Source organism: Cibotium barometz, chromosome 40, assembly GCF_041138505.1.
Source record: "Cibotium barometz isolate CiBa-2024 chromosome 40, ASM4113850v1, whole genome shotgun sequence".
NCBI lineage: Eukaryota > Viridiplantae > Streptophyta > Polypodiopsida > Cyatheales > Cibotiaceae > Cibotium > Cibotium barometz.
In genome coordinates this window covers 11732528-11804616 of record NC_141085.1, presented here as the reverse complement: position 1 = coordinate 11804616, position 72089 = coordinate 11732528, and the positions used below count along the sequence as shown (strand labels likewise).

Here is a 72089-nt window from a genome sequence, read left to right as displayed (position 1 = left end):
GCAAGAAGAAAAATACAAAAGTTCTTGGTTTATTAAAAATTAACACCTATTGTGATAATAAGCACCTTGTCGGTAACTTCCTAGTCGTGCCTAAAGGTAACTTCAAAGGGCTAATCACCCTTGGTTACAATTGGTTGACAAGTGCAAAAGGTAAAAGTGACCCTATAAAAGAGATTGAACATATGGTAGAACATCCTAACTATAGAACTCTGGTTTTTATGTGCAACCTTGAGTGAAGTTGCTACCTCTCAAGGATGATCACAAGGAGGGAGCTTTGCCATCAAATGAATTTGAAGCTAGTTGCTCAAACCCCTCTACACCATTGTCAATGGAAGATTCTTCAACCTCAACTTCTCCATCGACTCCTCAAAAAAAAGAAGAATCAAAGAGCTCATAAACAGAAACCAAAACGTGCTCTAGAGTTCCCATGTGAATCTACTAGGGAGCAGACTTCCCAGGAAGTTCCAATAGTTTGTCCAACCATTGACTCCTCTCCACCAAAATCAAAGCTTACAAAAAGCAGAAGAAATAATAGCAGCAAATGGAGGAGGTCAAGGCTACAAACTACTCCTCAATGGATCCAAAAAGAGCTTTTACAAGCACAAGGCTATTATAAAGGAAATTCTTGGATTTGGGTCCCTAGGCAAAAGCAAACTACCATCTTACCCCAGCCCAAGTACATCAAGGTTTCTTCATCAATAACCATGACCAATGTGCCCCAATGTCCAAATCACACTTGGAAGAGGAAACCTGTCCGAATAGAGACTATGACAACTCCACCACCAATAGCAATTGCATCGGCTAAAGCAAGAGCTTCAAGAAAAGTGAATGATGTGGCTACAACTAAATTTCTTTATGAGAATATCATTACCCGCTTTGGTTGCTCTTTTGAGGTGGTGAGTGACCAAGGGAAACACTATAAATGATGTAATCCAACATCTTACCCACGACATTCATGATCTCACACCACAAGTCCACACAATACTACCCGCAAGCTAAGAGTACCAACAAAGTCCTCAGTTCCATGTTAACAAAAATTTTTGAAGCTCAACCAATGATTGGGAATTCAAGCTTACAACACCTTTATGGACTTACCAAACCTCTTACAAAGTTGCAATTGGTTGCACACCATTTAAGATGGTATATGAGGTTGAGGCGGTAATGCCCTAGGAATTCACGATACCCAGCTTCAGGGTAGTACTGGGGTTAAGAGACTTGAGGGTGACATGTTAGCCGACTAGCTATTCATTCTTGAACAACTGGAGGAAGAAAGACAATTTGCTGTACAGAACATGTTAGCATAAAAGAATCGATGAAAAAAGTAGTTTGATAATAATCTCAAGGATAAGGAAATCGATGAGGGAGACCTTGTTCTTATATACGACATCCAACAACAAAAAAAGAAACTAAAATATACTGAAAAAATGACCTTTTTGAGTCTACAAAATAACACCTCAAGGTACCATACATGTTGAGACCCTTGACGAGGTCAAAACTATTGGCTTCCTTAATGATAGTAAATTCAAAAAGTATTATGGCCCTCTTACCAAGGAAGCATTGCAGGTTGCACATGATAAGAAGGTAGCCAAGAAGAAAGCATAACTAAAGAAAGCTCAAGCTTGATAAGAGGCTAAAGAAAGGCAAATCCGATATTAGCAAACAACAAGAAGCTATTATGGGATCATCTGCACAAGCCTTTGTGGGAGAAGTTAAAGGAGACACAGAGGAGCACATAGCACCTCTACAAACATCCATTCAATTGCCTAGCCCTTATCGTAACGTGTTTTACAATGCATTGCTTGATATGGGGGCTAGTCACAATCTAATTTCCTTCAATGCATGAAACTAGTTGGGAAAACCTCAACTTGTAGATACCTCTTTAAAGGTGAAACGTATCCATGGTAGAAATACTAAGGTGCTTAGGATATTACAAATAGAGACATACTATGATGGCAACAAGCACCTAGTGGAAGACTTCTTGGTTATGCTTGCCAGAACATTACCTAAACTGGTAATACTTGGTTGCACATGGATGAAGGCTGCATGGTATATGATTGATTGGTTGACTAGGTGTGTCTTTGTGGTGAAGCCATGGCGGAACATTCAACTCATAAACCGCTACCACCTCTCACTCTTATCGAGAGTTATAACACGAGGAGGAAGTTTCAACATCCACAAAACCTAAGGAAAATTCTTTTACCTCCACCACACAAAAAGCACCTCCATATCAGAAGGACAAGCAGATACGACGGGCTAAAAAGTGGCAACCCAAATCTACCTTGGAATGGGTTCCCAAGATTTCTCCATCTATACCACCTCAAACGACCAAGCAAAGAAGGCCTCAACATAATAATCAGTGCAGGAAAATCAAATTACAAGTTACCCCAAAATGGACACCCAAATGCTTATTAAAAGCTCAAGGCTATGAGGGTAACCATTGTACTTGGATACTAAAACACAAATGTATACCACTAGCCTTACTGCCACCGCTTACAAATTCCCAAGTCTCTTAAGTGATGCACAAAAGCTTCAGTATCTCAAATTCCAAAAAAGAGAAGGCTATTGTTGTAAGGGAACCTTCACTGCCAACACCCAAACAAGTCTGAATCCCAAAGAGAAACCCTATCACACGAGACATGGTGATTGATGGTGAAGCTTCTACATCACAAAATGTTACAAAACCATTGTTGGCTACCCAAGCCCCAACCCCATTGGTTTCCTTAGAGCAACCCACTATGCCAATACAAATTGCCTTGCCGCAAGTGTCAACTCCATTACACATTTGTAAGGGAGAACTCATAAGCTCCATCCGTCTTATGAAAGGTACTTAACGCCCTTAAAGCTGTATATTGATATGCCGCAATAGGATAGTGTTTCTAGCCAACAAGCACTGATGGAGCAAAATTGGAACAATACCTTCCACAAGATCAAGGTATGATAGGAAGTAGGAAGGGGGGACTTATGCTAATATCATTACTTTTACACCCCATGTTTTTCTCCCCGTCAAATGTCATGTCCTATCAAGAGGGAGCTTGTTGAAAAAGCTATGATAGGAAGCAGGAAGGGGGGACTTATGTCCTATCAAGAGGGAGCTTGTTGAAAAAAGCTAATCCATGACAATATAGCTTGCACCTATAGCACATATACATGATTTTTAGTATATGTATAGGTGCTATATGGTTAATCGATGACAATATAGCTTGCACCTATAGCACCAATACATGTATAGAAATATAGCACCTATACATATACTAAAAATCCGACTAACCATAAAAATAAAAAATAAAAAAAGATGATGAGAAAGAACACATAACAAAATAAGAGAATGAAGTATGGTTGTACTGTCACTATAGGCCGTGAGCATGGACTTTTCATGGATTGATATACGAGGGACCCTATCTTGGACCTAGATTGTCGGTACTATCAAGGGCAACTAAGTAATCCTCCTTTCCAAACCCTATCAAGGGCAACTAAGTAATCCTCCTTTCCAAACCCACTCACACTATTTTTATGCACTACTAGCAGAGCGATGTTGTGGAGCCACCTTTGTGGACATGTTCTAACTACAGTTTCATCCCCTTGTATCATGTCTTAGCTATGAGCGTCACATGTTTTCTGCATCGTCCTACTTATGCTGGTATTGTAGAACTTATTTAAGGCACTATGGGACAAGACTCTTGGCATTGCAGTCCATGGTAGGAGAGACACCACAACGACACGATGACGTGAGTGTCCTTTACCTAGTGGGAGGACCCTATCAAGTAAGAAATGCACAAGAAGAGCTTGTAGAGCAGAGGATGAGGGCAAGAGCTTATGCACATACACCGTCATTCTATGAAATAATGTTACCCACTCCTTGTCCCTTCTAGGGCATGGTGAGTCATTTCCTAGACAACCTAGCCAACAAGTAGCTACTTGGCTCACTTGCCTATAGTACCATGCCATGTCACAGTGAGGATACACTTAGCTCGTTGCCTCGTACACCAGAGAAGGCATATATATTAGAATCAAACCGTGAGGATGAGCTTAGTGACAATGAGTCTGACCTAGCATATGAGTTATGGCTATTTGATCTTGGCATGTTGCTGAAGATTTTTTAAGGTTCACAAAAATCACAAGGGAAGTTCTCAACATTACAAGTACAATTTACAAGACCGACTTCCCAACCATACAACTAACCAAGTGTATTCTAAACCCATCCTCAACTAATGCTATTGTTTTCAATCTCAATCTTTTTTATAATTCTCCATTTAATATTTGTTTTGAGTGCTTGCTAGCATCATTTTGTGATCGACTTGGATAACCATTTAGGATTTAGTCCTAGTTATCGCTTTCTAAGATCGACTTTAAAGTATGCTAAAGGAGTATGCCAAGTACTCCACCTTCCTTAGTGTGCCCTCTTTAGTTAGAATAGAGCCTTCTAGGTGAATTGTGATTGTAGTTTAAACAAAAAACCAAAAATTAAAAAAAACAAACAAACCTAGGCGACACCCCACAACATTTGGTTATTCCCTACGCCTTTCTTGTGGCATAAGGGCCCTCCATCCTATCAGGCCATGATTGCTAAAGCCTTGCCTCCTATAAGGCCATGATTTCCATGGCTTATATACAATAGTCCTTTACCCACTTCCTCTAAAACTTCTTTGAAAACCAATACAAATATCTTTTAAAGCTTTGACACATGCATGGACTTGTTTTCTTCTATATCATGGGGGAATGGGTATGGTGGCCTTAGTTAAATATTCCAAGGGGCATGATTAACTCAAAACTTATGGTGCACCTCTTGGAGCTGCATCTCTTCTGCTTTCTTCTTCCTCTTGCCTTTGCTCCCTATGCTATCATATTCTTCTTCCTCCTTTCACCTTTCCTCCTCTACTTATCACACGCTTCTTTTGCCTTTGCTCCTTGTCTTGTTGTGGTGCTTCTTCATTCTGTGCCTTTGCTCTTTTGTTGCTTTGCTAATCTACTTCTTCCTTTTTTTACTCCTCTATCCTCCTTTATTCTACTTCTTTTTCCTCCCTTAGCTCTACCTCTTGCTTCCTCTTCTCCTTTGCCTCCCTCCTTTCTCTATCTAAGGCATTATCTTCTTCTTTTTGTATTCTTCTTATATTGCATGTAGTCTACTTGATTCTTTTTGGATGATGTTGTTGCACTTCAATATTTTCAAGAAGTTATATGGGCTACAAAGTTAGATTATTCACTATAGTCTTATAATAAGTTCTCCCTTGATATCCAAAATTACTAGTGCTAGCAAGATGTTTACCATTAATATCCAAAATTACCAATGCTAACAAGAGGTTTATTAACACTTCTAATTCAAAAAAAGAGGACACCACTTATGATTGTGAAAAGAAGACACCAATTAAGATGGACCATATGATAAATTATCTAAGAAAGAGGATATCACAAAAATTAATGAATTAAGATGGACCATATGATAAATTATCTAAGAAAGAGGATATATCAAAAAAATTAATATATCTAATGTTAAATGTAAGTAAAATGATCATGCTTCTTTGAAAAAGAAAAATCTTTAATTCATACACAAATTGAAGTTATTATTTTTATATGGTGATTTTATTAGTTCTCATGATTTTATTTTGGAAGGAACATTCAAATATTACCTCATCAGTTTCTTTCAGGAGTTGCAACCCAAGCAAGAGGGCTATTATAAGCTATCTACACGTGGATATTTTTTTTTGAAATCGAGAATGGGTTATCTTGAAAACCTATGTACCTTTCTAGATAATTAGTATCATTGGCGATTCCATGCCAATAATAATAATGATGATAGCATTATTAGTACTTGATTTTATGCCATTCTAGATAACTGGTATTCTAAATATTTATGTCATTACTATTATTGGTATTGTGTTTGTTCATTTATTTATGTCATTACTATTATTGGTATTGTGTTTGTTCATTTGTATCAAGGGTCATCATGTAAGGATCAATTAATATGGTGATTCTCTAGTGGCTTTGTATAACTATTGTGATTATCATCTTTAGTTTTAGATGATAGAGCAATGTTGTAAGGGTACTAATTAAGGTGTCTCATCCATGAGGCAAGGTATACCAATCTAGGTGTGCATCAAGTTTATTAACTAATCATCTTTAGTTTTAGATGATGGAATAGTGTGAGGGACTACATCCATTAGGCAAGGATACCAATCTAGCTGTGGCATGAAGTTTATAATATGGCAAAGAGCCAAATTTTATATTTAAATTTTGTATATGTGCTTTGTATTCATGCTAACATTATTTTATGCCATTGACTATTTTGCCGAGAGGGCTTTAAAGCATGTAACTTTGAGCTTTAAGATCCTACTATATTTGGATAAAGGGGTATTTTGTAAAAAGTTATTATTGGCTCTTTGCTTTTTTAATCAAAAGTTATAAATACTCTAGACGAGAAGTTAGAGCCGCGACCTAATGCGGTGTTTGTGTGTCTTCTTCTTCCCTATCTTGCACTCTTTCTTCTCTAATTTATGGTCTATATTTTTGTCTGATTTATGGTCTATGTTTTTGTCAGATCAATTCTGTTTCATCTCACATTGTAGTTGGTGGTGCTTCTTGGTTACAAGTTGTTAAATTGCTTCTATAGCTAAAATATTTATATGACATGCATGGTTTATTTATTCATTAGGACAACAAGATTTGCTTTGGATTACATTGATGTTGCTACTATTGTAGCTTATGTTGTTATATAAGCTCTTACTTTGTTTTACTTAACGATAGCTGGTTACTCTGTTGCTTCAAATGACCTTTCCTTTGTTCTATGTTTTTACCTTTTACCTGATGTAATTCTCTCAGAACAAAATCATCGAGCAACAGCATAGTGAATGCAATAATGGCATTAATGATGAGGATGTAAATGAATCACTAACAACATCAAATGGTTCCTTTTTATTTTTCCAATTAAATGGTTAATATTCAAGGGTATACCTTAGTCTTTGGCATGGCTTTGTTGAAAAAATGGTGTTAGGGAGTTATGAACTCTTTGGCATGAGGTTGGAATCTATGAGCTACAAAAATTTTGTGTCTAATCATGTAATTTTGCTTAAAGTATTTTTTTAAAAGCTACTAACTTTATTAGCATAGGTTTTATTGGTAGCTTTGCTAGCAAGTATTGTTAGAGGCCCTAAAACTTGCTTTAGAGCCTTACATTAGATAACCATGTTTTTCATCTCTTAGAAAAACCTCTTATTAGGAAAAAAAAAACTTTGACTATAGAACAAGGGAATGAGTGTAGTGAGTACTATATGGCTTGCCATATTCTAGAAGGGTGAAATCACATGATACAATTGGTTTGGTCGGTGGTGGGTGGGTGTGTGCATGTGTGTGTGTGTGTGTGTGTGTGTGTGTGTGTGTGTGGAGTGTGCATGACTCTGTGTGTGTGTGTGTGTGTGTGTGTGTGTGTGTGTGTGTGCATGACTGTGTGTGTGTGTGTGTGTGTGTGTGTGTGTGTGTGTGTGTGGTGCGTGCATGACTCTGTGTGTGTGTGTGTGTGTGTGTGTGTGTGGTGCGTGCATGACTTTGTGTGTGTGTGTGTGTGTGTGTGTGTGTGAGAGAGAGAGAGAGAGAGAGAGAGAGAGAGAGAGAGAGAGAGAGTGCAATAGAGTCAACACACTATCACAGGTGGGCCTATTTTCAACAAAAATGAGCATTTAAAAAACCCTAAAAGCATTGAAATTCACGTCGAGAAAAGCATTGATATCGTTGCACTGAAATTCCCATCGAAATAACCATCAAACGAATCATCAAAATAAGCATTACAATAAGTGGAAAAAATAAAGTATGTTCACGACGAGTTTTTTGATGCTTGTTTTTACCAAATTTTGATGAATGTTTTGATGCTTATTTCGAAGATTACTTCTACAGATGCAAGTTTTTTTTGGCATAATGGTACATCCAAGTGCAGTCCGCAGAGCTAAATGCACCACTATGCCAGCATTGAAGAGTTCTTACAACAACTTCTTACAACAACTGTACTCAAATTCCACAAAACATGGATTTTTATTACTTAGAAGAAGTTACATAGTGTCTTTTATTTATGTTTACAATATATGCTCAAACACATGGAGCCGACAAAAAAGTACTTAAAGGCATTGCTTCTGTACATAGTGCCTTGTGAGAAAGGCCGAACCTAATCATCGGTGGACTCTCGGTTTGGCATTGGTCCCTACAAAAAATATTCATAATGTTAAAAACTCAAAAAATGGCAAGTGATGCAAAAATCTAGCATGGGTGCAAAGTATAGAGTGCTTACCATATTGACCACATCTGTAAAGTTGATATTGATGCCCTCTTGCTCAAGTTGCTCAAGGAGGGTATACGTGCCGTGCTTTAAGGCGTACCTTTCCTTTGTATCATTTGCTGCATGACCGACCACTCTTTGGCAAAAATCTAGCATGGGTGCAAAGTATAGAGTGCTTACCTTCTACGACTCAAATTAGTCGAGCAAGCCGTGGCTAGGGTTTGTGTGACTTGCCTTGGAGTGTTGCTGTCGGCATGACTTGTGTGGTGGTGGGCTATGATGGTTGTGTAGAAGTGCCATCCCTTCCCCCAAAGTAGGCTTGACCCATAACCCTTTGCTCAAGGCTCGTTTAGGAGAGTGCCAGTGCTTAGGGTTTAGGGTTTGCATGGCATAAGCAGGGGACATCATCATGCCCATGCTTACGCCATGACTCTAATAAGGAGAGGAGCATGATCTTGAAGGATCTGCCTACCCAAAGCCCACATGTAGGGGCAACATCAAAAGCAAAAAGATGCATTAAAAAAAATCGAGACGACACATTTAGGGCACTTACCAGAGACAATGTAAGCTAATTGGAGTCTTGAGGGAGGACTTGAGTGGAAGAGACCAAGATAAAGCTTGAGACTTAAGAGAAAATGAGTGAAAACCCTGCAAAACAAACATAAACAAAACATATTAGCAAAACAATGAAATCACACACCACCCCACACCACACACACATAATCAAAAGCAAGTGTAAAGAAATCAAAAGGTAAAGGAGAAGAGATACCTACTAGCTGGAGTCTCAAGGGAGGGCTTGTAGCATGAGAGACCAAGGAGAACTTGTGAGCCTGCAAAACAAACAAAACACAACATATTAGCAATTTTGAAAGACCACCCACACACACATAATCAAAAGCAAGTGTTAAGAAATCAAAAGGTAAAGGAGAAGAGATACCTACTAGCTAGAGTCTCAAGGGAGGGCTTGTAGCATGAGAGACCAAGGAGAACTTGTTAGCCTGCAAAACAAACAAAACACAGCATATTAGCAATTTTGAAAGACCACCCACACACACACACGCACACACACAATTAGAAGCAAGAGTTTTGGGAAGGGTTTAGGTTCATTCCTAAGGGATGGAGGGAGGTGAAAAGAGGAGAAATAAGCCACCTCTCAGACTTACATAAACTCGAAAATGTGATAAGTGAACTGATGTCGTTTTGTTAGAGTCAAAATAAGCGTTGAAACATCAGCTGGCAAAAATCGTTGAAAAAAGCATCGAAAATGTTTTTTAAACATTTTTGGACGCCTATTTTGATGTTTATTTCGACCCCCGCTACTTGTCACTTCAGCATGCAATTCTCATTCAAAATTTGAACTTTTTGGTGGCTCGGCACCTTTCTATTTAAAATTAGAATGTACCAACTAGGCCATGCATGAAATATATAAGAGACTCCACCTCCCCCTTATTTAAACCCACATTCGCCTATGTATTCAACATACATGGAGCCCATGAGTGCTATGAACATTTCAAATTTCATCGATTAGAGGTGAAAACAATGTGCATGTGCAATCATTATTACAAGTACCAAGTTGCCCGACGTCGAAGAATTTGCGAGCATTCCAAAAAAGGGGCGTATTTCTAGTAGAGTGCTTGCAACACTTAATGTGCGCCTAGATAACCGGTCGATCACGTGGATATCCAACTTGAGCGGAGTAAATAAGCAAGGGCAAAGACAAGCTCGGTGGGATTAGAACCCGAGCAAGATTTGACGAACACATGACATAAATGACATGATAGATGCCCTGTACGATATAAGCCACAGAGTAGATGATCATGATGCGAAGCATGAAATGGCTTAAGAAGTAGATGACATCAGACGACATGTGGAACATGCTTCTTGAGAGGAGAAAGAGCTACGTAGGCTTGCCTATCTACCACTTTATCGTGGAGCACGTGTTTCTGTTTAGCGCACTTGCCTCTCCATATTGAACTTGCAATCAATACATGGGTGGTGTGATATGAGTGTGTTTCGAAACATATGGGGTATCCCTCTCTATGTTTCACATGTTTGAATGATTAGTAAAGTGGAAGCCACGTGAATGTCTTCTTCTTCTCCTTTATTGTTCGTTACGTTATATCATATAGGTTATTAAAACATCAAATTCTATCAGAATACAATGAGATGCATTTAGACCATGCACCAGCAAAATCAATGTTGCACTCCATAGGGATGGACTACAACACACACCATGCTTGTTCGAAGAATTGTATTCATTTTTGGCAAGAGTATGCCACTCTTACGAGTGTCCACATGCAAATCCATTGCACCTTTAATGATTGGGCACCAGAACACCAGATCCACAAATGAGATTATGCGTTGTTGGAATTAGGGTTGCAGGAATGCACACACAACTTCAAGAAGATGAGGAAGCTTGAGCACAACACAGTAGTGTATTATGAGTGCCAAAAATGAAAGATAACCAGCCCTAGAAGATAATGGGCGTATATACAATGCACGGGGGAAAAAACCTCCTAGTGAGGGAAAAAGTGCCCCGGCGGTCCTTTGTTGGAATTAGGGTTGCAGGAATGCACACACAACTTCAAGAAGATGAGGAAGCTTGAGCACAACACAGTAGTGTATTATGAGTGCCAAAAATGAAAGATAACCAGCCCTAGAAGATAATGGGCGTATATACAATGCACGGGGGAAAAAACCTCCTAGTGAGGGAAAAAGTGCCCCGGCGGTCCTAAGTGTGTTCACACACATCACTACTATAATATGGTAACAAATCCCCCCTGGAGTGATGCGGTGAACAAGAGCTAGCACTCATGTATAGGGAAGTGTCTAGCTATGTGGACGAATCCACAAAAGGGAGTAAGCCCAAAGCTTTGCGAAAAGCTTCGAACTTCTCACGAGGCAGAGCCTTTGTGAAAAGGTCTGCAAGGTTATCCTGTGTTGGCACATAAGCCAAACTGATCTCTCCTGCAGAGAGTCTCTCCCTGACATAATGGTAGTGCACCTCAATGTGCTTCGTACGAGCATGGAACACTGGGTTCCGCGCAACTGCCAATGCGCTCTGACTGTCAGTGAAGATGGTGGTGGCAGATGGCTGCCCAACACCCAAATCAGCCATAAGGCGTCTGAGCCACACACACTCAACCGTAGCTGTGAAAGCTGCCCTGTACTCAGCTTCACAACTAGAAGTGGCCACAGTAGGCTGCTTCTTGCTCAACCATGATATGCATGAGCTTCCAAGCATGAAGCAAAAACCACTCGTGGACACGCGTGTGTCATAACAACCAGCCCAGTCAGAATCTGAAAAAGCATGTAAATCTGGCGGCAATGATCCCCCCTTGGGATAAAACAACCCAAGATGCCGAGTACCACTCAAATAGCGAAAGATACGCTTCACTGCCTGCCAATGCTTAATGCCTGGGCTATGCATAAATCTGCTCACCTGTGAGACTGCAAACTGAATGTCTGGCCTCGTAATGCATACATAAATGAGGCAACCAACAGCTGTCTGATAGAGTGTGACATCAAAGTGATCTCCAGCATCATGAAGACTCAACTTCAAACCTGTCTCCATTGGAGTAGCAGTAGGCTTGCAGTCTTCAAGGCTAAATCTCCGCAACAATGTTTCAATATACTTTGTCTGACACAAAGCAATACCTCCATCACACTGCTTAAATTGTATCCCCAAATAATGATGCAAATGCCCCAAATCTGACATCTCAAAAGAGGCATTCAAATCAGCCTTAAAATCAGCAATATGACTCTCATTTGGTCCTGTGAGCAGCATGTCATCGACATAGAGAGCAATGATTAGATGTACACCATCCACACGTTTAACATACAAAGTGCTTTCTGTTGGACTATTCTGAAACCCATGTGCAGTCAAATATGCATGTATTTTTTCATACCAAGCTCGTGGAGCTTGCTTTAAACCATATAAAGCCTTTTTTAACCTGCACACTTTGTTTTCCTGCCCTCTTTGAACAAAACCACGAGGCTGCGATACATACACCTCCTCATGCAAATCTCCATTTAAGAACGCAGTCTTTATGTCCAGCTGATGTACATTCCAACCATTATGAGCTGCTAATGCACAGATGCTACGAACAGTGGTCATACGACATGTGGGAGCAAAAGTCTCATCAAAATCAATGCCCTTCTCTTGAGCATAACCTTTTGCAACAAGCCTAGCCTTATGGCGATCCACTGTGCCATCAGGCTTACGCTTCAATTTGTATACCCACTTAGTGCCAATGGCCTTCTTGCCAGGGGGCAAGTCACATAAAGACCATGTACCATTCTTCATAATAGCATCGTATTCTGCTTGCATAGCAGCCATCCAATTTTCTGAACTTTGTGCCTCATCAAATGAAACAGGCTCACTTTCATCGCACATACTAGAAACAGCCAATGCATAACAATCTGACGCATAAGAGGCACCATGAGAGCCAGAACGAGTGCGACTAGACAAAGGGGCATCCAACTTGCTGTCACGCAAAGTCTGCACCAGCCATCTAGGCATATTCCTAGAGCCCTCAATCTCTTGTCTCTCATCCTCAAGTGCATCATGCACATCTGCATCAGATATAGGCTGATCTGTGCCATCATTTAAAACCTGCATAGGCTGAAAAACTGCCTCATGAGGTATTGCACTTGACTGTGCACCACTGAAAAGAGGCAACAATGTATCATAGACATCACGTGAGCTGATATCTGTCTCCTTAGTACATGAAACCAAGGGCTGAACTGCATCTTCCACAAATACAACATCACGGCTAACCAAAATGCGCTTTGTCTGTGGATGATACAAACGATAGCCTTTGCTCTCAGCACTATATCCAACAAAAATACATTTGACAGCTTTGTCATCCAATTTTCTGCGATGTTGCACAGGCACTAATGCATATGCCAGGCAACCAAAAACACGTAAATGGCCAACAGATGGCTTGCGGCTATGCCAAGCCTCATATGGAGTGACAACCTGTAATGCTTTGGTGGGACACCTGTTTAGTACATAAGTGGCACACATGACAGCCTCAAGCCAAAAACCATGTGGTAGACTTTGACTCTTAACCATACATCTTGCCATTTCCATGAGAGACCTGTTTTTTCTCTCAGCCACACCATTTTGCTGTGGTGTATACGGCACTGTACATTGGTGTTTTATCCCACGCTCAGCCAGAAATGCATTAAATTCTGAAGACATATACTCCCCCCCTCGATCTGAACGGAGGGTGCCCATCTTACTTTCTGACACATTTTCAGCCATAACCAAAAACTGTTTGAAGCACAAAAACACTTCGGACTTTGCCTTCAAAGGATATACCCATGCATGCCTGGTAAAATCATCAATGAAAGTCACGAAGTAAAGGTAGTTTCCAAATGATGGAGTTTGCATGGGACCACAAACATCACTGTGAACAAGCTGCAATCTGCGTTCAGCTCTCACTGATCCATCTTTGGGAAAGGAAGCACGCTGCATTTTACCCAATATGCAGCCCTCACAAACATGCTTGACAGGTGCCTCAAGCTTAGGCAAAGAAGACACCATTTCAGATTTCTGCAGGCGCAGCAAACTTGCAAAATTCAGATGACCAAAACGTGCATGCCACAGTTTTGCATCTGAAATAGCCTGCGTATCCATAATAGCACATGCTGAATCCTCTACACATTTGCCATTCATATTGAGCTTATACAGCCCTCGACATAGTGAACCAGATGCTACAATGATGTCACCACAAGAGAGATCATGAACAGTACATCTGTCATCCACAAATTTTACAACCAAACCTGTTTTGGCAAATGCGGAGACTGACAGCAGATTCTTTTTGATCCCTGGCACATACAATGCATCAAAAAGTGTAAAGGTGTTGCCATTTGCAACATTCAGCACAATCTGTCCAACTCCTTCAACGGGATAAGAGGAGTTATTGGCACAAGTGACAGTATTCCCTGTGGGAGCAGACTCAAGGAAAGTGAATAAACTGCGCTGCGAGGTGATATGCTTAGTGGCACCACTGTCAAAGTACCATACATCTGAATCTACTGCAGACATACATGTGTCATGCAAAGATGGGTCATAACTGCACTGCGCATTGAATGCCCATTCTGTATCTAGCACAACATTAGCAGATTCATTGTTAGAAGGAGAGGCATCTGCAACAGCCATACCAGCCTCTTTCTTCTTAGCCTCTTTCGCAGCCAGCTTAGGACACGCTTTGATGACATGATCATTTCCCTTACAGTACTTGCAAAATGTCTTCTGTTTGTCACCCTTCTTCTCATCTTTGTCTTCCTTCTTTGGTTGCGCAGCATTTGCAGATTTCTGCTTACTAGAAGAAAAGCCAGCTTTACCTTTCCCGCTTCTCTGACTAGCAACGAAAGCTTGATCTGCGACACGCATAATATTCCTGTTTTGCCTTGACTGGTCTTCTTGCAGCAAAACAGAAACTAACTCCTCAAATGATAAGGCATTGGGATTGCCTTTCATCATCAAGCGAAGAGTGGAAGCAAAACCCTGATAAGAATCTGGTAGACCATTCAAAACAGTCTGCACAAGTGAACTGTCTGACAGGATTTCATCTGCAGAAATGAGCTGCTCTTTGAAATCCTTGATCTTTGTCAAAAAGCTATCCATTGAATCACCTTCGTTCATATGCTCACTCTCCAACTGTTTTCGGAGATAAGCAACACGAGCCTCATTTCTTGCCTGATACAATGTGGCAAGTACATCCCAAGCATCCTTAGAAGTCCTGCAGGAGCGAATATGTGGGATAATGGTACGTTTGACAGACAGCGCAATCAAGGCATGAGCCTGCGCATCTCTACCATCCCAACGAATCTGCTTTGCTGAAAGTGGTGGTTCTCGAACAGCTGCTACAGCACTTGTGCCTGCACCATCATCAACAGTACCTGTTTCTGATGTGTTTGCAGCATTCCCAGCCACAATAGGACGTGCATCAATACCCTGCACAATGTTCCATAACCCCTTTGCTACCAATACATGTCGCATCATATATGCCCACAATGGATAGTTGGTGCCATCCAACTTATCCTCAGCAGCCAACATGCGGAATACATCATTGTTGTCAGCCATGGCCAATGACTGTACTACTAGATGTAAATGCTGTCTGTAAGAGGTAAACCTGTATAAAATCGACCTGTGCTATGTAGCACAGCCCAAAACAGACGAATGGGCACTTGTCCTGCAGATTTTAATCTTGACAGAAAATCTGCACAGTAGGACGATTTTGCCTGCGCAGTATTTGGAATGCAAAAACGGAGGGCGAAATGACTTCAGATCAAGATTCTGAAACGAACAAGCCGTACAGGCTCCCCCACGGCATATACTAACCTGCAGACGCTCGTGAAACCTCGTCGCAATCGGAGGAGATGAAGCGGCAGGTGCCGGTGATGCTGCCCGGGAGGAGGAAGCCTGCTCTGATACCAATTGTTGGAATTAGGGTTGCAGGAATGCACACACAACTTCAAGAAGATGAGGAAGCTTGAGCACAACACAGTAGTGTATTATGAGTGCCAAAAATGAAAGATAACCAGCCCTAGAAGATAATGGGCGTATATACAATGCACGGGGGAAAAAACCTCCTAGTGAGGGAAAAAGTGCCCCGGCGGTCCTAAGTGTGTTCACACACATCACTACTATAATATGGTAACATGCGTGTGCATACTAATTCTCTAGTATGGAGGCATTTCGAAGAGAAGTGGGTGGACTTTGGGGAAGAGCATCGTCACATTCAAGTGGGACTAGAAATGGATAGAATCAATCCATTTGGGTTACAAAGTTCATCATGGAGTACATGGCCCGTTTGCCTAGTCAACTATAACTTGCCCCACTATGGTTAGCAATAAACATGGGGCACTTTTACTTTCCTTTTGATAGTTTCAGGGAAGTACAAGGTGAAAAACATGGATGTCTACTTGGCTCCATTAGTTGATGAGCTATGTACGTTATGGGATGGTATCCAAGTTCATGATGCGTCCAAGCGGTTTGGAGAAAGGGCTGCAATAATGCGAGGACTACTTGTTTGGACCATGCATGATTGGCCGGGCTATGGTGAATGCTCTGGTTAGTTAATTATTTTATGATTTCTTGATCAAATATAATTTCACGATTTGTGTATTGTACATCTCACATTTTTACATATCTCATCACCTTGTACAGTACGTTGGCGGACATAGATATGCCTCGACTGTGGACACAAGAAGAGGGTGATCAACTCGTTGGGGAAGAGCCTTAAGGACAAGGCCTTCAGAGAACAATGGATATGGCATTGCGAAAGAATATTAATATAATTTGCATCTTAAACTCGTGTGCTATGGAGAAATGGATCGAGAGGTATAACCTAGCAAAGAGTGAAAATTATTTCGAAATTGTGCGATGCTTATTTCAATGACGCAAGTACCATAGAAGGCTAAAGATCTTGTAGTAGTGACAATTTAATGCGAAAAAAAAGTGTTCGAGCCAAAGCATCGGTATTTTTACACTAATATATTAGTGCTTTATTAGTTCTTTTATTGATGCTTGAAAAAAATCTTTATTTTTTTGGACAATTTGAGGAAAAAAATTTAATTCTCCCCACTTTCATTATTTCATTTGCATGCAAGGGGTTATTGAAATTGCACTACTACAATAATATAAGATCATATTGTGGTCTTGCTGCATACATAATGTATATGAGCTAATGTATAAGCTCTTACGCATGATACAAAGGAGCTCATGCATTAGAGCTCTTATGCACATAGCTTTATGCATATACGCTTTAAAAAGGGCTAGAAAAATCCCAATGCATATGCGAGGGTACCATATGGATATGACTAATAGAGATGAGGATTGGACTTTTTGGACTTACTTGTGTCAGAGAACTTGTGTGAAAGCCACACTTGAAATTAAAAAAGAAGTATATCTATGAATCTACTCTATGCCCCCTAATCGATGGTGGAAGAAGAGATTAAAGAGTAATAAAAGAGATGCAAATGTAGGTTACTTCTTTATAAGTTTTATTTTTTAAAGTTTGAAACAAAGAAGAATAGCACCTTGTAAATAAAAAATCTAAAAGTATTTCATGAGCTAATGTATAATGCATAAGAGCTATTTTATATGAGTTTATGTATAGGCTCTTATACATGGTGCATATACAAGCATATGCAAGTAGGCAACATAGGCAGCATGTTGTGTGCCACTCCTCCTTTTGGTGGTTGGGATATCACTAGATCTACTAGAGCTATGTTATTTTGTATTTGTGATCATTTGAATGTGAGTTTTTGATTATGAGATTTGTCAGGCTTATTGCCTTGACTATTGCTTCTTAATTAGGTCTTAATTGATTTTATTTTCTACTATGAAGTTGTGCATTTACCTTGACATGCCCTAGCCATGTGAAGATTTGATGTGCAAGATGACTAATCTTGTAATTAATTTCATTTTCTACTATGAAGTTATGAATTTACCTTGACATGCCCTAGCCATGTGAAATTAGATGTGCAAGATGACTAATCTTATAATTGTTTTGGTTTAGCCAAAGCAAAGTAGTATTTTCATTTCTTAGTAGCAAAATAACAGAGGGATTTTTACACAATTGTTATGATCAATTGCAAAGTAGATGGTACCCAATGGAGGTTGACCTAAGTTGTCTATTAAAGACACTTTAGATCTTGTGGATGAGATAATCTAGAAGATGTCTATCACAGAAGACACTTTAGACCTTGTGGATGAGATAATTTAGAAGATGGTTGGGAGTCTAATCTTCTATTATAATAACAAACCAAGTATCACTTTTACAATTAGATTAGACTCCCAACCATCTAGAAGATGGTTGGGAGTCTAATCTTCTATTGTAAATAACAAATCACTTTTGTAACTAGTGTGTTGAGAGGAGGTTCTCTAGTTAGCCCCGAGAGCTGGCAATGTTGAAATACATCTAAGTACTGAAGATTATAATATCAACTATTGTTTTTGCAACATACTCAATCACTATTAGTGTGTTGAGAGTAGGTTCTTTAAAATACATCAAAAGTACTGAAGATTATAATATCAATTATTGTTTTTGCAACATACGTAATCATTATTAGTGTGTTGAGAGTAGGTTCTTTAATTAGACTTAGAAGCATGATTGGAAAGAAGGCAGTGTTGAAATACATCCAAGGTACTAAATATTATAATATCAACTATGCTTTTGGCAACATCCCTAGTGGATCTAGTGACTTAGATTGGGAAAACTGATTTCAACTCTAAACACTTAGTAACATGATATTGTTTTTATCTTGGTTAAGGATGCATTTCTTGGATATACAAGCAAGAACTAGGCCACATTTACACTTCCATTGATAGAGGCTATGTATAAAGTTGCATGCTTTACACTCTCATTGATAGAGACTATGTTGCATGCTTTGCATCACACAAGGCAAAATGATTGAGGAGGATTGTAGAAGATATGTAAATGGTATAGAAGTAACCTAAAATACTATAATGTCACTAGAGCTACACTATGATTGAGGTAGAAGCAACCCACAATACTACAATGTGACAGCTAGAGCTACATGACCATTGCTCAAAATCATGTATTTATGCATATTTCATGTTTGATAATTACTATCACTTTCTATGCAAGCTAGTTATGAGGGTCGAGACTACACAATGACATAGAATAAAGACTCTTAGTAGAGACCGCATGGAGAGACATCTTAAACACCCTTGTATTGTAATGTCCATGGCTAGCTCACATGTGTACTACTTCCATTATAAGGAGCAGCGTGGTTGAGGAGTAGGGGCACACATCATCCTTGAGAGTGTACGTGGATGGTGGCCTAGGAAGTTGAATGGTTTAGAGATAGCTTAATAGAGTTGGCTCACTATTTGCTCGTGTGAACCATTATACCATAGTGGTCCATACATGGGTTTGGTCGAAATTACATGGGTTTGGTGGAATTTGCTTGTGTGAACCATTACATCATAGTGGTCCGGACATACATGGGTTTGGTGGAATTTACTATGTCTTTAGATTGTGGAGCCTAAATAGGTACCAAGGTAGTTTTGGGTGGCCCAAAAAGTTGTAGCTAAACCAAAGATCTATTGTGATTGTAATTTATTAGGTGGACGTGGAATAGTCATACTAGCCTAATCGATATCTACCACATGAGTAATCATAGAGAGCCACATGCACCAAAAGTGGTCTAGAGAGGTTAGATACATAGTCACACTTCAACCCATCCATAAACTTAGTTATTTACCTTATTATCTATTGCACCCCAGGTTTAATAGCATGCAATCTCTAGCCTCATTCATTTTGTATCACTGATTGAGGCTCCTTTCACTAGAGTACACAAGTGTGGAGCTTACAATCGTCTATATGATGGGAGAGAGCAGGTTTATGCATCCTACATTCATTGCACTTTGATGCCATATATATATTGTGAAGAAGGAACATACACACTCTTTCAATTCTTTGTGGAGTGGGGGGGAGCGGTGGGCCAGAATCGAGCCCAGGAGAACGGTGACGTCTTAAGCACCCGGCTATTGTCCGCACCCCGTGATGTCAAGTATATTGGTGGAAGCTGTTTATGCATCCTAGGATCAAGTCTCATTCGTTGGACTTTGGTAGTGTCATTTGGTCTCATTTATGTATATATTATATATGTACATGCACCACCACATTGTATGGATATATAGTGTCTTCTCACAAAGGGAGGTGTAATGGAAACCGACATGGAATGCTGATGAAAACTAATATGGAATGAAGCAATGAGCGCCTCTCAGGTCGGCACGTGCGGGGTTTTGTCTGATGGGTCTCACCTGCTGGCGGCCCCTTTCAACAGCAGTAGCAAGGCTTTAGGAGGAGGAGCTGCTGCGGCTCCTGCTTCTTTTTCTTCTTCAGTTGTGAGGAGGAGGAAAATCACCCACCTATCTCAGGGCTTCTCATTCAAAAGGACCGTTTCCACACCAGATAGCAGAGGCCTTCTCTGCAATGCAGCCAAATGGGCGGACAGGCTCTCTCGTGACCTCTATGCAGCTGGGCCCCATGATCCCACCGTTGATGACCCACCAGAGGCAGGACCTCTGGCCAGCAGTGTAAACAGAGGGAATGGCAAGACCAATGGTGCCCTGGCTTCCTCTTTCCCAGCTCTTACTGAAAGAACTGTCTCACTTCCGTTGGATTACTATCAGGTTTGCCATATCTAATTATTCAATCTTCAATATAATTTCTTTCTAGTGGTTTGGATGCCACACCTCTTTTTTTTTTGGTGGGGTTTGTGTGTGTGTGTGTGAGAGAGAGAGAGAGAGAGAGAGAGAGAGTGTCTACTTGTGATCCACAATATGACGAGCAACACAATGAACCTTTAAGCTCGTTCTACGTTGTGGCACATACTTTGTTAGAACAACGGCACCACACATTCGATTACCTTTTCATGTATCACAATTACGAGCCAATAGATAGCATAGTTCAGCCAAGATGCAAGCGTCTATTTACAAACATTGTGGAGATGATAGATACATACATTTTTACATACACACATGCACTCCACATGTTCAGTCGCTCTAGACCACAGAACATCACGAGCAAGTCATTGCAGATAATGCGCATGATCTCGTTGTGTTGTCAAAGTGTCTGTTTTTACGAGTGTGATCAAATTAATAGCTTATTATTTTAACCTGTGACAGGTGCTTGGGGCAGATACACACTTTCTGGCTGATGCTATTGTCAGAGCCTATGAGTCACGGGTCAAGAATTTGCCAAGAGAAGGTTTCAGCCAAGATGCTTTGATCTCTCGTCAAGAAATCCTCAGAGGAGCCTGTGAAACGCTAGCCGATCCTGAGTTGCGTGGAGAATATAACGAGGGTCTTATAGACGATGAGGCCGGAACAATTATGGTGGATGTTCCCCTGAGCAAGGTAAAGGTTTGCTGCTGATGTCATGGAAAAAAAAGGGTAATTACAAATGCAAATATGTAGGATAGTAACTTTAGATTTTTGCACCGTACCAGTGCTCACAAGCAGTGCTACCAGTGCTTGGCGATTGTGGTGAGTACTTCTTCTGAATACTTCTTCAATAAATAATTATTTAGTTATTTCCAGGTACCAGGGGCACTATGTTTACTTCAAGAGGTCGGTGAGATGGAGGTGGTTTTGCAAGTTGGACAGGATCTGCTGCGAGAACGGCTTGGTAAGTTTTTCCAGCGGGATGTTGTGCTGGCAATTGCTCTGGCTTATGTGGAGCTTTCTCGAGAAGCAATGGCCGAATCACCACCTGCAATTGTGCGGAGCTGTGAGCTTCTGGAAAGATCCTTGAAGTTGCTCCAAGTAAGAGATACTAGACTCTATTTAGCATTAAAAAAAAAATTTGTTTTGTCTCGTAACCTTTGTGAATGAACACCCCCAATATTAAGTGGCAGTGTTTCCCCCCTTGTCTGTCTTGATGACAACAGAAGGAAAACTTTTATACTTAATTGTTACTTTGAGTAGAGGATAGTAGACTTAGCAAGAAGCTGAATATCATAAAAACCGAGGGTTAGGGTTTGCCTAATTTAGGTAAGGGTAATAGGTGAAGATGAGCAAAAAGGCTTAATTTAAGTAAGTGTGAATGGACACTTTTGGATGTTTCGTTTTGGTCCTTGTATCATCGTGCCTTTCTGGAATCTGGATATGAGGCCAGATGGAATGAGGTTCTGAATAACAGCAAGAAAGCTGAAGGCAGCAGTTGCATTGTAGTAAGTCTATCAATCATACTTGCTTGTTGTGACTGGTGCAATAAAGGAAATTCATATAATGATGTAAAAGATGTGAGCATATTCATCCCCAGATTCTGCCCATGTTTGGTGTCCCCTTTTGATCCCTTTGATGGCCCTTGGTTGTGGGCTAGACACCCCATTTTCCATATTTTCCTGGTATTTTTCCCAGGTCGGGTGACTTACTCCGGTTGGCTTTGTCCAGTCGGCTAGTTGCTTTGTTCCAGTTGGCCGGCCCTCATGACCTATATATCCGTGGGCTAGCCTCTTCACTTTTCATATAGCTTGGTCATCTTTTGTATCCCTCACTTATGAGACCTTTATGTCTCGTGCTCGGGATTGCTTTCATTGCAGTATATTCAGCAAAGTTGCTTCATATCTCTCTCTCTCTCTCTCTCTCTCTCTCTCTCTCTCTCTCTTGCACTTCTCAGATCAGCACACTAGTGCTTATCCTGCTTCCGCTCTGTGCATTCAGCAAAGTTGCTTCATATCTCTCTCTCTCTCTCTCTCTTGCACTTCTGAGATCAGCACACTAGTGCTTATCCTGCTTCCGCTCTGTGCATTCTTGCATGGTATCATCGCTCTAGGTTCAGAGTTTACTCTATTGCCCCAGTTTATGCCCTGTTTTCAGCACCTTCTCTTCTGCGTTTTTCCCCCAGATCTGCTGCTTGTCGGCCTGCCTCTTCCAAGCACTTCACCATTGCAGTTTGTGGTCAATCTTCATTGTTTTTGACCCCTGGGACTCCTGTACAGCTGTCGGCCTGCTCTGTTTTCAGAGCAGCAGTACTGTTACTGCTGCGTTTCCTCTTTTAGAGGTGTTTTGCAGATGTTGGTTTGCTGATTTGAGGCTTGGTGGCATCTGGTACTTGTGGAGGTCACCTTCTTCTTTTGAGATTGTGCGTTTTTCTTGAGGAGAGCCCAAGTTACAGTGAGGACACTTCTTCTTCTAAGATTGTGCGTTTTTCTTGATGAGAGCCCGAGATTGTGTGTTTTTCTTGAGGAGAGCCCGAGTTACAGTGAGCCCCGTACCTGTGGAGGTCACTTCTTCTTCTGAGATTGTGCGTTTCTCTTGAGGAGAGCCCGAGTTATAGTGAGGACTGTCCTAGTTGATGCCTTTCCCTCTTGCACCTTCTTACAGCATACTCCTAGGCATAGTCACATGGGACGCAAAATGGGGACAGGGACGGAAATGACTGACACAGGCATTGACACGATCCCATAACTGTGCCTGAGCCTCTCGTTCTTTCCGTATAGAGGGTAACTCCCCGTCTTCCAACTCCGGCCGTGGAACACCAACTACAATGAAATCAGCCAAGTCATAAGACTCCAAAACGGACTCCATCATTACCTTCCATATGCCACCACGTATGATGTATTTGCTTTATTGAATGAGTAGAATGACAGACTACTGGCTGTAAATAACCAGGGGATTGATTGTTAGCACTTCATCCCTAGATTCTGCTCTTTTATGGTGCCCGTTTGGTCCCCTTTTGCATGGCCCTTGCTTGTGGGCTGGCCACCCCTTTTTTACTATTTTTCTGGGATTTTTCCTAGCCTTTCTGGCATTTACCAGTCGGCCATGTCCATTAGCTCCAGTCGGCCTGTTTATCAGCTCCAGTCGGCCAGCATTCCCTCACTATAAATAGTGGGTGCTGGCCTCCCTTTTCTCATTCAGTCTTGTACATATTTTGCTCCCTCACTTATGAGACTATCTGTGTCTCTTGCTCGGGACTGTTGTGCTTCAGTATATTCAACATAGTTTGCTCCATCTCTCTCTCTCTCTCTCTCTTGCACTCTCTGTTCAGCACATTCTAGTGCCACTCTGCTTCCACTCTATGCACTCTTTCATGGTATCATCGCTCCCAGTTTAGCAACCTCTTTGCTGCCCCAGATTCAGCCCTGTTTTCAGCAGCTTCTCCTCTGCGTTTTTTTTTCCAGATCCATAGCCTTTGCTGCTGCGTTTTCTGGACAGCAGCCTGCTGGTGGCTTTTCCTTCAGATTGGCTTCATCAACTCAGCCATCAGGTACTTGTTGACCAGCGTTTTCTTTCCCACTTGGAGATTGGACAATAGGCGGCCTATTTTCTACAGGACAACAGCCTTTCTTTGCTGCGTTTTCCTCTCCAGTGGCCCTTTCCCTTTTGCAGAGGGGGCTTGTGGTGTTGCAGGCTTTGGTGGCACTCTTGGTACCTGTGGAGGACTTTTCTTCTTCGGAGTTTGTGCATTTTTTGAGATTGAGCCCAAGCTTTTGTGATGGCTGCACCGACTTCTCTTCATATGTTTGTTGAGTCTGCCAAATTGAATGGTTCCAACTACACCCTATGGAAGGTGAAGGTGAAATCGGCCTTGCGTGGTGTGGATCTCTGGGATTGGCTTGTAACACCAGCCAATGCCACCCCTCCCACCCTTGCTTCGGGTGGTGCGACTCAGGCACAGATTGATATTTGGCAGTCGAATGATTGACGCGTTTTCTCCTTTCTGATGTTGAACTGTCAGGATGCAACGCTCCATGGGTTCAATGAACCAGATGATGTCCATGTACAACTGAGATGAATACAATACCAAACAAGAGGCTCGAAGTAGATGTTCGAAGGAGAGCGACCACTTGAGTGGTCCAGTCTCTACGGTCCTGTGCCTTCACTGGAATCTGCGGAGAGCGCCCCACTGGTGTTCTAGGACCACGCACAAACAGGCACTCCCGTACAAACGCCTGGCTCTCCCGATCTCGGCACCTTTGGACCGTGGTTCTCCAAAAGCTTGGACTACTCGGCACCAAACGGGTGTTAGCGGTAGAGAGAATCCTTTATCAGATTTACAACAAAGTTCTTTACTTAAATCTGAATTCACTTACTTGTAGCTCGCAAATAGAAGACAGATACCCGAGGTGTTTGTGTGCAGTTACTAGAGGTGGACACCAGGGCGCAACAGCCTGTCGAGGAGGAGGAGGAGGAGGAGCTGCCTGTGTAGAAGGTGTAGCCACCTAGGAGGAGCAGAGCCGCATGTAGCTGTCTATGGAAAGGAGGTGCAACCACTTGTAGAGGATGAAACAATCGCCTTTGGAGAGGAGAAGGTGCAGCCGCCAGCTGAAAAGTAAGCGTGGCCTGTTGGAGAGCTAGTGTAGCTGCCTGAGGGGTGCGGAAGTCGCCTGCTATGGCCGCCTGCAGAGGAGAAGAGGCAGCCGCCTGTTGTGGCGTAGCCACCTGCTGGGCAGAGGGAGCAGCCTGTCGAGGAGAGGTAACGCCTGGTTGCAGCCGCCTGTGAGGTGGCGCAGCCGTGTGCAGGGCAGAAGGAGCCGCCTGGCTGCAGAGTACAGCCGCCGGGGAAATAGAAGTAGCCGCCTGGCTGCAGCCTGCTGAGGAAAACACAGCCGCTTGCTGTGCAGCCGTCAGCTGTAGAGGTGAAGGCAGACCCACGCAGCCTGTAGAGGAGAGTGCAGAATTGGAGAACAAATGCAGCCGTCTGCTTGTGGAGATGGAGGTAGCGCAGCCTGAGGAGGAGGGGGCGCACAAACGTTTGTGGGATGCTGAAAGATGGTCGCCTCTTTGTAGGTGATTGGAGAGGAGTTACATGATCACAGCTGGCCGGCTCCCCAAGCTTGCATGGGGGCGGCCAGCTTCAAAGTGTGGTGTGGGTAGGTGGCCATGCACCCACCCCCACACACATAAAGGGTTAAGTGTGGCTCCCCACCTTGGCCCATATGTGGGTGCCCACTTTTAAATGAATGTGAACTTATAACCTTATAAAATGAAAGGTTAGAATTAAAACTATTAAACCAACAAGTGCAATACACTTACCACCTGTTCACACGCAACAAAACTCGTCAGAAGACAGAGCAAACTTCACGACTCACTGGCAAGCGTCCCCGCTGAGTAAGTGACACATCAAGCAAGCAAACACAAGAATACAAGTCATGCGAAAACAGTTTCAAACATGCAAAACATGAGTGCATGTGCAAATAGTATCATGGACATATCTCCCGTTCATGGAACAAGTACAAAACATCTGTCGGCACAAAAATGGCACGACAGAAAACATAAATCCCGGTCTTCCTATGGAGTGACAGTCCCATAGGTAAAACACAGTTCTAGGCACGAGCCTCCCTATGGAGTGACAGTCCCATAGGCAAGACATGGCACAAATACTGGCTCTTCCATGGCGTGACAATCCCATGGATAGAACACAGTCCAGGTCATACACGGGTGGCACCAGTTTGGCTCCCGTCCATACGACACCATCTTGCTAACACACGGGTGGCACCAGTCTGGCTCTCGTCCATGTTAAGCAAAAATACTGACCTCTTCACATGAGACACCGGCCTGGCCTCAAGTGAACGAGACACAAAACTGGAGATGGACCGGCCAATTGGTGACATCTACAGCAGCATCTACATGTACTCGATGATTTCTGCACACAGAGGGGTCTTACTGTGAACCTTGGGAAAACCAAGGTTATGGTCTTTCATACATCGAGACAGGGCAAGAGTCAGCTGACATTCACTCTCGCACGACGCCAGGTGGAGGTGGTGACATCATACGTGTACCTAGGGGTTACCTTCTCTGCAGCAGCCACACGCTTCACCATGGTTTCAGCAGCCAGAGCTAGATTGACACGGGGATATGCAGCATTGGCTATACTAGAGAGACAGTGCCACCAGGCGCATTTTCAGGAGCCCCGGACGAAGGGGTGGCTATTTGACACATTAGTCACACCGGCACTGATGTCTGGAGCAGCGGTATGGGCGCCAGGCCTTGCTACCCATTGGTGGACACAGATAGAGAGACCACAGGCCCTCATGATGGCACGTATGATACGCAGCAAACCGTCAGTACCTCATGACATTATCCGAGCAGAGTTTGTTGCACCTCCTATGATGGTAGAGGCCATATTCCAAACTATATGCTTGCTAGACAGATTCAGAGAGATGCCACAGGACAGATTTGTTAGCACTTTCATCCCCAGTTTCTGCTCTGTATGGTGCCCATTTGGTCCCCTTTTGCATGGCCCTTGCTTGTGGGCTGGCCACCCCTTTTTTAGTATTTTTCTGGGATTTTTCCCAGCCATTCTGGCATTTTTCTAGGGAGCCATGTCCAACAGCTCCAGTCGGCCTGTTTCTATGCTCCAGTCGGCCAGCTCTTCCCCACTATAAATAGTGGGTGCTGGCCTCTCATTTTTCATAGAGTCTTGTACTTATTTGCTCCCTCACTTATGAGACTATCACTGTCTCTTGCTTGGGACTGTTTTGGTTCAGTATATTCAGCATAGTTTGCTCCATATCTCTCTCTCTCTCTTGCACTCTCTGTTCAGCACATTCTAGTGCCACTCTGCTTCCGCTCTGTGCACTCTTTCATGGTATCATCGCTCTAGGTTTAGCAACCTTTCTGCTGCCCCAGATTCAGCCCTGTTTTCAGCACCTTCTCCTCTGCGTTTTCTTCCAGATCCATAGCCTTTGCTGCTGCGTTTTCTGGACAGCACTCTGCTGGTCGGTTTTTCTTCAGATTGGCTTCACCGATTCAGCCGTCTGGCTCTTGGAGATCAGCGTTTCATTGCCCACTTGGAGATTGGACTGCAGGCGGCCTGTTTTCTACAGGACAGCACTTGTTCATTGCTGCGTTTTCCTCTCCAGTGGTCCTTTCCCTTTGCAGAGGGGGCTTGTGGTGTTGCAGGCTTTGGTGGCACTCTTGGTACCTGTGGAGGACACCTTTTCTTCAGAGATTGTGCATTTCTTGAGATTGAGCCCAAGCTCTTGTGATGGCTGCTCCCTCTTCTCTTCATATGTTTGCTGAGTCTGCCAAGTTGGATGGTTCCAACTACACCCTATGGAAGGTGAAGGTGAAATCGGCCTTGCGTGGCGTGGATCTCTGGGATTGGCTTGTTACACCAGCCAATGCCACCCCTCCCACACTTGCTTCCGGTGGTGTGACTCAGGCACAGATTGATATTTGGCAGTCGAATGATCGACGTGTTTTCTCCTTCCTGATGTTGAACTGTCAGGATGCTGTTCTCTCTCATGTGCGTACAGCTGATGCTGCACATGAAGTTTGGAAGGCTTTTGCAGATCTCTATGAGATTAACTCTCCGGGTCGGATTCTGGTATTGGAAAAGCAACTTATGAACTTATCAGTTTCTGCGTTTCCATCTTTATCTGCTTTCATCTCGAAGATGAAAGATCTCCGGGACGAGCTTGCTGTTTGTGGCAAGGACATCTCCACAGAGGATATGGCTATTCGGCTGCTCTCCAAACTTCCAGAGAGGTTTGATGCATACTTTCAGTCTCTGGTTTCTTCTCCTCGTCCTGTTCCAGTTACTTGGGAGGAAGTTCTCCCCTCCATTATGCAGATAGAGTCTCGCTTTGAGGAGCGGACTGGCACCTCCGGTGGCCCTGATGGAGCTTTGGCAGCACGAGATAAAGGGAAGTCTCAACAAAAGAAAGGTAAAGGGGGTTCTGACAAGAACTCCAAGGATTCCGATAAGGATAAAGACAACAAATCTTCAAAGAATACGGACATTGAATGTCACTATTGTGGCAAGAAGGGTCACAAGTCACCCCAATGTCACAAGAAGAAGCGTGATGAAGCAGCAAAGAACTCTTCCTCAACGGCGGTGTCTCAACCCAAGAAGGATGATGGAATACTTCTCTTAGCAGGTACTCGGCGTATACTTGCTCTTGTGACTTCTCAGTCACGGTCTTGGATTGTTGATAGCGGTGCTACTGCTCATATGACACCCCATCGAGATTGGTTCGAGGACTTCACTGCCAGATCAGGCGAGATCACTCTGGGTGATTCTTCTTCTGTGCCAGTGCATGGTCATGGCACTATCCCCATCTTCCGTTCTGAAGAGGACAAGAGGTACTTCTCTGACGTTCTGTATATTCCAGATTTGGCTTTTAACCTTTTGTCAGTGAGTGCTCTTACAGCTCAGGGTGCGGAGGTGATCTTTTCTCATTATGAGATAACCATTCGTGATAAAGCGACTGGTAGCATCTTGGCTCAGGGAGTCCAAGATAGTGGCCTCTACAAATTGACCGCTCTGCTTTCTTCTGGTGCTTCTTCTGCTCTTTGGCATGCTCGGTTTGGCCATTTGAGCTATCAGCTTCTGCAGCGAGCTTCGAAGGATGGGTTGGTTGATGGATTACCAACCATCAAGGCTCCGTCTTCTCCTTGTTCCTCTTGTTTACAGGGGAAGCAGCACCGAGCCGCCTTTCCGAAGGAGGCGACACACAGATCTTCGACATCACTTGCTCTCATTCATGCAGACTTATGTGGTCCTATGAGTACCGCGTCTTTGAGTAAGGCGTTGTACATGCTCGTGATGGTGGATGATTTTACCAGATATACTTGGGTTTTCTTTCTGAAGACCAAGGATGAGACTTTTCATCACTTCTGTGATTGGAAAGCCGAGGTGGAAAAAGAGACCGGTCACTCGGTCAAGGCTCTCAGGACCGATGGAGGGGGTGAGTTTACATCCCAGGAGTTTAAGCAATATTGCAAGACACATGGCATTCGGAGACAGCTTACTACAGCATATACTCCATCTCAGAATGGAGTTGCCGAGAGGAAGAATAGGACCATTATGGAGATGGCCCGTGCTATGCTTGAGCATTCTTCATTACCTCGACGTTTCTGGGCTGAGGAGGTGGCTTCCACTGCTGTCTACATTCAGAATAGGTCTCCTACTGCTGCTCTTCCCGACAAAACTCCATATGAGGCTTTCCATGGTGAGAAGCCCTCCGTTGTTCATTTCCGGATATTTGGATGTACCGCGTATGTTCATGTGCCTAAGGAGCACCGCTCCAAGTCTCAGCGCATGACTTTTCTCGGATACAGCACTGTGTCCAAGGCATATCGTCTTTATGATCCTCAAGCCGGTAAAGTTATTGTGAGCCGTGATGTGGTGTTCGACGAGACTCCTACATCTTCAGAGGGGGGTGGTGAGCTTCTTCTTCCTGCACCTCCTTCTCCTCCTCCTACTCATCCTCCTGCTCCGGCTGTTATTGTCACACCTCCAGCTGAGGATTCTCAGTCAGATGATGATGACCCTGCTCCTCCTCCGGCGAGTTCGAGCAGATCTGTACCTGGTTGGTATTATCAGACAGTTCGTGACTCTGGGTTACGTGAGCTTCCTTCTGCTCCTCCGCCTGGTTCTCTTCGGCGTTCTTCCAGAGTTACAGGGAAACAAATTCATGAGGGCAACATGTTTGTTAATTATGCTCTTATGTCTACAATCATTAATGGTCCTTCTGATCCCACTTCTGTAGACGAGGCTCTTTCACATGAGTCTTGGCGTCATGCTATGCAGACAGAGCTGGATGCTATCGAACGGAATGGCACTTGGATTTTGGTGCCTCGGCCTCTGCAGCGTAAGGTGATTGGTGTGCGTTGGATTTTCAAATCAAAGTTCCGAGCTGATGGCAGCTTGGACAAGCACAAGGCGAGGTTGGTTGCCAAGGGTTATGCTCAGCGCCCCGGTGTCGACTTCGATGAGACTTTCGCTCCAACGGCCCGAATGACTACCATTCGCACCGTTCTTGCACTTGCAGGACATCATAGATGGCCCGTTTTCAAGATGGACGTCAAGTCGGCTTTCTTGAATGGAGAGCTTACACAGGAGGTTTATGTTGATCAGCCGCCAGGATTTGTTGTTCCGGGCAAACAGGATCATGTGTACCGGCTGAAGAAGGCTTTATATGGTCTAAAGCAGGCTCCGCGGGCTTGGTACCAGCGGATTGATGAGTTCTTTCAGAAGCTCGGCTTGCGCCGCTCTCATGCAGATTCGAACCTTTATATCCTCCTTGAGAGGGGGTTGATTGTTATCATTGTGGTCTATGTTGATGACCTCATCTTTACAGGTTCTTATTCTGTGCGGATCCGTTCTGTTATGGATGCTTTGGAGACAGAGTTTGAGATGACGGATCTGGGCCTCTTGCACTATTTTCTTGGCTTTGAGATTTGGCAGACCTCGAAGGGCATTTTCTTCTCTCAGCAGAAGTACACTCGGGAGATTCTCGACAGATTTCAGATGACTGGGTGCAAACCAGTATCTTCTCCTTTGGATATTGGTGAGAAGCTTTCTTCACTTGATGCTTCTCCAGGGACTGATCAGGGACAGTATCGGGTTCTCGTTGGTTGTTTGGTATGGTTGACCTACTCCCGATTGGACATATGCTTTGCAGTCAGTTTATTGAGTTCCTTCTCATCCAAACCCCGTCAGCAGCATTGGCGGTGTGCTCTCAGAGTTCTTCGGTACTTACGTGGCACTCTGGATTTTGGCATCTTTTATGGCCAAGGACGCACTCTTGTTGGATGGTCTGACTCAGACTGGGCTGGAGATCCAGATACACGGCGTTCGACCACTGGTTGTGTTTTTTCACTTGGGTCTGGAGCCATTTCTTGGAGCAGTAAAAAGCAGCCTACTGTGGCGCTTTCCTCTACCGAGGCGGAGTACCGTGCAGTTTGCTATGCTGCATGTGAGGCGATATGGTTGCGGAGATTATTGGAGGAGCTTGGCTGTCCTCCTACCGGATCTACTCTTCTTTGGTGTGACAATCAGAGTTGCATCGCCATCGCCAAGAACCCTGTGTTTCATGCTCGTACGAAACACATTGAGATTCAGTATCACTATGTTCGTGAACGGGTTCTTGCTGGAGATTTGCGTTTGGAGTATTGTCCTTCCGCGGAGAATGCTGCAGATTTGTTCACCAAGCCGGTTTCTCAGGCTTCCTTGGCTCCTCATCTTCGGATTCTCGGAGTTTGTTCAGCATCTGGTGCTGAGAGGGGGTGTTAGCACTTTCATCCCCAGTTTCTGCTCTGTATGGTGCCCATTTGGTCCCCTTTTGCATGGCCCTTGCTTGTGGGCTGGCCACCCCTTTTTTAGTATTTTTCTGGGATTTTTCCCAGCCATTCTGGCATTTTTCTAGGGAGCCATGTCCAACAGCTCCAGTCGGCCTGTTTCTATGCTCCAGTCGGCCAGCTCTTCCCCACTATAAATAGTGGGTGCTGGCCTCTCATTTTTCATAGAGTCTTGTACTTATTTGCTCCCTCACTTATGAGACTATCACTGTCTCTTGCTTGGGACTGTTTTGGTTCAGTATATTCAGCATAGTTTGCTCCATATCTCTCTCTCTCTTGCACTCTCTGTTCAGCACATTCTAGTGCCACTCTGCTTCCGCTCTGTGCACTCTTTCAAGATTGTCATACAGAGCTTTTGAGGCATCTAGACAGCTGGCTGAGGCAAGAGACAGAGGATCATGGTATGCACAGGTCACACATTGGTTCTCACAGCATGGCCTAGACATGGATCATCTACCACCATTCCAGTATGACAGGGATGCACCACATATCTGTCTCTCTCATAGTGAGAGGAACAGAGTATTGAGACAGGACCTATGGCAGCTCTATACACGAGAGACATGGATATCGCCTACACAGCCTCTTCTACCGAAGATGCTATACTACAGAGATCACTTCATGAGTATCTCTCTCTCTCTCTCTCTCTCTCTCTCTATTTTCTGCACATCTTCATTCAGTTTGTGCGTTAATTCCGTCGCGAAAAGAGTGCTGATTTTTGAGCATTGAAGTTACCGATTCTTCTCCAAAGCTTCCGCATGTTACAGGTATCCGTGGAAGGGTGAACACTGGGAGTAGAGGCTTGTTGTAGAGGCATCTGAGACTCTTGCTTCTCCCTCTCTTCCTCGGTCTTGGTTGCTCATAGTGGAAGTGCCGGTGTTTGTGCCCGAATGCAAATAAACCATCCACTGCGAGGTGTTTGAGGCTCAACGGGCACTTAACCGACCACCTTTTGAGAGATGGGAGCCACTCTGGTACTTGGGGTGTGCTCCGGAGCTTGTAAACCTTACACATAAAAAACCTTATGAGAAAATTTCAGCACCTTCCCTCATCAAATTTGCAATGTAACATGCACCTTATGCAAAAGCATTTCAAAGATAAGATAATGATGCAAGAAAACACTGCTGAAAACCGAATGCACAGAGATTAGGGTTTAGAAAACATGCCTTGTAAGAGAATGATGAAGTACAATGCTTAAAACCTACTGTCCGGTGGACTGCACTTGACTTGGACTGTAAGGAGATTGTATGGACCCGAAAAGACATGATTTGGGTCGCCCCTTAGGGGGCCTTTGCTGGCCTCTTGCTGCCCTGCACCTGGCTGGCTTGTTATGGCTGCGTTTTGCTGCCCTGGAGCCGCCTACAGATGTGCATTAATATGTTGATGGTGCTGGCTGAACTTGGATGCCTTGTGGCGGTCTTGCTCATTTGCGTTTTCTTTACCCAGATGCCCCTTGGCACTGATGGACTGAGGTAGAACTCGCTCAATAACTCTTGGCTATGGCAGAAGATGATCCAAAGCAGCCCCGAATAGTCCTACAAATAGGAGTCTTTGGTGGGCTTAGGGTTGGCTGGGAATGGGCACACTTTTGCAAGGTTCCATTCCCCTTTTAGAAGGGCACCCTCCTTTGGCATAGTGTCCTTATCCCTTTTTGGTCCTAGTGTCCATGGGCTGTCCACAACACAATGGCCTCAAGAATAACCATTGTTATTTACCACAGGACAATGTGGCTTTCACACATGGCTTGCCACAATTGTCCGGGACTTGGACAAAGACGTGACACACTTGTCTTGACGTAGACAAAGACACGACACTAGACTTGGCCCTTCCAAACACGTGATCATGATGTTAGCAGTCATCTTCTGTCTGTACAGTGAGGGCCATTGTTGTGGGTGTGCACACCCAGAGCTTTTCTCATTTTTTCCCATTTTTCCATATTTCTCCCTATTTTTTCTTGGTTGTGGGGCTGTCCTGTGCTGGCCGACTCCTTCTGATCTGGCTGACTTCATGCCTTTTGCTGGCCGACTGGCTTTCTTCATTCATGGACATGATATGTAGGGTGTCGGCTGCTTTTAGGCTGGCCGACCAGCACTTGAGGGTACCCTTGGTCCCCCACTCCAGGTTGTATCGGTTTCATGTGTATATAGCAAAGTTTATAGAGCTTCTCTCTCTCTACACTTCTGCGTTTTGTTCTCTACAGCACTCGTCTTATTTTTCTGCTCTGCATTCCGACATGGTATCATGCATCAAGCGGGAGCTGGCCAATACAAGCTCGCCTTCAAAGAATGGAGGTTGAGCGAAAGATCCGGATTGTGGTGGAGATGGCGAGGACGATGCTGGAGCATTGTGATCTTCCTCGTTCACTTTGGGGAGAGGCTGTGGCTACGGCTATCCATATCCCCAAGCAATCTTAGATGACTTCAGTACCCAAGATGACTCCATTTTAGGCTTGTTTTGGCCCAAAGAAGCAGAGGGGGAAGCTTGACTTGAAGTTAAAGAAGCTTGTATTTGTGGGATATAACTCTCTTTCGAAAGGCTACAGGTTATATGACCCAGAGCAAAACAAGGTTGTTGTCAGCAGAGATGTTGTCTTTGATGAGCATGTTCCAGCTTCCATTGTTGATGAGCCGCCACTTCTTGGAGAACCAGATGAGTATGAGGATGATTCCCAGTCTATTGTTCCAGCTAGACAGCCTCAGTCATTTGTAGAGGTTGAGCCCGAGGCTGGAGATGAGCCCCAGTAGTAGCAGGAGGCTCCGCGTTTTGTTCGAGTACCAAAGTGGTTGTTAGACACCATACGGGTGTCAGGTGTTACGGAGCTTCCCTCTGAGTGGACCACAGAGAATGGACCTCGAAGATCGCACAGAGTTCGTGACAAAAGTCATTCAAAGGAGTTGTTACAGGTAAACTATGCTTTGATGTCTGGTATCATTTGGAACAAAGAGCCCACTTCTGTGAAGGAAGCTCTTTCTCAGGAAACTTGGAGAAAAGCCATACAAGTGGAACTGGATGCCATAGAGAAGAATAAAACTTGGGAGTTGGTTCCGAGGCCGTCAAAACGGTAAGTCGTTGGTGTCAAGTGGGTCTTTAAGACCAAGTACATGTCTGATGGGTCGGTGGACAAGCACAAAACCAGACTTGTGGCTAAGGGCTACGTTGAGCGGTCTGGCATTGACTATGAGGATACCTTTGCACCGACAACGAGGATGACCACGATTCGGACAGTTCTTGCCCTTGCCTCTTCTTAGCGGTGGCCCGTATATCAGATGGATGTAAAATCTGTGTTCCTTAATGGTGACTTGCAGGAGGAGGTGTATGTTTAGCATCCTCCAAGCTTTGAGGTTCCGGGATCAAAGGGGATGGTTTATAGGTTGCGGAAGGCCTTGTATGGTCTTAAGCAGACTCCCAGGGTTTGGAATCAGAAGATTGATTCCTTCTTTCTATGGATAGGATTTTAGAGATCAGTTGCAGATTCTAACTTGTATCTCTTTCGGAAACGCGGTTGGTCACGTTGTTTATCCTTTATGTGGATGATCTCATTCTCACTGGCGGTCATGTGGAGCACATCGCAGTGACGAAGGCTGCCTTGTCAAAGGAGTTTGAGATGACCGACTTAGGCTTTACTCCATTTCTTCTTGGGATTGGAGATTTGGCATACCTAGAGGGGGTTCTTTGTTTCTCAACAGCGGTATGTTCATGAGTTGTTAGAGACCTTTGGGATGAAGAACTGCAAGCCTATTACTTCACTGATGGACCCGAACACTAAACTTACAACAGTGAATGATCCTTGTGACCAGGTTGATGCCTCTCTGTATCGGAAGCTCGTTGGTTCATTGATTTGGTTGCTAAACACCAGATTGGACTTGAGCTTTCCCGTGGGAGGAGATCCAGACACGAGGAGATCTACATCAGGCTACGGATTTACCCTTGGCTCAGGAGCTCTTTCATGGAGCAGCAAGAGGCAGCCAACTATTGCCTTGCCCTCTACAAAGGCAGAGTACAGGGCTACTTGTGGCGTTGCTTGCGAGGTTGTGTGGCTGCGGAGGTTGCTTGGTGAGATTGGGTTTCCACAGAAGGAACCCATGGTCATCCAATGCGATGACTCGAGCTATATAGCTATTGCTTGGAACCCGGTCTTCCATGCCCGGACCAAGCACATAGAGATACAATATCACTTTGTTCGTAAGAAGATTTTGGCTGGTGACATCTTGCTTGTTTATTGTTCGACGGAAAACAATGCGGCGGACCTCTTCACGAAGTCTCTACCTTAGGCTATGCTCCGGTAGCACTCTAGCTCACTGGGGTTGGCTCCATAGCCAAGAGCTGAGAGGGGGTGTTAGGAGTGAAACTGATCCCGTCAAGTGGGAAGACTCCGTTGGACACCCACACGCTTAATAGCACAACTTTAAAACCACAAATTTGAAATGGACAACTTAATACAACTTGAAATTGAAATGAAATGAAACGGAAAGATGGACACCAGCACTGGGACCGGAACGGGCCGACCCCCCCTCAATATATGATATATTTATTGGGAGTATTTAATAAATACAATGCTCCATGGGTTCCAAGAACCAGATGATGTCCATGTACATATGAAAACAGTACCAAACAAGTAGGCTCGAAGTCGAAATTCAATGTAGATGCTCGAAGCAGAATGACCACTAGCGTGGTCCAATCTCTACGGTCCTGTGCTTTCACTGGACTCCGCGGAGAGCGCCTCACTTGTGTTCCGAGACCACGCACAAACAGGCGCTCTCGTACTAACGCCTGGCTCTCCCGATCTTAGCACCTTTGGACCGAGGTTCGCCAATATAGCTTGGACTACCCGGCACCGAACGGGTGTTGGCCGTATAGGGAGTCGGGAATCCCTTATCAGATTTTATCACAAAAATACTTTATTTAAATCTGAAAATTCACTTACTTGTTGTGGATGATAGATAGAGAAATCCAATACCCGTGGTATGATGAAGCCACCCAGGAGATGCAAAGTCCCCTTGTAGACGCCAGTGGAGAAGATGTGCCACCTCTTTCAAAGTAGAAAACAGAGAGGTAGCCTTAGAAGGTATAACACCTTGTTGAAGACACAGTCACCTCGTGGAGAACCATCAAGACAAGTACCACCGCAAAAGTCCACAGCCGCCTGCTGTGAGAGGAGGAGTACCCACTTGCAAGGGAGAAGATACCCGTGTGGGAAGAAGATGGCGTGGAGGAGCAGCCTGTTATGAAAGGAGTGGGCACACACACAGCTGCTAGCTAGAGAGAAGGGGCAGCCTGCTGGAGAGCAAGTGCAGCCACCTTATATGGAGAAGGGATACTTGGCTGCAGCCGCCTGTGGGGAGTAGAAGCAGCCGCCTGCAGAATAGGTGTAGTTGCCTGTAAGGGAGATGAAGCAGCCGCCTGCAGGAGAGGAGGCAGTGCAGCCTTTTGGAGGTGACAGCCGCCTGCTGAAGGGGCTGAGGTGCACACAGCTGCCTGTGAGAAAAAGGATGCCTGGCTGCTGTACACAGGCGCATCCCACCTGTAGGAGGGGAGATGGTGTAGGCGCAGCCTGTAGTGCAGTTGCAGCCAGCCGCCTGGGAAAAACAGGCGCAAGAGAGAGAGATGGTCGCCGGTTAGTGAACAAAACGCCAGATAGAAGCGATCCGCCGGGTGGTGTTACGTAAAAGGGTGGAAGCGAATCATGTCCACGCTGAAGGGGGAAGCCTCTTTTTTATAAAAATTAGAGTGGAGTTTCTCTACGCTTGCATGTGGGTGAGGAGTGTGGGTAGGTGACCATGCCCACCCCCACACTCACTTAAGTGGGGCTCCCCACCTTGGCCCCTAAGTGGGTGCCCAAAGTGGTGCCCACATTTAAGTGAATGTGAACACTTAACCTTATAAAACAAAAGGTTAGGAATAAAATATTAAAAACAACATGTGCGACATACTTACCACCTGTTCACATGCACCAGAACTCGTCAGAATACAGAGCAGACTTCACGACTCATTGGCAGGCGTCCCCGCTCAGTAAGTAACACGTCAAACAGGCAAACACAAAAATACATGTCATGCGAAAATAGTTTCAAACATGCAAAATATGTGTGCATGTGCAAATAGTAACATGGACATATCTCCCGTTCATGGAACAAGTACAAAATATCTGTTGGCACAAAACTGGCACGACATAAAAAACATAAAAACCTGGTCTTCCTATGGAGTGACAGTCCCATAGGTAAGACACTGTTCCAGGCACGAGTTTCCCTATGGTGTGACAGTCCCATAGGCAAAACACGGCACGAATACTGGCTCTTCCATGGCGTGACAATCCCATGGGTCGAACATAGTCCAGGTCATACACGGGTGGCACCAGTCTGGCTCCCGTCCATACGACACCATCCTGCTAACACACGGGTGGCACCAGTTTGGCTCCCGTCCATGTCAGCAAAATACTGGCCTCTTCACATGAGACACCGGCCTGGCCTCAAGTGAACGAGACACAAAATCTGGAGATGGACCAAATGGTCGGCCAATTGGTGACATCCCCCCGGGCTTCTAAAGAGTTGACCTCAACTGAAAAGCCTCAAGATATGCCTGCAACAACTGTGGGTAATCAACAAAATATTCCTCATTTACCCACTTGGCATCAATAGGCAAATAATTCTTGAACTTCACAAGGTATCTCCTGGAAAGCTTTCCTGCAGGTAGCTTTCTCTCCTTGTGAAAAACAATCTGTTCTGGTTGGAGGATCTCCTCAAGCTCTTCAATTTCTGGCAGATCTTGTGTGACAGGCTCATCAGGATCTGGCCCCACATATTTCTGAAATAGACTCACATGAAAAGCATTGTGAATCTTCCAGTGACTAGGTAAAGCAAGCCTATAGGACACTTCATTGATCTTGTGAATCACCTTGAAGGGTCCATAATAGCGAGGAGAAAGCTTAGGATATGATCCTTCTCGTCGTGGCCTCTTCCGAAGCCTAGCCTTCTCAAATTGCAGCAACCCAATCACCTTCTTTGACTTCCATGTCCCTTCTGTGCTTGTCAGCAGCCATTTTATGCTTATCCTGAGATCTTGCAATGGCTGTCCGCACCTGACCAAAGGCAACATCCAAGTCACGAACATATTCATCAGCTGCAAAAATCTCATCCTTTGTATGAAGGATGGGTGGCAATACCACTCTGCCATAAATAATCTCAAACGGAGCCTTGCCTGTGGAAGCATGGATCGTATTGTTGTAGGCAAACTCAACAAGTGGAAGATACTTCTCCCATGCACTCTTTTGATCTGCCACATAACACTTCAATAAATCCAACACGGTTGAATTTGCAGCTTCACTTTGGCCATCCGTTTGGGGATGATAAGCTGATGAAAACTCAAGTTTAGTGCCCATATTATCAAATAGAGCCCTCCAAAAGAGGCTCGTAGTCCTGGGATCTCTATCCCCAACAATGGATTTAGGCATACCATGATGCTTGAAAATATTAGCAAGAAAAAGCTTTACCATATGATCAGCTTTAATGGTTTTCTTGACGGGCAAGAAATGAGCTTGCTTGCTAAACCTGTCCACAATAGTCCAAATAGCATCATTCCCATGCTGGGATCTAGGCAAGTCCATAATAAAATCCATAGTGATACTTTCCCAAGGTTGCGAGGGAATAGGCAATGGCTGAAGCAAACCTGGAGGTTTTGGCCTGTCAAATTTCACCTTTTGGCAAGTAATACATGCACGCATATAAGCCTCAATGTCTTTACGCATGCTCGGCCAAAAGAAATATCTCTGAATCATGCGAGTAGTAGGCATAATACCTCTATGACCAGCATATGGTGGAGTGTGACATTCGTCCATAACCTTAGGACGCAAATCCTTCACCACACATAGGCAATTATCCTTCATAAGATAACCCTCGTTGATAACATAAGAGGCATGTGAATGACCAGCCATCAAATCAGTCCATATATGGCAAAAATCAGCATCCAAATGATACAAATCTCTCATAGCAGATAAATCTCCATGAGAGGCCACTGAGACTGCAGCAACATAAGGCTTCCTAGATAGTGCATCGGCCACCACATTTTTCTTTCCTGGAGTATGCACAATCTGAAAATGAAACATGGAAAGAAAGTTTGCCATTCTCGTCTGCTTCTCTGAAAGCTTTGTTTGAGATAGAAAGTATCTCAAGCTTTGATGATCTGTCTTGACGACAAATTCAGCCCCAAGAAGATAATGTTTCCATATCTTTAAGGCATGAATTACAGCCAAGAGCTCTTTCTCATAGATATCCATATGAAGCTCAGCATCATGCAAACGACGGCTCTCGTATGCAACTGCATGCCCTTCCTGATTTACGACAGCTCCTATGCAATCACCACAAGCATCACATTCAACCACGAATGACTTGTGCAAGTCAAGAACAATCAATACTGGGCCACATATGATAGCATGCTTGAGCTGCAAGAAAGCATCCTGTTCCTTTGAAGTTCATTTGAAAGCAGTTTTCTTCTTCGTGAGATCATGTAGAGGAGTGGCAATCATGGGCCATGGCGAAATGCCTTATGAAACGCCTGTAATACGAACATAATCCCAGAAAACTACGTACTTGATGTACGTTTTGCAATTCGGGCCAATTGCGAATGGTCTCTATCTTTGCAGGATCCATTGTAACTCCATCTTTGGATACAATATGACCCAGATAATGAATCTCTGAAAGGAAAAACTCACTTTTCTTGGCATTGACGAAAAGTTTATGCTTCCGCAACTCTTCGAACACTGTGACCAAATGTGTTCTGTGTTCCTGCTCATTCTTGGAGAAAACCAAGATATCATCAAAGAAGACTCCTGTGAACTTGCGATGGGGTCGGAATATCCTATCCATCATTCGATTAAAAGTAGCAGGAGCATTGGTGAGACCAAAAGGCATTACCAAGAACTCATATAATCCGAAGGCTGTCCTGAATGCAGTCTTATGGACATCTTGTGGCACCACGCGTATCTGGTGATAACCACTCTTCAAATCAAGTCTGCTAAAGCAAGCTGAGCCATCAAGCTTATCCAAGATATCATCAATACGTGGAATTGGAAATCTGTTCTTGATGGTAAGCTTGTTTAATGCTCTATAGTCCACACACATACGGAATGATCCGTCCTTTTGAACAAGAAGCACAGGAGAGCAGTAAGGTGAAGAACTGGGCTGAACCAAACCTTTCTCTAAAAGCTCGTTTACCTGCTTCATGATTTCTTCTTGTTGTGTAGCACTCACTCGGTATGCGGGTTTGTTAGGTGGAGAACTACCTGGCACAAGATCTATGCGGTGATCTTCGGGCCTTTGGGGAGGTAATTCACCTGGCAACGAGTCAGCAAAACAGTCGTTGAATGCATTAAGAAAATTCAGCCTATCATTAGACATAGCATCCACATTTTGATGATTTGGCACAAGACTATCACGCACAAAAACCAAGTACGCTGAAAGACTCTTTTTCATTGCTTTATTAATTTGGATGTGTGATACAAGTGGGATGGAATCCCCTTCTTTGCCAGCATCAATAAAATGCATGCGGCCTTTATGCATAAAAGAAATCATATTAGACTTGTAGTCTTTGTGGGGCTCAAGCCTATGGTGCCACGGCTTGCCCAACAATACATCACATCCATTCAGTGGAGCAACTAGGAAATGATCATTATCAAGGTAGCCCTGGATATGGATGCGCAACTTCCCTATCAAAGGGGTAACCTGCACCTCTTTACCAATAAATGCAGCTTTGGCTTCAATCTGAGGTCCCATGTTTTCAACCTCAATACCCAATGCAGCTGCCATTTGCATAGAGATGAAATTGTCAGTTGCACAGTCATCAAACATGAAGAGTGCGGGCTGATCCTTGATTTGTCCCCAAGCCTTGCAAACCATTCGCTCTTTTGCATCATGACCTCTATTTCCTTGCACATCAGGAACTGCATGTACATTAGCTTTGGTGTGCTTGTCCGCGTGCTTTGGTTTGCGATCTGGGCATTGGCGAAACATGTAGTCTTTGCTACCACAAGAAAAACATTTTCCATCCTTGGCATATTGCTCTCTTTGCTCCGGAGTTAAGCTGAATTTGTTCTTTCTTGGGCCCTGATCTTTAGATGTGTTATTTTCAGCTTTACCACCCTTGTAAGTGTCCCGGAAGTTCTTTTTAGGTGGCTGTCCACCCTTTTGCTGATTTGGGACAGCCTTGTCCTTCCCCTTTGAACCTCCTTGATCCTGTTTAATCTTGAGCACCAATTGCTCCGTAGCAAGAGCAGAAGCTGTGAGTTGTTGCAACGTATGTTTCGGGTGCAATTCTATGGCCGATCGATATGCTGGTTGCAGTCCAGAACGAAACTTCCTTTTTCTTTCATCCTTAGTGATTTGTATAAAGGGAGTCACTTCCAGCAATACTTTCCAGAATTTGTTAACATACTGTTGCACACTTTCATTGTCTCTTTGTTCCAGCCTGTCCCACTTTTGAGTGAGAGTTTGCTCCGCATTTGGTGGCAAAAACTGAGCATAAAATCTATCCTTGAATTCCTTCCAAGTGGAAATGGGATCCTTGGTGATCTTTTCAGTGATCCACCAATGGGCAGCAGTCCCTTTCAAAAACATGCTAGCATGGTGTACTTTTGGCTTTTCAGTAAAGTCCTCATTGCTAAAAGCAATGTCGAACTGTGCCACAAATGCTAACACCTTAGAAGCATCATGTTCACCATGAAAAACATCAAACTTAACAGATTTGTCACCTGCTTTGAATTCCTTGAGCTTTCTGGCATGAGGCTCATGGTCTTCTCTTTTTCTTTTCCCCTTATCCAACGGGGCAGCCCTATCTGCATGGGCTCCATGGGCCGTCATAGAAGTTTCATGAGGCACGGCGGCATGTGCTCCACGAACTTGAAACTCAGATGCATGTGACTTACCTGCATATGGCATTGTCTCTCCATGAGACAACTCAGAAGGCAAAATTTTTCTAGAAGCAGACTTGTCACCATGAGATACATGTCTTGCATGCATGTGACTTTCATGCCCTCCATGAGCACTGGCATACATATATCTGTCAGGCTTTGTGCCTTGTGGAGAAGATGCATGTCGAGAGGTTACTGTCACCTCTTCCTTTTGCATAAAAGATTTCAGCCTTTGAGATGCGGGATCTCCATGCTTCAAACGAGGTGGATTTCTGAATTTCAGCTCTCCGTCATCCCCCTCTTTGATATCACCTTTGCGGAGGAGGTAGGCAAGTGCCAACTCCCTTGGTTTCTTGCCCACTTCACGAGCCATTGATTCAAAAGTTACATCTACCATAGCATCAGCCTTCCTGGCTTCAATAGCACTTTGCAGATGGGGATCTTCATGCAAAAACTTTAACTCTTGCTCTTGAGCCTGCAAAAGTTTTCTCATATGTTCCATTTCAGCCCTCATAGCATCAGGCTCTTGTTCAAGCATAACTGTCTTTCCTGGAGACAGTTGACCCTTTGATTCACTATCAATAACCCTTTCAAGGGGCTTGTGTCTACCTCGCAGGGCATCAGACCCACGAGAGGCACTAGATGGACCCCTCGAATTTGGCACTTCCAAAGGGTTGCCTTGGCTGTCCATTGTGCTTTAAGTTTGCTAAAAGCGGGATGTCCAGTACACAGGTTCGTTTCCCCACTAGAAAGAGGGAAACAACCGTGCTCTGATACCAATGAAACCGATCCCGTCAAGTGGGAAGACTCCGTTGGACACCCACACGCTTAATAACACAACTTTAAAACCACAAATTTGAAATGGACAACTTAATACAACTTGAAATTGAAATGAAATGAAACGGAAAGATGGACACCAGCACTGGGGCCGGAACGGGCCGACCCCCCCCTCAATATATGATATATTTATTGGGAGTATTTAATAAATACAATGCTCCATGGGTTCCAAGAACCAGATGATGTCCATGTACATATGAAAACAGTACCAAACAAGTAGGCTCGAAGTCGAAATTCAATGTAGATGCTCGAAGTAGAATGACCACTAGCGTGGTCCAATCTCTACGGTCCTGTGCTTTCACTGGACTCTGAATGAGAGAGATAATTAGGGTTAGGTTTTCATGTGGGAGACATACACACAGAGAAGCAAGGGAGAGAGAGAGAGAGATGTGGGGATAAGTCAACTCATGGGAATGAGTGTGTGACTCCCCTATCACACATGTATATTGCACTAGTACACATAGTGCACTTAGTACATTAAAAGTACTAAGTGTACTATGTACTATAACTTATGGGCTAGTACACACTATAAGGGTGGGCATAATGCCTTTACCCCAACAACCTCCCACTTAAAGGCAAAGTGCCCTTAAATGAAGGAAAAGAAAAATCAGCATGTACATGATAATATACAAGGCCATATCAAGGCTGAAACTGGCCTCATTCAATGCCCATCAAGTGTCTGCAATGAGCAAACCGCTCCGGAGGCAAACTCTTTGTCAACAGATCAGCCGGGTTGTCATCCGTATGAATCTTAACAAGCTGAATTTGCTTGTTCTCTATCACCTCTCTGATGAAGTGATACTTCACATCCACATGCTTCGTCTTTGCATGAAAGACAGGGTTCTTTGCCAACTGGATGGCACTGTGACTATCACAATGCAACAATGGAATATCCCCTGTATAACCCAAATCAACCACTAACCGAGATAGCCATAATGCCTCCTTGCAAGCCTCTGTGGCTGCAATATACTCGGCCTCTGTAGTAGATAAGGCAGTGCACTTCTGCATCCTGGATATCCATGACACAGCACCTCCTGTGAATGTAAACACATAACCGGTAGTAGACTTCCGGTTATCTGGATGACCGGCATAATCCGAATCCGTGTAACCATGCACTAATGCATCCTGTTTGCCAAAGCAAATGCACATATCCTGTGTGCCCTTCAGGTATCTCATGACACCTTTCACTGCTTCCCAATGCTTCTTGCCAGGGTTGGCCATATATCTACTAACCACTCCCACTGCAAATGCAATGTCCGGCCTAGTAGCAACCATGGCATACATAAGACTGCCACAAGCTGAAGCATACGGAATCTTGGCCATATTAGCCCTGCCACTATCTGACTGTGGGCTGTCCATAGCACTGAGTTTCACATATGGAGGCAAAGGAGTACTAGTCTTCTTCCCCCCGTCCATATTGAACCTCTGCAAAACTTTGCCAATGTATTCCTTCTGAGACAAATACAACACATGCTGATTTCTGTCCCGAAGTATCCGCATACCCAAAATGTGATTTGCATCACCCAAATCCTTCATATCAAAGGTTTGATGCAGTCTCTTCTTCAAGGCATCCATCTCTTTACGAGATTTCCCGGCAATCAACATATCATCAACATACAAGATGAGGATCAATAGACTGCCATCCAAAGCTTTCTTGGTGTATAAGCAGTGATCTATGTCACTTCTCCTGAAATCCTGGGATTTCATGAATGTATCAAATTTATGATACCATTCCCTTGGTGCGTGTTTGAGCCCATAAAGACTCTTTTTCAGCTTGCATACAAGCTTCTCCTTTCCATTTACTGCATAACCCTCTGGCTGTTGCATATATATCTCCTCATGGAGATCACCGTGAAGAAAAGCAGTCTTCACATCCATCTGAATCAAGTCCAGATCATCATGTGCAACCAAAGCTAACACAGCTCTAAGTGTGGTCATTTTGACCACTGGAGAGAAGATCTCATCAAAGTCCACACCATATTCCTGCTTGAAGCCCTTAGCCACTAACCTGGCTTTGTATCTTGGCTTTGCATCAGGCCATCTCTGACTTCATGGCACGCTCCCAAAGAGCCTTGTCTGCCCTCTGTAAAGCCTCCTTATAACATGAGGGCTCCCCACAGTCAGTGAGCATCAAGTAGTCAACCCCTGGAACAAACCTGTCAGGGGCTCTGGAGGGTCTTGTGGACCTCCGTACCCAATGACCATCATTTGCAGGTTGCTGTCCAGCCTGCATATCACCCATTGGTGGCTCCTGTTCCATGCCATAAGGCTGAAATATCATGCCCGGTATTTTCTCTAACTGTGGGATATCCATAGGGATATCTTCTGCCATCTCTGGCTGTCCATTTGGACCATTTTCAGCACCATTTAAGGGCTGGTTTTGCTGCTGTAATGGCTGATTTACAGCCCTTGGTTGTTGTCCATGATGTCCATCATCATCAAAGATGACTCTGCCAGGCTCCTGTTGCCTTGCAGGTTCCTTATACATGCATGTTTCATAAAAAATGACATCATTGCTGCGTATAATCTTTCTATTCACGGGATCCCAAAGTCTATACCCCATTTCACCTCTGTCACCATATCCTAGGAATATGCATTTGTGAGACTTAGGATCAAGTTTGGTGCGCATTTCCCTGCGTATGTGCACGTACGCAACGCAACCAAACACTCTCAAGTGCTTGTAGGACGGAGGCTTCCCTGTCCATACTTCCTCTGGCACTTTCCCACCAAGCCTCGTGTTAGGTGACGTGTTTATAAGATGAACGGCTGTCATAACAGCTTCAGCCCAAAAACCATGAGGTAATGCAGCATGTGACAACATAGAACGGACCTTCTCTTGAATGGTCCTGCTCATCCTCTCTGCTGTCCCGTTTTGTGGAGGATCATAAGGAGTAGAGAGCTCCCTCTTGATGCCTTTAGCATCACAAAAGTCCTGAAACTGTTTGGACATATACTCTCCACCATTGTCGGACGCAAAGCCTTCAGTGTTTTGCAAGTTTGATTCTCAACAAGAGCAACAAACTTCTCAAACACTGAGAATGTATCACTCTTCAAACGAAGAGGATAGACCCACACCTTGCGTGTGGCATCATCAATAAAAGACACACAGTATTTTGCCCCTCCCAAAGAAAGCTGAGGCATCTCACATACATCTGTATGCACAAGCTCTAACTGAGCATCTTTCTGTCCAAGAGCTTTCTTGTGGGGGCACTGGAGTTGCCTGCCATATATACAATGCTCACAAAACTGAAAACTTGAAAACTTTAGAGAAGGCAAGTAACCCAAACGAGACAATTGCTCCATTCCTTTGACACTCATGTGTCCCAACCGGCTATGCCACATAGAGATTTCCGGCAGCTCGGTTGCATTTACATTAGCATGGTGACAAACACCTGCATGCATGAAGTAAAGAGTGTCCACCTTAGAGCCTCTGGCAACAACCAGTGAGCCCTTACTAATCTTCCACTTTCCACGACCAAATGTGGTAACATAATCAGCATCATCAAGCTGTCCAGTAGAAAGCAGGTTCTTCTTGATCTCAAGCACATGCCTGACATCATGGAGCATAAGCTGTGAGCCATCTGAAAACACAAGCCTCACATCGCCTCTGCCAAGAATCTTGCATGCATGGTTATCACCCAAATAAACTACTCCTTCATTGCCAGCAGTATACCTGACAAACAAGTCTCTGCAACCTGTGACATGAAAGGAGGCACCTGAATCAATGATCCATGAGTGCATACCATGACCATCTCCTGTAAGAAGTGAATGGGCATCAAGTGAAGACGTGAATAGGACCTCATCCTCACTGTCACCTGCATGTGACACATTGATTTCTTCAATCTTGACTCCACTTTTTCCCTTTTGCTTTACATCTTTGGCTTCATCTTTGTCTTTGTCTTTGCCTTTTCCCTTTTCCTTTTGATCATTTTTCCATTTGTAGCATTGCTTTTTGATGTGTCCCTTCTTGCCACAATAATGGCATTCCAAGTCCTTTTTGGAGCGGGACTTGCTCCTTACCCGTTCTTGGCTTTTACCCCTTTGCTGGGATCTCCCACGTGCATTCATTGCATTGGACTTTCCAACAGAGTTGTTTTTCCTGTTCATCTCCTCTTGAAGAAGAGCACCCTCAACATCTGCATATGACAGCATAGCATTCGAATTGCTAGTGGCTGTCCTGAATGTGTCCCAACTCTCTGGCAAAGTGCATAAGAGAAAAGTGGCTTTGAACTCATCGTCCATTGCCAACTTTTGATTGATAACTTGGCTGACAATACCATTAAACTCATTTAGATGGGTTGCCATAGACGCCCCTTCCTTCATCTGAAGACCTATGAGTTTCTTCAACCAATACACTTTGCTTGAGGCACTTTGCTGGGCATACAAGTCCTGCAATCTCTGCCACATTCCCCAAGCTGTCTTCTCTTCACGAATGCTGAAAAGTAAAGAGTCTGACACAGACAACATGATAGTAGATCTTGCCAGCTCATCCATATCTTCCCACTCTTCAGCAGTAAGAGAAGCGGGCTTTACACCCCTTTCTTTGATAGGCTTGTGGTGCTTCTTCTGGAGCAACACATTATAGCACTGGGTTTGCCAAATATCATAGTTATGTGAGCCTTCAAGCTTCTTGATGTGAAGCAATGAAGAGCTCTCACCTGTGGTTGCCATAGCAATATGCAACCTGTCAATGCCTGACTCCCTGCAAAATGTGCAAACACTGCACCAAAAAGCACACAAAGTGCTCACAGTTGTTCTTCCAAGCTTTATCTCCCACTGCGGAAGCAAGAATGCAACTTTTCTCCCACTGTATGTGATGAAATCACCAAAATCTGGTTGTTGCAGATTTAGGACAGCACCTTAAATGTGCTCTGTTGCCCTTCCAAAGTACTGTACAGCAGTACTAAGTGCTCACCAATGATGTACCAAATCTGTACCGGCAAGTACAGCAACTGAAATTGAGATTTTTGCTCACTCAAATCAATGTGCAGCCATGCCAAAACTTGTACAAAGCTGTACCAAATCTGTACCAACAGGTACAGTAGCAATAAATGCTCTCCTGGCTGTCCAAATGAGTGAAAATCAGGCTTTCACAGTCCCGAAAACTGCATACAACAGTCCCGAACAGAAATTGTGCACAAAAGCCCCTTGACTGCAAGCTGATTTCTGAGGATTCAAGGCGTAAATGTCCTTCCTGCTGCTTTGCCAAGCTCAACAAGCATACGATCTTGAAAAGCCCCTTGATTTAAGATCAATTGCTGATCATACATGGTACATTGACGCACATGAAGGCATCCAGAGTCTTCGCGATGCTTCCCCCTGGCCACATATACATCCAATACATGAAAGCCCCTTGATTTACAGGCACATTGAGTGCTTGACAGGCATCAACACATTGCCCAAAGCATCAAATGCGAGTGCCTGCAAATCAATCCAATCGGCACAAAAGCCCCTTGATTTGCACTGCAATTTGTTGCAATTTTGCCCGAATGTGGGATTTCTCACATCATACTGCATGTATGAATGCTTAATTGCACAATTACATCAAAAGCCCCAAATTTCGACATCCAATTTCCTGCAAATTGATCCTGATTGTGACCAATGTCACCCAATTTTGCCAATTTTGCTCAAAAATTGAGCAATTCGGCACCTGTACCTGCTCAATTAATGATTGTACCTGCTCAATTGCAAATCCCAAAAAAATTTTGAGGCAAATACCTTGTAATTTATGATTTTTCTTTTTGTTGCAGGAAAAGGGGTTGATGATGCTGCTGTTGTTCTGGTGAAGGATTCCTCAGGCGATTTCTGATTGCAGGAAAGAAGGGGGTCGTGATGCTGCTGCTGTAGCTGCAGATGTACGGATGGCTGGGCAGCCCTTTGCGCTGTCTGGTTGGGCAGCGTGGCTGCTGCTGGGCAGCTGCTGCTGTAGGCGCCTAAGATGCAGGCGATTGGAGGTAGGCGCACGAAAAACAACGGGCAGAGCTGTCGACTGCAGAGGCGCCCGCACTTCGATCTCTACGCGAGGACGCCAGTTGGTGAGGCGAGTTGCGATTGAACGCAGCACCAAAGGCGCCGATGGAACGGAGCCTCTCCCGACTCCTCCAGCTACGCGTTGAATTCCTCGCTCGCCTGCCTCCCCTTCGCGCTACGGGTATGGACGTGTGCTGCCCAGCGCTGACACCCCTGCCCTACACGTTGACTCTTCCCCTTCTTCTCCACCTGCGCCTGGGAGATCTCAGGGCAGCACTGCTTAAGCCAGCTGATAGCAGTCACATCCTTGCGCTGCTGCATGATCTGGGCCAGGCCCTTCGCACGAGGCACTGGGGGGAGAATAACCCATCTCCCTTTCGCTGATGCCTCCTCCAAATGGGCAGCTATGGTACCCGCACTGGTACCTCTGGCTCGGGCTATGGCACCACTTCTAGTGCTAGTGCGTCAAGCTACAGTACCCCCCAATCTCCCCAAAGCCCTTGCCACAACCGGCACGGTACCAACCTATGGTAGTACCCAATCAGCACCCAACTATGGAAGTACTACAAGCTCTGATACCAGTTGAATGGGAGAGATAGTTAGGGTTAGGTTTTCATGTGGGAGACATACACACAGAGAAGCAAGGGAGAGAGAGAGAGATGTGGGGATAAGTCAACTCATGGGAATGAGTGTGTGACTCCCCTATCACACATGTATATTGCACTAGTACACATAGTGCACTTAGTACATTAAAAGTACTAAGTGTACTATGTTTAGTACGAAAGGTACGATACAGTACGGTACGATAAAATACGGTACTAATTGGTACCTTAAAATTTTTTGAGGTACGGTACGATATTAGTACGTTTTTTTAAAAAAAATACTTCCTAAGCTTAAAAATTGTAGACAAGAAGTTACAAAATAGTAGAACCATGAACATAATGTCATCATGCCATTAGAGTACAAAATTGCTACAAAAGGATAGGCCAAAAACTCATGGCATGGGCGACCGCCAACATGCGTACATACATGATACCACATACTACAATACATCATCGATGGGCTAGAAGGAGATAGATGCCCAATGCCTAGAGAGCTATAACATATCAAAAGTCTACATCATCACCAACATCTGCATGATCATCAACATGATCACTACTAGAGTGTCCATCAAGAGAGTTCTCTGAAGAGGACTCTTCGAAGGTGGACGAGACACTCTGGGGATCATTCTCGCTAAGTAGGTTGCCATCATCATCAAACAAGGGCTCTCTAGGCAATGGGGTATCATCATGAGGGGGCAATGGAAGCTCACTATAGAGCTCCATGAAGATTGCCTCCTCCTCCTCATTAGGCAATATGATCGCTTGCCTAATATGGCAATGGCAAGTGCACACGCTCCTGACAAACACCTTCCTATAGGCTGCAAAGGGCAATGGACTGAAATTGCTCCACGCAACAACAACAACAACAACAACAACAACAACAACAACAACAACACCACACACACACACACACACACACACACACACACACACACACACACACACACAAATCGTACGGTATCGTACGGATCCGTACGGTACCGTACCGTACAGCTGGTACGTACGATTTCAGTCGCACGACGTACGGAACTAACCCTGACTATAACTTATGGGCTAGTACACACTATAAGGGTGGGCATAATGCCTTTACCCCAACAGACTCCGCGGAGAGCGCCTCACTTGTGCTCCGAGACCACGCACAAACAGGCCCTCTCGTACTAACGCCTGGCTCTCCCGATCTCAGCACCTTTGGACCGAGGTTCGCCAATATAGCTTGGACTACCCGGCATCGAACGGGTGTTGGCCGTATAGGGAGTCGGGAATCCCTTATCAGATTTTATGACAAAAATACTTTATTTAAATATGAAAATTCACTTACTTGTTGTGGATGACAGATAGAGAAATCCAATACCCGTGGTATGATGAAGCCACCCAGGAGATGCGAAGTCCCCTTGTAGACGCCAGTGGAGAAGATGTGCCACCTCTTTCAAAGTAGAAAACAGAGAGGTAGCCTTAGAAGGTATAACACCTTGTTGAAGACACAGTCACCTCGTGGAGAACCATCAAGACAAGTACCACCGCAAAAGTCCACAGCCGCTTGCTGTGAGAGGAGGAGTACCCACTTGCAAGGGAGAAGATACCCGACTGCAGCGTGGGAAGAAGATGGCGTGGAGGAGCAGCTTGTTATGAAAGGAGTGGGCACACACACAGCTGCTAGAGAGAAGGGGCAGCTGCTTGTTATGAAAGGAGTGGGCACACACACAGCTGCTAGCTAGAGAGAAGGGGCAGCCTGCTGGAGAGCATGTGCAGCCACCTTATATGGAGAAGGGATACTTGGCTGCAGCCGCCTGTGGGGAGTAGAAGCAGCCGCCTGCAGAATAGGTGTAGTTGCCTGTAAGGGAGATGAAGCAGCCGCCTGCAGGAGAGGAGGCAGTGCAGCCTTTTGGAGGTGACAGCCGCCTGCTGAAGGGGCTGAGGTGCACACAGCTGCCTGTGAGAAAAAGGATGCCTGGCTGCTGTACACAGGCGCAGCCCACCTGTAGGAGGGGAGATGGTGTAGGCGCAGCCTGTAGTGCAGTTGCAGCCAGCCGCCTGGGAAAAACAGGCGCAAGAGAGAGAGATGGTCGCCGGTTAGTGAACAAAACGCCAGATAGAAGCGATCCGCCGGGTGGTGTTACGTAAAAGGGTGGAAGCGAATCATGTCCACGCTGAAGGGGGAAGCCTCTTATAAAAATTAGAGTGGAGTTTCTCTACGCTTGCATGTGGGTGAGGAGTGTGGGTAGGTGACCATGCCCACCCCCACACTCACTTAAGTGGGGCTCCCCACCTTGGCCCCTAAGTGGGTGCCCAAAGTGGTGCCCACATTTAAGTGAATGTGAACACTTAACCTTATAAAACAAAAGGTTAGGAATAAAATATTAAAAACAACATGTGCGACATACTTACCACCTGTTCACATGCACCAGAACTCGTCAGAATACAGAGCCGACTTCACGACTCATTGGCAGGCGTCCCCGCTCAGTAAGTAACACGTCAAACAGGCAAACACAAAAATACATGTCATGCGAAAATAGTTTCAAACATGCAAAATATGTGTGCATGTGCAAATAGTAACATGGACATATCTCCCGTTCATGGAACAAGTACAAAATATCTGTCGGCACAAAACTGGCACGACATAAAAAACATAAAAACCTGGTCTTCCTATGGAGTGACAGTCCCATAGGTAAGACACAGTTCCAGGCACGAGTTTCCCTATGGTGTGACAGTCCCATAGGCAAAACACGGCACGAATACTGGCTCTTCCATGGCGTGACAATCCCATGGGTCGAACACAGTCCAGGTCATACACGGGTGGCACCAGTCTGGCTCTCGTCCATGTCAGCAAAATACTGGCCTCTTCACATGAGACACCGGCCTGGCCTCAAGTGAACGAGACACAAAATCTGGAGATGGACCAAATGGTCGGCCAATTGGTGACAAGGAGTCATCTCCTGTTTGTACAGTGAGGGCCATTGTCACGGGTGTGCCCGCCTAGAGCTTTTCTCATTTTTTTCCATTTTTCCATATTTCTCCCTATTTTTTCCTGGTCGTGGGGCTGTCCTGTGTTGGCCGACTCCTTCTGATCTTTTGCTGGCCGGCTGGCTTGCTTCAGTCGTGGACGTGATATGTAGGCTGTCGGCTGCTTTTAGGCTGGCCGACCAGCACTTGAGGGTGGTATTTAGTGGTATAAATACCACCCTTGGTCCGGCACTCCAGGTTGTATCGGTTTCATGTGTATATAGCAGAGTTTATACAGCTTCTCTCTCTCTACACTTCTGTGTTTTGTTCTCTACAGCACTTGTCTTATTTTTCCGCTGTGCATTCCGACACGAGTCTAATAAGTGTCTGGTCTAGCATGTACAACCATTACATCTTGCCAAGAGGGTTACAAAAAAGACTTGTACGACATGCATGATAGGTCTAATTTCTAATGAACCTAGATGGTGTCTGGTGACCGGTCTTTTGGACTAGGACTTACAACATGCTCTTGGCCCATCAGAAAAGGTATCCTCTATCCTAGATGAAGGAGAATGTCCATGTAGCACCCTAGGGCAGGTGCACGTGACATGCTTGATGCCGTGACAACTTTGACTAGATTTGACCTCCTCCGAAACAAGTTTGACCAGCCTCGATTGTGTTGACCAGCTTGTTTTAAGCATATTTCAGCTCCTACAGATCCCAAAAATAGCTCAAACAGTTGTGCATAGGGTATGGAGTTGTCTGTACACAGCCTGCGCACATGTCTGTATGGTCCACATGTCCGCACATGTCTGTATGGTCCGTGTGTCCACACATATTGAAAACGGCTTCAACAGCTCAAAACTTCATACGGGCATGGCTCATGTTCATACGGACCTAAGTCCATACGAGCACTGCCCATAAATCTCGAGACACTGAAAGAGTCATCACTCTCAATGAGTCTCATCGTCATGTCATTGGATTGCATATGGGCACCACCCATATGATCCATACACAAGCCCAGGCATAATTCTCAAGGACACCATCCTTGAAACCTCAATCCAAGATAAACATGTATAGACATGTTATCAATTAGGAGATTTGTGAGAGAAACAATTTTAATTGAGGGGTTTTGTCTAGAGTAATTGTGTGCTTCTGAAACTCATGCTAAATCTCATGGCAAGCCAAAGCATTTATTTTCCTAATGGCTTACAATCTCTTTCCAATTTTTTTTTTTTGCCTCTTGATTTGCACCTTTTTTTAATCCCTTTTTTTTTTCGACTGGCCTTAGGCCCAAGATGCTTTCGTAGTTACTGATTTTTCACCGCCTCTAGGCGCTTAATTATCCGCCCATAGGGGATGCTGCCGCGGAAGCACCTAGGTGGGTAGGCCTCTTGGTCCTAGGCAAACACCTTCGCCACCACTTGAGCTATCACCTCATTGGCCTTGATTTGCACCTTTACAGGTCTTTAGATCGGGCATTTGAGCTGTGAGTTATGGGCATATCGTTGCCCTTTCTTTAAGGTTGGCTTTAGCTGAACCACTAACTCAAAGTCTTGTGCTGTAGCAAGAGCCTTAAAACTTCGCTAATTATAGATTATTCTTGCAGTATAATCATTGGTCAATAGTATACATAGACATATCTAGTGGGAGATTTATATACTTGGGCTCAACACAAAATGTATATCAATTAAGCACCATATGATAAACTTTAATTCTCAAGTATTACATCATTCTTTCATCCCAAAAGCATAGGCTCTCTCTCTCTCTCTCTCTCTCTCTCTCACACACACACACACACACACACACACACACACACACACACACTTAATGAAACGATTTTTCGTTAGACACCACAACAAGGAGATGGGACAAGTTGTGGATGGTACGTCTTGCAGTTCATGAAAAAGTGCATACTCAATTTAGGATGACTTTCAATAGAGTAAGCAAGCAGATGTACTCTCCCTGCAACCCGAGGACAAGGTGTTGTGGGAAGATCTCCTTTTACCCTAGAGTGTGAGTCTATCAACTTGCATGCATCCTACTTGGCATGGTGTCAAGTCTACATGAGCAGTTTCACAATCATCCGGCCACCTATGACCAACATCAAGTGTCCAAACTGTGCGCTCCGGCATACTCAACACACAGTGGCTACTCCTCATAAAGGGGACCTTACAAATAGAGCAACCGTCACCTGCACAGTCACAATGACAAGGGTGGAGCATTGATTCCCAACAAGCCTACTATGTTGCATTTTGAGATAAAAGAAAACTGTTATTAAAACACTCGCTATGGACAACTCTTGTTTGTGTGTGTAGGAGTCTGTGTGCGCACTCTTTTTCTCAACTATTGAAGTTCAATTGTTTTGGAGATGCCCTGATATAACTCTGTCAGTTCAGGAAGAAGGTGGCAGCAGTCTAGCCCCTGCTTTGCAGGAACAAATTGATGAGACATTACAGCAGATAAACCCACGTTGTATTCTAGAGCTTCTTGCTCTTCCACTAGACAAAGAGCATGGTGGGAAGCGGGAGGAAGGCTTGCAAGGAATACGAAGCATTTTGTGGGCTGTTGGTGAAGGTGGAGCTTTTGCACGTGTTCCTGGATACACAAGGGAGGAGTATATGAAAGAAGCCTTTGCTCGCATGACAGCTGCTGAACAAGTGGCTTTGTTTACGGCGACACCGAGCAACATTCCAGCAGAGAGTTCAGAGGTTTACACAGTCGCGCTTGCGCATGTGGCAGAGGGTTTTGTTGCAAAGAAGCCACGCCTCATTCAGGAGGCAGACACACTGTTTCTTCAGCTTCAACAGACAAATGCTTCGTCATCTGATCTGTTGGTTGCAGGTGGCATCCGCCCGTTGGCAGACCGGCAACTTGACTTTGCATTTGAAAGGGCAATGTGCCAACTCTTGTTAGGGGAGCTCGATGACTGCCGTGCATGGCTAGGTTTGGATGACCCAAACTCCCCATATAGGGACCCAGCAGTAACTGATTTTGTTATCGCGAATTCTTATGGAAGTGAGGAAGGTGATTACCTACCTGGCCTCTGCAAGTTGCTGGAAAGTTGGTTGAGGGAAGTGGTCTTTCCAAGCTTCCGGGAAACAGATGAGCTGCAAGTGAAGCTGCGGGATTATTATGACGATCAGGGAGTTCTGAGCTATTTGGAGAAGCTGGAGAAAGGGGAATCCCCACTAGCAGCGGCAGCGGCTATTGTGCAACTTGGAGCCGGCGCAGGTGCTGCTCTTGATAGCGTGAAGGAAACCTTGCAAAAGGTTTTTCCATTGGGGAAAGCAGGGGGCAGGCGACAAAACAACATAAATGAAACCCCTGATATCACTCATGCTGGGTTTCAACAGCACAAGAAACATCTCTATAATGGCTCTCAACGAGATGTATCCGTTCTGGTAAGTGCAGACAGCACAACTGGCTCTCTGCTTGACGGCAGCGATATCTCTGGAGGGACTTGGAACAATAGCGAAGTTTTGGAGAACGTGGAAACCCACAGGAAGCAAGGAGTTTCTTTCATTCAGATTGCTTGCACTGGTGCTTTGATCGGGGCACTGGCTGTTGGTGGTTGGAAGGTCTTTTCTGCAGGCAATGGCTTGCATAAGCCTCAGAAAGGCACTTCAATGTCAATAAAGGCCTCAGATACGGCAGGTAATACTTCCGACGTGCTTGTGTGCGGATTCTTGTTTTCATACCAGCTTGGCCCTAGAAACAACTACCTTACTATTTTGCAGGGCCTATCTCAAATGCTGGACAAGAGGATGCTCCTAAAATGAATGCGCGTCTTGCAGAGTACCTTGTTCAGAAATGGCAAGCTGCCAAGGCTCAGGCTCTTGGTCAAGATCATACTGTTGAAAAGCTTTCCGAGGTAAATTATCTTTGTTTAAAGATAAAAATGTAGGCTTAGGATCAGTGTTTCAGAGGGCCTTTGGGTTTCACAAGTGCATTCTGCAGGTGTTGTTCCATGTGCGCGCGCGCGTGCATGTGTGCGTGTGCGTGCGTGTGTGCGTGTGTGTGCTGTCATGTGGATCATATGTTGTTCGCTGGCTTGGCGATAACATTAAAAGGGTCATCATTCTCTCTCTCTCTCTCTCTCTGTGATAATCTCCTATTACAGACTGTCTACACACCTAATCTCCTATCACAGACTGTCTACACATTGTACTATTTTGTTCTAGTAGGTGAATTTCTCGTTCAGCAGATGAAAAAAATCTCTCTCTCTCTCTCTCTCTCTCTCTCTCTCTCTCTCTCTCTCCCCCCCCCCAAAAAACACACACACACGCCACATTGCTTTTGTCATGAAGGTGCTGGATGGACATATGCTGAAGAGCTGGAGTGAGCGTGCAAGAGATGTCTCTAAAAATGGATGGTATTGGGAGTATAAACTGACCAATCTAAGCATAGAGAGCGTAACAATAAGCACAGATGGGAGAAGGGCCATAGTGGAAGCAACTCTGCGGGAGGCGGCCAATTTGTATGATGAGAACAACCTTGAAGTTATAGACTCCTATGAGAGCTCATACACCACTAGATATGAACTCTCAGCAATCAATGGCAGCTGGAAGATAACCTCTGGAGCTGTCCTGCGATCGTGATGGACATGATTGTACATTTTCAAAAGATGTTTTTTTTTGTTTTTCTTCTATTGGACTTTTCCAAGCTCGACTTAGCTTACGATTGAGCAATTGCAATTGAAAGCTGAATCATTCAACTTTTAGTCTTACTCTAGCATACGAAGGCCTACAATTAGCTTAATAAACTTAACTGTAAAGAGATGTAGTGTCCATGCCTCCAAAGTGGAGGTAATGGGTTCGAATCTACCCCCGTGGCATGTAATTTCAGTACCCTTTTGTTAAAAGGAAATTGTAAAGAGATGCTCACTGCATTACAGTAGGAGAACAAGTTTTCGACATTAAATCTAACAACTGAGAGTTCGAAGCAATCAAGAATACATAAAAGGCTTTTAAGTAGTATATAGTATCACTAAAAGAACCAGGAGGAGTTGCACATTATGTTTTGGTAGAAGAGAGGGAAATTGAGTACATGTGTTAACTCTAATAATACTTAAAATAATATCCAGTGGATCATGTGTAAAGCCACCAATGATCGAGACTATGGAGAATAGATGGGAAGCTCTAATAACTGTTAGTTGAACTACTTTGGAAGTCCTGCAATCTTGCCAATGCTACATATTGTTGGAAAAGTTTGAGTTATCCAGTAAACCTTGAGGCAAAGGAAAAGACATGTTCTTGGTTGATTAAAAGCTCGATGCATTTTGTATACATGTCAGTAGGCTGATACAAAGGCCCGAGAGTTTTGGGGTAGCTTTGGCTAGTTTTTGTTCTAATCCGCTATCTATGTTCATGCACCTAGCCAAATTATAGCTAGATTTACTTCCCAATCCTTTGTATTTAAGCTTTTGCTTTTGCCTTTTAGTCCTATACAAAAGGACCATGTCTCCTCCATTCATTTCTTTGTTCGTGAGCCAAACATCAAAACATTGCTTTCGTTGTATTTTTTTAGCGATCATGCCATCATAGACTTGCCATGAGACATGCTTCTTCAAGCTTCTCAAGCTCATAGAGTCGTGCTTTAATAGAAATTTCTTCCTTGACCGTGATTCTTAGAATTGGAACTAATAATTCCATGGCAATAACAACATTGCGTTTGTAGGCCATGTTGAATGGTGTGGTGTTAGATGCTATCTTGTAGGCATTTTTATAGGCCCATAAGGATGCCCAGAACGTTTGCTACCACTAATTGCAGCTAGCTTCAAGTCTTTTGGTGAGGATTGCAGATATTCTCTTGATTGGTTGTTGAATATAAGATATTCTTACAATGGATTCCCTAATTAAATGTGTTTGGGTGGGTACGTACATACATCATACATACATACATACATACAAATTTTGGTGGGCAATTGGCATGCATGCATGCATGCATGCATACATACATAACATACGTACGTACGTACATACATACATACAAATTTTGGTGGGCAGGTGGGGAATTTACAATCAATCAACCATGAAAAGAGTTGATGGCAAAGAACTCAAAAGAAGAGTTGATGATGAGAATAAGCAACAATTAAGCAGCAGTCTCCATATCAACTTTTTTCCAAGAGAGCTCTTAAATTTGTCGTTGCAGCCACCTTCTTGCGGACTAATCCCACCACCGACCACGCTTTTGAGGCTGTCCGTTCGCTTTGCCAGCTACTATTGAGCTCCTTAGTCTTGTCTTCGTATTCCTTGAGCTGCAAACAAAGAGATTCATTCTCTGATTTAATATTATCCAATTCCATCTGTAACACAAGAGCATGTGCATGTTCTTTCAGAGAGGATACGTGCTCTTGTTCTTTCACAGAGGACATATCTAATGCTGCCAGAGCACTGCTATTTGCCTAACCATTAGCTTGGAATAGTGGGGTGACAACTTCCTGAGTGTGACCAAGAATTCCTTAAAGTAAGAAATCACAACCTCAATTATGAAGTGATTCCTCCTATTGCTCACTAGCCTTGAGGGGACACCTGAATCACGTGATGATATTCTTGTGCAAAAGAACTTGGCTGCAGATCAAGAACATCCACCTTCCTTGTAGCTTGTGCTAATTTGGTGCAAAAGTCTATAACTAGAATGACATCTCTTGCTTGTGTGTGTTCTGGGTAGCTCGACTAATGGGTCCGACAAAGTCAATGCCTTACTTCTTGAAGGGTTATAGAGAAATGATAACATGTAGGGGTATTTTGTCCTACGTTGTCATGGGTGATATCAAATCTATGGCATTTATTGCATCATTTGATAAATTCTATATCACTAAATAAAGTAGCCCACCACAAGCCTCCTAATAGAACCTTCTTAGCAGTGGGGACCCTCCAGCCACGCTGGAGCGGGCATGTTAAGGATAGAGATAAATTTGTCTTCTCTTACACATTATCAACTTGACCTTACTTGTATAAGTACCCGACTATCAATTGACAGGGGGACTAACAGTTTCATAAGGTGTCTTGCTCAATCTCTAGTGGGAAATCTTTTCTCCCCATTGAGGACTTGAGAAAACTTGAAACAATGGAGTATCTAGAAATTTATCATCAACTCCCACCAGAGATTCTCCATTAGGTATTAGTGATAAAATAAGTGGGGTTGGCATGCACATATTGAGAGCCCTTTTGCACATTGACGGTAGTAAAAACAAACTCTAATAGAATCAAGAGCCATCAAGTGATCCTACCTATGGCGATGGCTTGTTCATGTTATGAAAAATACAAATTTATTTGCCAAAAGATAATGACAGTACTTTTCAACTGAATTAAACCATCACTAAGCCTTCTCTTTTAGTCGTGGTGTAGTTTTACTTAGCGCCATTCAATCGAACTAGCAAAGCTAACAAATAAGTTCTTGTGATGCTTACTGGGTTGTGCTAAGTAAACATCCAATTGCAAATGCTGAAGCATCTATGTGCATGTGGAAGATAATATCCCAATTGGGTACTCTAAGAATATAGATGCACTTATAAGGGTTTTCTTGAGTCTTGAGTGTCTCATAAATATGCTGTTGGTCTCATAGAAAGACATGACAAAGGGCTTGCAAGAAAGCCATTGACCAAATCAGCACATGATCTCAAAGGGCTTCCAAAACCTAGTATCTAGCATGTCTTTGAAAGTCACCACTCTGTGGCTAATGAAAATATTTGACCATGCTGTAAAGGTCTATTACCTAATGAAATTTGGAATCTTCATTGATATCACAGAGACCAACTGCTCTTTCCATGTACATTTTTTGATGGGCATCTCTTTGCTTTTATCTATTGGTTCTTAGGCACACCTCCTCAAGGAGGATGATGAGCTGGAAGTACTGGCATGTGTGATAGTAGGGTTGGGACCTTAGGCACATCTCCTCAAAGGAGGAGGATGATGAGCTAGAAGAACTGGCATGTGTGATAGTAGGGTTGGGGACCCTAGGCACACCTCCTCAAGGAGGAATATGATGAGCTAGGAGAATTGGCATGTGGAAAATGATAGTAGGGTTGGGGACCTTGGCATAGTAGAGGTCATTGTACGTACTTCATTTGGAGCCACATCTCCGTGGTGGTCAGGGGTTTGGGGCCATCAATGTAAGGAAATTTGTAAGTTAGCCCTTTTCCTTCCATGCAGATGCTCTTGTGCCGCCAGGACCCCCTCACTTGGGGTCAATGTGGATTTCTTAGGGTGCTATAATGTCCTCTTGCCACATTTAGTGATCTTAATGAGGATATAGGGCATATACCACTTAGTTTTAGACTCCCATGAGATCTGGGTTAGTGGGATCAACAAAGTGCCAATCTCCTATGGTGCCACGAGCAAATAAGGAATCCATGTGTTAGTTCACTAGAGGGATTTAGGCCATGTCAAACCATCTAGGTGGCTATGGAAGCTTCCTTGGAATGTGAGATCCCACATGGTTTTGGTGGGTATATGTGTTGCTGTTCATAGGCAAGGATACCCTTGGGTCCTCTCCCATCATCTTCACTAGCTTCTTTGTGTAGTGGTGGTTCCTCATTGAGATCATATCCTTATGGAATGATTCTAGGATGGGGGCTCATGGATGTGGTTAATGAGGGGGTTTAGTTGGTTGAGAAGGTTGAGGCTTTGGGGTTGCGTGGTGGTGGATGAGGTAGGGGCTCCCATATAGAATCGTGTGACGAGAGGGTTATGGGTGGGGGTTAGAGTTGGGGCCGGTTGGGGAGGTGGGTGGTTAGGCTACTCTGGGGGTTAGAGTTGGGTCGGTTAGAAAGGTGGGTGGGTTTTTCTCTGGGGGATTTGCTTTGTTTCCCAAACTGTCCAAAGAGGGGGCTTGATTGGATTGTGTTACCCACCTTGGTTTCCTTCTAAGAACTCATCAAGGTCGGCCTCCTCATCTTTAGGCTTATGGCTTTGGAAAAATGCAAAGGCCTCTTGTGCCTCATCCACAAAAATGTCCTACAGGTGAGCTACATGGATGATCTGAATGGTGGCTTCACCAGTGGGGCAAGTGCTTGTGTTTGAGGTAAGAGTAAACTATATGTGATATAATAATTAAAGATGCCCAATAGGTTGTACTGATTATTGGGCATGTTACAAAGCTATTAGAAAGTAGACTTCACTAGTGATTGAGCAAAGACAAGGGTTTTCATGACTGTCGTGAGTGATGAGTAAAGTGAGTGGGTCTGCATGGATGGGGAAGTTGAAGTTGGGTGGTGCGGTTGGTGAGGTTGAAAAAATGATCTTCCTTAGTAAAGTTTATGGAATTCATAAATAAGTGACACCAAGTGGCTAGATTAGACATAAGAGGATGGGATTCAATAGAGTATAGGAGTGTAGTGTCCATGAATGAGATGGATTAGTTAAAGAAGAACACCACACAGTGTTGCTGTGAGGTGTGGAAGTAGGCAAGGAAAAAATAGGGTCCGATAAAAAGATATTGAATTGAAGACAATAAAGGGCCAAGGTTTGGTTGATGAAGGTAAGGGTATTCATAGGAGATTGGCTCATGGTTGGCAAAGTGTCAAGGCTTGTAGTAGCCCATGAGAGAAGCATGTCTAGTTTCCTTTGGTCGTGTCCTTATAATGGGTCCAATGGGGTATCATCTGAGGGAAAAGTATCCATTTTATGAATTTTAGCACATGTGCCTTGATGATGTGAGGGTTTCTTTGTGGAGGAGGGAGTATTGCTAGTTGGATTCCCTAGCACCTACTTTGCTCAGAGTGTGATTGTATTCATCCTGTTGGAGAGCTATGGTGCCCTCGTTGGCAAGGGTAGTGTCACACTCCTTCGTAAAATAGTTAGGATGCATGAACTGCTCGGGCCTATTTGACTTTATTTTTCTTATGAGGATCATCTAGGATTTGGTCTCTTTGGCCTTCGTGTGCTTGGGCTCTACTACCACAACCTTGGCGATCTCTCAAGGGCTTAGTATTAAAGTTGGGGGCATCCATGTCTTTCTTTTTACGAGTGTGAGCTTGCTCCTTTTGGGAAAATTTGGCTACCATAAGCTCATTTTTGAGGCAGATGGATTTCACATGTGGTGGCTTTCTTGAGATCCGCTTCAAGCTTGTCATTCCTGTCAAGGGCTACTTGAAGCACTTTTTGGGAATGGCTAAGCTTTCGTCCCTCTTCCCAGATGTATGCATCTTGGCTCTTAAACTCTTGTTGTTGGCTGAAGGATGTGGCACTAAGGTTTTGGTGACTTGGCCGATAAGCGTAACCCATTACCAGAAATTGAAAGTACTAGGGGGAGTTACAAAATCATGGGCCAGTTCCAGTGGTGGGAAAAGATGGTATATGAGACACTAATCCATAACAACCTTGATAGTGTCTTATGGAGGTGGGTATGGGATGCCCCCAAGTATAGAAGCCCAACAGACGCGAAGAGGATGTGGTGGATGTTAAGATGAAGTAGGTGGGTGGTGGGAACCATTATATGGGTCGTTGGGTTACTCTCTTGAAGGGCATTTAGGCTCCATGCACCTCTCTCAAATGTGGGTTAGGTCTGAAGAAGTCCTGAGGCTCAAGCATATAACTCATGGAGCCAAGAGGAGCTTTTTCTTGAGTAGACTTAGAAATGTGGATGGTGGCATGGGTGAGAGCTTGAGATCACAGTGGGGCTAAAGTGTTACTCCTTTCTATACACTCTTTGTAATCCCCACTGTAGCTTACATACTTCACATTGTATATGGCCAAAGGCCTATTGTTGTAAGTCTTGTACATGTTTTGTGTAGAACCCCCATAAGTGTGGACGGCTGAGCAAAGCTCGTTTGTATATAAGTGACTTATGGGAGTGTGTAAAGACACGTTTTGAGAATACAATCTGCATTTGAGCTCAAGCTTGGGAGCTCCTTCAATCTTGCATGTCTTAATCTCTTCCTAATTGGAGTCTTGATGAGTTGCTATGTTTATGTTTATCATTAGCTATGGAGTCTTGATGAGTTGCTTGCTTGCATGTGTGTGTGTGTGTGTGTGTGTGTGTGTGTGTGTGTGTGTGAGAGAGAGAGAGAGAGAGAGAGAGAGAGAGAGAGAGAGAGAGAGAGAGAGAGAGAGAGGAAGCTTGGTAGCCTCTCCCTCATGAGTGATTAGATTACGTAAGTCCAAGCATTAGATTGATAGAGCTTGAGGGTTTGACACCCCTTGAGGTTTTTCCATTCCCACGTTCACGCACTTTCATAATCTAGACGAGTTGTATTCCTTTGTTTAAGCTAATGCTTGTTTCGAAGCTACAACTTCCCTAAATAAGAGGTGCTATTGCCAAGTAGGAGAACTAGTGCTAGGGTGGAATAGAAGCATTTTATTGATCCTTTATTTGTTTTAGTTTGCCCATGAGTTGCAAAGCTTATGGTAGATTGACTGAGTGTTAAGATTTGGAGTGATAATTGTGGTGAAAGTGTGATTAGAGTAGGAGTATTGTGTAATTTTTCCTAACTATAATTATCTTTTTTTTTCTTACTTTTGATCAATAGGTGAGATGGAAGAAGGAAGGGAAACCCTCTACGTGCTTAGGTTAAAGTCCCATGACCTCCCTAGGTACCAATTTCATCATTAATTACTTTAATTTTATCCACTTTTAGCTTAGGTTAAAGTCCCATGACCTCCCTAGGTACCAATTTCATCATTAATTACTTTAATTTTATCCACTTTTAGCTTAATTAGTCTAATTAAGTTTTAATTAGGCTAATTAAGATATTTAAAAAATAAAATATCTTGATTTTTTGGTGTTTAATGCTTAATTAGCATTGTGCCATCAATCTAGAGTCTCAATCTATTCAATAAGATATATAGGGGATAAATTAGGCCCAAAAGAAGGGGTAGAAGCAAAACCATGTAGGAAAAAACAGGCTCAAAATAGGCAAAAAGTTCTCCCTTGAAAGTCCAATCATTGGACTATGAGGTCCAATTGTTGGGCCTAGGGTCCATCGTGAGGTTCAATCACTTAAGATTGAGCAAACGTGGATTGAAAAGTCAAATTATGGGTAGCTGAGCTATAAATGGTAAAAGAATCAATTAAATGGAGAGTTCTGCTAGTTGTACTGATTGAATCTGATAGAGGATATTGAGGAAATGTGCACATTGAATGCATAAAATCTTGAAAATCTATCAGACTTATAGTCGAAGCAGTACTGATATGTAGAAAGTGTAGGCCAATCGGTGATCGCTCATGGAATTCCGATCTCTTTAGACAGTACAATCGCCGTAAGCTTAATCACCGTATGATCAATTGTCACGCAATCAATTGGGTAGAAGCAATCATGTGTACGAGCAGTTTTTACTGGTTGACCAATCATTGGAAATAAGTGATAAAATAAGTGGGGTTGGCATGCACATATTGAGAGCCCTTTTGTACGTTGAGGGTAGTAAAGTCAAACTCTATTAGAATCAAGAGCCATCAAGTGATCCTACCTATGGCGGTGGCTTGTATGTGTTATGAAAAATATAAATTTATTTGCCAAAAGATAATGACAGTACTTTTCAACTATATTAAACCATCACTAAGCCTTCTCTCTTAGTCGCGGTGTAGTTTTACTTAGTGCCATAACTAGCAAAGCTAACAAATAAGTTCTTGTGATGCTTACTGGGTTGTGCTAGTAAACATCCAATTGCAAATGCTGAAGCATCTATGTGCATGTGGAAGATAATATCCCAATTGGGTACTCTAAGAATATAGGTGCATTTTTAAGGGTTTTCTTGAGTCTTGAGTGTCTCATAAATATGCTATTGGTCTCATAGAAAGACATGACAAAGGGCTTGCAAGAAAGCCATTGACCAAATCAGCACATGATCTCAAAGGGCTTCCAAAACCTACAAATCAGCACATGATCTCAAAGGGCTTCCAAAACCTAGTATCTAGCATGTCTTTGAAAGTCACCACTCTGTGGCTAATGGAAATATTTGACCATGCTGTAAAGGTCTATTTCCTAATGAAATTTGGAATCTTCATTGATATCACAGAGACCAACTGCTCTTTGCATGTACATTTTTTGATGGGCATCTCTTTGCTTTTATCTATTGGTTCTTAGGCACACCTCCTCAAGGAGGAGGATGATGAGCTGGAAGTACTGGCATGTGTGATAGTAGGGTTGGGACCTTAGGCACACCTCCTCAAGGATGATGAGCTAGAAGAACTGGCATGTGTGATAGTAGGGTTGGGGACCCTAGGCACACCTCCTCAAGGAGGAGGATGATGAGCTAGGAGAATTGGCATGTGGCAAATGATAGTAGGGTTGGGGACCTTGGCATAGTAGAGGTCATTGGACGTACTTCATTTGGAGCCACATCTCCATGGTGGTCAAGGGTTTGGGGCCATCAATTCCTTCTTCCATGCAGAGGCACTTGCGCCAAGACCCCCTCACTTGGGGTCAATGTGGATTTCTTAGGGTGCTATCATGTCCTCCCGCCACATTTAGTGATCTTAATGAGGATATAGGGCATATGCCACTTTGTTTTAGACTCCCATGAGATCTGGGTTAATGGGATCAACAAAGTGCCAATCTCCTATGGTGCCACGAGCAAATAAGGAATGAATTTTAGCACATGTGCCTTGATGATGTGAGGGTTTCTTTGTGGAGGAGGGAGTATTGCTAGTTGGATTCCCTAGAAGCTACTTTGCTCATAGTGTGATTGTATTTCTCATGTTGGAGAGCTGTGGTGCCCTCGTTGGCAAGGGTAGGGTCACACTCCTTTGTAAATTAGTTAGGATGCATGAACTGCTCGGGACTATTTGACTTTAGTTTGCTTATGATCATCTAGGATTTGGTCTCTTTGGCCTTCGTGTGCTTGGGCTCTACTACCACAACCTTGGTGATGTCTCAAGGGCTTGGTATTAAAGTTGGGGGCATCCATGTCTTTCTACGAGTCTGAGCTAGCTCCTTATGGAAAACTTTGGCTACCATAAGCTCATTTTGAGGCAGATGGATTTCACGTGTGGTGCCTTTCTTGAGATCTACTTCAAGCTTGGCATTCTTGTCAAGGGCTACTTGAAGCACTTTTTGGGACTGGCTAAGCTTTCGTCCCTCTCCCCAGATGTATGCATCTCGGCTCTTAAGCTCTTGTTGTTGGATGAAGGATGTGGCACTAAGGTTTTGGTGACTTGGCCGCCGATAAGCTTAACCCACTACCAGAAATTGAAAGTACTAGGGGGAGTTACAAAATCATGGGCCGGTTCTAGTGGGAAAAGATGGTCTATGAGAGACCAATCTATAACAGCCTTGATAGTGTCTTATGGAGGTGGATATGGGATGCCCCCAAGAATAGAATCCCAACCGACGCGAAGAGGATGTGGTGGATGTTAAGATGAGGTAGGAGGGTGGTGGGAACCATCTTATGGGGGGTCATTGGGTGACTCTCTTGATGGGAATTTAGGCTCCATGCACCTCTCTCAAATGTGGGTTAGGTCTGAAGAAGTCATGAGGCAGCTTAAGCATATCACTCATGGAGCCAAGAGGAGCTTTTTCTTGAGTAGACTCAGGAATGTGGATGGTGGCATGGGTGAGATCTTGAGATCACAGCGGGGCTAAAGTGTTACTCCTTTCTATACACTCTTTGTAATCCCCACTGTAGCTTACATACTTCACATTGTAATTGGCCAAAGGCCTATTGTTGTAAGTCTTGTACATGTTTTGTGCAGCACCCCATAAGTGTGGACGGCTGAGCAAAGCTCATTTGTATATAAGTGACTTATGGGAGTGTGTAAAGACACGTTTTGAGAATACAATCTGTATTTGAGCTCAAGCTTGGGAGCTCCTTCAATCTTGCATGTCTTAATCTCTTCCTAATTGGAGTTTTGATGAGTTGCTATGTTTATGTTTATCATTAGCTATGGAGTCTTGATGAGTTGCTTGCTTGCATGTGTGTGTGTGTGTGTGTGTGAGAGAGAGAGAGAGAGAGAGAGAGAGAGAGAGAGAGAGAGAGAGAGAGAGAGAGAGAGAGAGAGAGAGAGAGAGAGAGAGAGAGAGAGAAAGAAAGAAAGAAAGAAAGATTTTATTAACGTCTTCCAAAAGACCGAACTCGGCCTATGAGACAAATCGGAGTACCTGTATGGGGTTATCCTCTGTCATCCCAACAAAATGAAAAAGTACTGAATAAAAAAGCTGAATCTGGGTGTGCAGGGGATGGAGCTCTATTACTAGGAGAATGCAAAGCTATATGCATGGAGTATACAATCATGATATGCAACCTAGCTAGCTCCATCCTGTACCATACTGGGGGTATAAAATGGTATACATCAGTGAAGGGGGTGTCCACAGCTCCCTGAAGAACATGCCTGGGTGTGCTCTGAAGCGAGCCAGTCGCTCCGCACCCTCTCTGTGAAACTGAGCTCTGATCTCTGTCATCTCTCTCTGGTATAGGCGTGGTGTCCGAAAGCCAGGTGTCCTCTGTCTCCTGCGGGCTCTAAGTGTCTCTGCTCTCTGGAGAGAGAGAGAGAAGAGGAATCTTGCTAGCTCTTCTCCCTCATGAGTGATTAGATTACATAAGTCCAAGCATTAGATTGATAGAGCTTGAGGGTTTGACACCCCTTGATGTTTTTTTATTCCCATGTTCATGTGCTTTCATAATCTAGACGAGTTGTATTCCTTTGTTTAAGCTAATGCAAATTGCTACCACCCAAAGGGCCTTACTAGCTCCAGCACAGCACAATGCACCTTAACTTGGCCATAAAGTGGCTCAACAAGGAATCCTCAGGGTACTCGAAGTACCCTTACCACCTCTAATTCTTCCACCACAACCTCCGTTACCTCGAGTGGCCTAGTTCACAGCTGACCTTGATGGAAATTTTTGAAGAAGGTGAAGAGGGAGAGGTGATAAACAACACCATCTTCAAGCTCCCTGAGCCAAGCAGCCCACCCCCAAAAATCCTAAGTCATTATGTGATGGAGGGTGATTATACTAAGTAGCTGCAATACCATAGGGGCGAGACTTGAACAGTATGTCTAAACGACCACCTGTGCAATGCTATCACTGCACTAGACCTCATCAAATAGTCGAATGTCCGATCAAGAAGGGGATGGCAAGTACGCTTGTGAGAACCCCGCCCTTAATTGTGCACAGGTTGTGGGATATAACACATGTACAAGGATTTCCCATTGAGAACAGGTGTACTTGGAAAGGGAAATGAAGCTAAACCAAGTACTAGCATTAACTTGTTGAGCATGCGAGATGGCTTCATCTACATAGTGCCTCTCAACGCAGTCACTTGAATGCAAAGTAGGAGGAGAGATGTTGCTCATGATGCTGCCTCTGAAGCATCTACTTCATAGAAGCATGGAACCCCAAGACAAGTAATGATCTTGTCTTCTAAAGCATTTCTAAGCATGAACAATCAGGCACACCCAAAAAGAAAAAGGCCACAAAGATCGGCAAGGGAGATAGTTGTGTTACTACAAAAAGTGGATATAACAAGGGGACAACTATGAATGTGTCATCTTTCTCATTTGATGAAGAAAAGATACTACCACCTGCCTCTCAAACAAGTAAGCGCAAACAACTAGGTGTACCCAAAAAGAAAAAGGGCACAAAGATCGACAAGGGAGATAGTCGTGTTATTTTAAAAAGTGGATCCGACAAGGGGACAACTATAAATGTGTCATCTTCCTCATTTGATGTGAAGAAAATATACTACCACTCGCTCCTCAAACAAGGGAGAAAATAGACCCCAATCGTCTGCCCAAAAAGTTGACTGATTATCCAAACCCAATTAAAGAGAAAGGTAGGTTGAAGGCTGCTCTTCTTAAGATCTAGTCAAGGAATGTCAAGCTCGATTATTGGAGGAGGAACCTCAGGTGGTTCAAAGTGCTGGAAGTTCCTCTATGCCTAACATAAAACCAATTGATGAAACCTAGGAGCTTAACAAAGGCCTCAACCGCCACAAGTACTCCTTGAGGATCTCCCTCAAGAGGCTGAACTAGAGCCAATAATAGTTCCCCATTAGGTGGATCTTGTTTGCTGCTTATCTTAAGAATCTGAGGGGTGATGTGACCACCCAAGAAAATTGGACACCGATGTTCATATCCCCATGCCATACACTTTGAGAAGCCTTAGCATGAAGAGGGGCCATCAGATTCATGAGCCCACCCCCATTCCAAAAGAGACATTGCTAGTCTCTCTTCCTTGCTATCTTCAAAACTCAGATCCCCATTGGCAGCTTACTTCAAGGTAGCCTGAGTCTATGGAAGTACTTGAAGGATTAGATGGAAGGAAGTCTTGGAGCTGGAATGGAGGAGTAGGTGAAACCAAGAAGTTCTAATGAGTCTGATGAAGAAGGATCCATAGAACCAGATGGAACCATAGGTGTTCCTATGGTACGAGTGAACAAATTAGGGTAGTACTTTGAAGGAGATGAACTCAATGCGCAACACTACCCCTAGCTTTCGATGAGCTTCAAGTCACCACCACCCTAGATGGTGGTGTAGGAGTGAGAATTGTTACCAAGCAATGCTAAGAAAAATGGGGAAAATCTTCGATGGATGACACTGCATCGATTGTGAAACTAGCCATGCAAAGCCCATAGCTCTTCAGTGGGATGTGAAAATTAAGATTCTCAGAACCAGGTTTTCACACACATCCAGTTTCCTACGATTGCATCCTAGGACGGCCTTTCATGAGAGAAACCAAGATGATCTATGAACATGGATCACATCTACATTCGGGAAAACAAACACTAAAGGTGAACTTTACGCACTTGGAATATCCATCCAATGAGTGGTGGACCCTTGGCAAAAGATCCAGTGACTACTGCTAGGTCCATAGTAGTACATTTGTGACAAAAATGCCACAAAACATTGGAAGATGAAAGGGATAGCATAGAATTTGTACCTCTCCCAGACTCCGAAGACTTTGAGAACTGGATGCACATCCATGCTACCATGGATATACTTCTAAAATGAATAGGTACAAGATTTTTCTCACGATTGACAAGTAAGAAATTACATCCCTCTACATGATGCTAGGTGCTGCATGCATTCGTGATGCTACAAACCATGAACCCATGAGTACTAAAGAAGTAAGGCCGTTATGGGAAAAATCCACCCATAAGGCCCTTAGAACAAATGGTTTCAAGGGAAAGGAAGATTATGTCTTCCCAATAGAATTGGAAGAACATTGGCTAAGGTATGTAGAGGTTGTTAATGCACATTCCAACTTTTGCCATGTCTAGCAAAAGGAGCTTGATGAGTTCCCCATTCCGGTTAACCAAAGGTAACCAAAAAAAGGGAAGAGTCACCAATCAGAACCCCAAAGCTGTGTCGCTTTGCCAAAAAAAGAATGGATGAGGAAAGCCCAAAAGCTAAGGAGAAACTCAGGTTATGTGTGATACAAGGAATTGAGGCCAAAGTAATGGAAGAGTGCAAGCTTGTCGACTTACACGCTTATTATGGGATTCTATTTGATCTTACGACATGTATAATGTTGGCTAAGAAACTTTTTGTAAGACACAAAAAAATCTAGGCATCCCCGAATTACTTTAAGAGGGTGGAACAATATTTTTAAGAGGGCTTAAAATAAATTTTTATAACATTCCCTCTTTCTTGAGTTTGTAATTTGCCCTCAATTGTGGGTTTGTTGATGAAAGGAATGGAGGATCTCAAGAAATGCATAAAAATATTTCTCAAGAAGCAGTCTTTTTAAAATCAATAAATAGTTGATATTTTGATTACCAGTGTACGTAGATGTAATTTGTGGTCAATGATAGCATCCAAAATCAAAACATTTTCCTCGCCTTTAATAAGAGGTGGATCCTCATAAACATGATGAGTGGGAAGTGATATCCTAAAAGGCTTAAGCACATTAACATTAAATGAATTATTAATCTACCAATGAGAAGGTAATTATAACTTATGAATGGTCAATGATAGCATCCAAAATCAAAACATTTTCCTCGCCTTTAATAAGAGGTGGATCCACATTAACATGATGAGTGGGAAGTGATATCCTAAAAGGCTTAAGCACATTAACATTAAATGAATTATTAATCTACCAATGAGAAGGTAATTATAACTTATAA

At 43.9% G+C, this 72089-nt stretch overlaps 1 protein-coding gene across 1 annotated transcript; it reads left to right on the top strand.

Annotated features, from left to right (window-relative positions):
• Positions 1-19929: 19929 nt before the first annotated feature.
• Positions 19930-58032, top strand: LOC147615205 (protein ACCUMULATION AND REPLICATION OF CHLOROPLASTS 6, chloroplastic-like). The gene is made up of 6 exons (XM_086779233.1): positions 19930-20438; positions 20934-21164; positions 21348-21572; positions 55484-56741; positions 56825-56958; positions 57395-58032. Exons 1-6 carry the CDS (start codon positions 20016-20018, stop codon positions 57683-57685), a joined length of 2562 nt encoding a protein of 853 aa, XP_086635359.1. The 5' UTR covers positions 19930-20015; the 3' UTR covers positions 57686-58032.
• Positions 58033-72089: the final 14057 nt, after the last annotated feature.

Coding starts and splice junctions, on each gene's coding strand:
- LOC147615205 (XM_086779233.1), top strand. CDS start 20,016: ATGAGCGCCTCTCAGGTCGGCACGTGCGGGGTTTTGTCTGATGGGTCT. Junction 20,439..20,933: donor TTCCGTTGGATTACTATCAG/GTTTGCCATATC, acceptor AACCTGTGACAG/GTGCTTGGGGCAGATACACA. Junction 21,165..21,347: donor TGGATGTTCCCCTGAGCAAG/GTAAAGGTTTGC, acceptor AGTTATTTCCAG/GTACCAGGGGCACTATGTTT.